Raw genomic sequence first — 72,089 nt, 5'->3', positions numbered from 1 at the left:
TAACATATTAGCCATAAACTCAGCACATTAAACAAAAAAAATGAAGAAAACATTACCTGAACTAATTCATCTTAAATCCACAATCTCTTTTGTAACCCTTGCCAAGATGAATATCATTGTAAAGATCTAAGAACACAATTTCTCAAAAAATGGTATTTTAGATGACAAAGACTTGCAAGAGTTGATCCACCGAAACAAACCTCCAAGATGGCAAATACAACAGAATCATTCATTAGTGGGTGCTAAAATGCGAGGAAATAGGAAGAAATGCCCGGTATTCGAGAAGCAAAAAATAAAAGACAGAGAAAAAGCAGTCGTAGAGATGAGAAATTGAGCAACCTATCGTTTGAGAATTAAAGGGAAAGGAGAAGACCCGGAAAGAAGAGCAACAATTGAAAGTACACGTGTTAAGAAGCAATACACGTGGTTATAGCCTTAATTAGGAGAAGTCCACATTTTACAGTACAATCAATATAACTTTTTGTACAACTGTCCTTTGCAGTGGTCGTACACCCCTTCCCATTTATATATAGTAGTAACATAACAAATATGTATATTTTGTGATACATTAATAAATTTTCTAGGAAATTTCTCAAGTATGAGACTCTTTGGTTCACTTGACTCTCAGTGTAACGACCCGACCGGTCGTTTTGAGCTCTAGCACGTTATTCAGCAGTTTGAGGCTATGAGCAGCTTCACTTCAGGTATTATGACTTATACGCATGGTCGGAATTGAATTCTGGGAAATTCGGAGTTGACTTGGAAAGGAAAATCTCATTTAGGAAGCTTTAAGTTGAAAGAATTGACTAAGATTGGATTTCAAAGTAAATGACCTTGGAATCGGGATCTGAAGGTTCCAGTAGGTTCGTATGATGATTCTGGTATTGGGAGATTGATCAGAAGTGAATTCGGAGGTTCGTAGGTCATTTTGGAGTCATTTGGCTAAAGATCGAAATTTGAAGGGTTTTGGGAAGTTTGACCGAGAGTTGACTTTTTGATATTGGGGTCGAATTCCAATTTTGGAAGTTGGAATAGGTCCGTAATATCAAATATGACTTGTGTGCAAAATTTGAGGTCAATCGGACGTGATTTGATAGGTTTCGAACATCGAATGTAGATGTTTGAAATTCTAAAGTTCATTAAGCTTGAATTGGAGGGTGATTCATGATTTCGATGTTGTTTGATGTGATTTGAGGCCGTGAGCAGGTCCGTGTTAAGTTATGGGACTGGTTTGTGTGATTGGACGGGGTCCCGGGGGCCTCGGGTGTGTTTTGGAGTGGTTTCGGATCGAATTTGGATAAAAAGTTGTTGCTGATTACTGGTAACTGGTTTCCTTCTTCGCGAACGCGAAGGGAGTCCCACGTTCGCGAAGAGGAAAGTGGGAGGCTGCTAGATTTGGCCTTTATGAACGCGAGCGTCGGGTCATGAACACGATGAAGAAATTTTGGGGCCGAAGCAGGTTGTGCTTCGCGAACGCGAGGGCATTTCCGCGTTCGCGAAGAAGGGCAGTGGTGAACAGTGACTTGTTTTAAGACGGGTTTGGCCCATTTCTTTCATTTTTCTCTTGGCTTGGCGATTCTTGGAGGATTTCAAGAGGGGGTTTCATCATTCAATGGCAAGGTAAGTTATCCGTACTTAATAGGAGTTAAATACATTGATTATGTATGGATTTTAACATGAAAATTAGTGAAAATTTGGGGGTTTTGAGGAAGACCTAGAAATTTGGTATTCTTGAATTTTGACCATAATTTTGGACATGAAATTAAGAGAAAATCATATATTTGAGTTCGTAAGTTCATGGGTAAACTTTATCTTCGAAAAATTTTGGAATCCGGACACGTCGGCCCGAGGGCAATTTTGTCAACTTTTCGATCGAGATTAGGAATTGTTATAAATTGGGTTGTAATGAGTAATTGAACATATATTAATAGATTTGTATAATTATTAGCTAGTTTTGGAGCATTGTGCATCGATTCGAGTCTTCGGAAGGGCGTGGAATGTCGGTTATGGATCTTCGGAGCGAGGTGAGTCTCCTTTCTAACCTTATAAGAGGGAATTATCCCCATAGGTGAGTTAATTGGTTATGTGCTCCTATTTGCGGGGGCTACATACGCACGAGGTGACGAGAGTCCGTGTGTAGCTACTATTATGCTTAAGTCCGGGTAGTTTAGGGCCCAAAAGCATGTTTTTTTGAAATACTTGCAACCTTGTTGACAAACTTAAAATGCTTAAAACATATCGAACGTGTAAATGAATTTCTAAAGAAAAAGGCTAGGTTTTATTTTTTGACTTTTAAAAGAGAAACTTGCCTTTTCTTGAATATTTGCTCCTTGATGAATTATTGAATTGATTGTTTGAATGTGTTTATCTATTGTGGAACGGGCTGAACACCTCGGTAGATTAAATAGATGCATCTATGATTCGTGTCATTCTACCCTCTGGCAGTGCACAATTTAAATATTGTTGGATCGGGTCGTACATCCTCGACATGATTTGCGCATGCTTGTATTGTTTGCCTTGAAATTTATTGAAGTGATGTTGTTCCTTCCCGACATGAGAATAAATTTATAAATGACGAAAAGGAATTTGGAAATTTCCTATAAAAGAAAGAATTGTTTACTTGCTTCATTCTATTGAATTACAATCATGTTTATAAAAAATCCACGATTTAATATATTATTGATATAACATTATTGGACCACTAGTAAGTGTCGTAGTCGACCTCTCATTTCTACTTCTTCGAGATTAGACGGGATACTTACTGAGTACACGTTGTTTTCGTACTCATACTACACTTGTTGTGCATTTTCGTTGCACATGTTTATGTGTGACTAGTGGCTTAGTGGCATAGCGACATGGTTGATATGGAGACTTAGGTGAGCTGCACTTATCGAGACGACCTGCAACCAGCAGAGTTTCCTTCAAAGTATTGTATTGTATATGTATTTCTGTCCACTTTGTATACGGGATAGTTACTGTATTTTATTTCATTCCCTAGTAAATGCTCATGCACTTGTGACACCGGGTTCTGGGATGTCTATGGGTTTATTCAGAAATTTAAAATTGTTAAATGTTTCATTATTTATTCAGTGAAATTTATTATATATTGTTTAAACGTATAAAAGAAGTAATTTCAGAAATATTTAAAACGAGAAGTTACTAGTTATTTGTTGTTGGCTTGCCTGACAATGGTGTCCGGTGCCATCACGACCCTTAGTGGAATTTGGGTCGTGACACTCAGCCACCCTCACCACAAGAAATATTTTTATTTATAATTGCGCAAAAACCTACTTTAATGAGAAACTACAAAATTTATTTATTCTTATATTATTTTGAGTACGAAAACTAGTTATACATGAATTAATTAATGGCAAATACTAAAAGATTAACGACTTATGATTACTAATTAATCTTAATTTAATTTTAACATTTTAGAGCATGCTTTTTACTGAAAAATGTGATTAGTGTTATCGTAAAACATGTTGAGAGTCAAGCGTTAGTGATAAATGGAGGCAAAGAAAAAGAGAAGTACTTCACTCGTTCACACTCGCGTGCGAACGAGAGAGTGAACGAGCTAACCTGAAAAGTCTTTTCCAAAGTTGGCTTGTATTATTTTGCCCCATGCTAAAAATATCCCATATAAATAGTCCTTAAACTCACTTTTGAAAGGGGAAGACGACCTTAAGGAAAGACGTTTTTGGAGATGAAAAGGGGACGTTTTTAGAGAGGATTATCGACCAAATGAGGCAAGAATACACTAGGAGCAGGTGGAAAATTCTTCTACAAGTTTTTCACTTTCTTCTTCCTATTTTCATTATTGGTTATGAATTCTAGTATTGTAGTTTTGTATACTATTATGAATAACTAATTCGTTATCTACGGTTTTGATGGAACCTTTTGTAGGATGATAACTCTTATTACGCTCTTTTATAATTGAGCCGTCAGATTTCTCTACTTGTTCAACTACGTATTTATTATTGTTGATTGAATGGCCATCAATTGACTGTGCCTATTTAGTGTGTATATTGCTAGAGAGAGAGAGAGCGCATTTAGGTAGTTGTTGAACAACATCACTCCTAACGTATGTGAGAGATCATTACGGAGGATTTAAAGACGAGATTAGAGATAACAAAACCTTGGTGCGGTCGTAGAGCGGTGAATTGGTGTCAGCTAGCGTAGTTTGAGAAAATACGTTTAGTAAATTGTGGTAGTTGATCGAGAGAGAGCTACAACACCCAAAGTACTCACAATCGGTAGAGAATACTTAGGCGAAATTATAGAAGACATAGCGAGAAAGATTCCGATAATTGGGAAAATCATAACTCTAGACCTCCTTAATTTAGTCTCCAAACCTTAATATCTTTAGTTATTAATTCATTATTTTAATTTTCTAGTTAATTAGTTAGTGATAAGAATCTTAATATGCATAACTTAGAAACTATTCGAGCTTGCCTTATTAGTGATATTGAACAGTTGTAGTTAAGTCTTAGTTCTCTATGGGATTCAACTCCAGGCTTTTAGACTGGATTATATTTGCAGCGATCGCTTGTCCTTTTTAGGACTAGAGTTGGACGTGATTAAATTTTGGCGCCGTTATCGGGGAACTAACGGTGTAGCTGTAGGTGTACATATTGCTAGGTTTCAAGTTTGAACTTTTATTTCTATTTTTTTTGTATTTGATTTTTTTTAATTTTTGTTCTGCTTGTTGATTTTAGAAACATGACATCTTGGAATTATGAGAGTATTGATATTGGTAATTTTACTTTTGATCCTCCTTATGTATATTGTGGAGGAAATCACTCATGGCAAAATTATCAAAATATTTCCGAGAGCGAGTTATGTATACCAACTCAATCTATTGTGTGAAATGTATGTGATATGTGTGGTGGTCAAGATGGTCACTTTCATGGTTGTGCTTATATGTCGTATCCTCCCCCAACTCCTTACTATGATGGTTCTACTTTTTTCTGATAGGAACAAATAACTCAGGAAAGCTGACCTGAAGGAGATCAAAGATATGTTAAAGTACCTCATGGAACGAAGTAATGAGAAACAACTACAAATACAAAGGCTAGGGGATACTAACCAAATACAATGGGATACTATCCAAAGGCAAGAGGCAACTATTCTTAACCTGGAGGTACAAGTGAGGCAATTGTTTGAGGCTTTACATGCTCAACAAGATAATATTATGAATAGTAGCCATGAGCAGTATGCATTAGAGACAGAAATTGAGGTGTCAATAGAAGGGTCCATAGTAGAACACCAACAATCTATCAAACTAGAATTTGAGGATGTCGATGTTGTAGAAGAGATACTAGTATCAACCAAGGACATTGATGATACATATTTAGTTGACTATAATGTGATTGGTGTTGAGGGTGTCGAAAATATTGAAGTTCATGTATTTGAGCGCGTTGGACCTCATTCCAAACACTTATCTACCTTGTGTTCTGATGGTGAAATGAAAATTAATCCACATGAGCATAAAGAGGGGTCAAGAAAAAAGGTAGATGATCCTTATATTTTGAAAATTTTAAGGTCGTCTATGCAAGGTGACACTCCTCGGTCGAGAGCCAAAAAGTGCATAAGAATTTATTTAATTTTTAGCTCGCAAGAATTTGTATCGCCCCAAGAGCTTAATCATAAGATCGAAGCAAAACTTGGGGGTTCAATTCATAAGCTCGAGGTGGAGGCAAAAAGTGATTCGCGTCGTGTCGCGACGTTAAATCGGGCGCTTGTTGGGAGGCAACCCAATTTTACTATTTTCTTTTATGTTTAGTTTTTTTAATTATTATTTTTTGTGTTATTTTTGTAGTATCATTTTTTATTTTTTAGGAGCATGAGAATCAAGCCTTTGGAAAGAAGAAAAAGAAAGCAAGACGGCTGGAACTAAGTGGAGTGCCCGCATAAAAGACCAATGTTTGGGAGAAGCCTGAGTACCATATGAGTTGCTAATGCTTCGACTTTTGGCCTACCAGGGAATTTCTTTTACCCTCCTGATATTTATGGTGTGCATTAGGGATAATACAAATTTTTAATTATGGGGTCGGAGAAGACTGTCGGGATAATTTCTTGTGTTATATTTATGTATGTTAAAAAAATTAGATAGAAATAATCCCCATTGATTTTTTTATGGCCACGATTCTTTTTCAAGGGATAACTCTTTCAAACAAGTAGTAATTTTATTTTTAGGTAGATTTTCATAAAAGTTTTGGACTTTTTCCGAAGATGGACTTCTTTGACAGTTTTCTTGATGGATTAAAGTCTAAAGAAAAATACAAAAAGATTTTCCTTTTTATTTCTTCTGTAGAATTGATAATGGAATGGAAGAACTTGAGTATCAATAATTTTTGACATGTTTTATACCGGGACTTAGAGCTGTAATATTTGAATTGAGTATCTTCTTCATGTTTTATGTGCCCACAAGCCTTGAGAATATATGTGACTTTCTTTTGACGATTAAGTTCATTTGTTGACTCCTATGATTACTTTGCATATGTTGAGTTAATATGATGACTATGCTTAGTTGTTTAACTTGAGTGTTAGGTCTGAGCCGTCTAGGGTGAATCATGTGTATTGTGTGATGTGAGGCTTGATTACATTCTATGCTATCTTGTGTTAGTCTAGAACTTACCCAGTATGTTAGTCGAAGCGAATTAAGTAAGTTTTGTGAGTCTAGGAGATGAAATAGGTGTCTCTTTGATAGTCCATTGAGCTAGTATGCCACCATAAATAAAATTGATCCTTAGATAGCCCGTTTGAGCCTGTAAACCTTTTCTTTCGTATTCACATAACAAGTTGATTCCCTTTTTGTTCTTAATTAAATCTATTTGAACATTTACCTCCGAAAGCACGTAAGTAACTAGAAGAATAAGATGAGAGTTGGGTAGCTTTTTAGTGGAACCATAGAAAGGCCAAAAGGTACACATATGGTTTGAAAGATCATTAGCCGGACAACCCAAGTTTGGAGAGTGTTGAAAAAAAAATCACAGAAAATACAAAATGAAAAAATGAAAAAAATTTAGAAAATACACCTCTTATTCCTCTTAATCCGAACTAGTGAATGCATAGTTGTGCTTAAAGAAGAAGGGCCAAATTTATATGATTTCGTGGCATTGCCTGAATTGGTCATGAAGAGTATGTATTTGAAAGTTAAGTGTAGTGTATCAAGTGCTTAGAAGGGTTAATCACTATACCCAAATATACCATGTCAATCTCTTAGCCTATATTACAACCTAGAAAGACATAATTGATCCTAGACTTCACAAGCTTAAATTAGTAGAGACGTACACTACATGCAAGCATATGATACGACCCCGAGATGCACATGAATTTCTTTGTGAGAGTGAGTGAATTTTTTCGATGTCTAAGTCCTTAAATTAGACTTGAATGCATATTTAAGTGTGTGGACTAATTTCTCTCTTTATTTGCAGTAAGAGCACATGATTTACAAAGGATTGGTAAAGTCCAAGCATTTTGTGTTGACACAAGAAGTGAGTCATAGTAAGGAATGTATTGGAGTCATCTCTTGAGGTTAATATATTATAAGAAGTCGCACGAATATTTTAAATAGTCTTGGCATTGGTCAAATTTTGAAGAAAGAGGTCAATAGTTCTTATGTTGAGTTCTAAGTATTGGTATAAACCATTGTCAATGGTATGATGGTTGGGTATATTTTGAAAATGTGTTTATTGCAATTGTGCTTAATTTTGAAAGTTGCTCGAGGACGCACAAGAGTATAAGCGTGTTAGCTAGATCATTAGACCAAGACGTATGTTTTCTCATGTGATGGTCCCTCTTTACTACTATCTCCATTCACTTTTACTTGTTCACTATACTAAGTGGGTGTTTAGATATAAGAATTGTGAAATTCCGAAAAAAGTGTAGAAATAAATTCAAGTAAAAATAGTATTTGAGAATTAGAGTTGTGTTTGGACATGAATACAATTTGGAGTTATTTTTTAATTTTAGTGAGTGATTGAAGTGAAAATTTTGAAAAATCATTTTTTGCAGTTTTTCAAATTTTCGAAAAATTCCAAAATTCAACTTTGAGTGAAATTTAAAATTTCATGAACAAACACGTATTCCGAAAAAAGTGAATTTTTTTCGAAAAAAAGTAAAAAATTTCTTATTGTCAACATGTCCATTTTAACAAATCAAGAGAAAGACAATCTTTTTTTCTTCTTCTATTTTACCCGTATCATTTTCCAAGACTTTTCGAAATGTTATTTATTTTTTTGTTTCAAGCTAAGGGGGTGCAAGTTAAAAGTTGACAATTACAAGTGAATGGAGATGGAGAAAGTATATAAGTATTTTGCGTATTATTTATACATGTACTGAGAAATAGTTTAGGAACAGTCTAATGAAACAAAATTTTAACATATAAGAAGCCTGTAGTCCAGCCTCAAGTTTCATCAGCTGTGTGCTCCTTACAAATAATGGCAAAATTTAGAGACTAATCGTCACATTTGACAAAGAAATTAATAGCAGAGACTCTTTTTTTAATTTTTATTTTAATAAATACTCCACCAGTTAATAATGTAAAATTTTCTAGTACTAAATAAACAAATAGAATTAAATTGAAAAGTGTGCCTAAGGAGGTATTCTTAAATTTAAAAACTAGCATGAAGGTTACACGTTAGAAAATTCCAACATAATTTATATCCCTATTCTCACAAGCTTATCTGGGTATTAATTAATTTCCTCGCATGTATAAGCAAATTAGAAAAATTATTGACATGCATGTAGAAAATCCTACAAGAAACAACACAAAAATCAGGGGCGGATCTAAAGGTGTGAGTATGGGTTCCGGGAACCCAGTAGCTTTTGGCTAGATCCCGTATTTGTATTAAGAAAATCTTTTAATGGATAAGAATATTTAGTTGGGAATCCAGTTCTTTAGTCCGGTTATTATAATATATTAATTTAAAATCGATATAGTAACCCATAAACTAAAAATTCTAGATCCGCCCCTGACAAAAATATGAAAATGATTAACCAGTACTCACCAAAAGAATAGGAAAGGTAACATATACTCGACAAATAGTGTTTCATCAAAAAAAAAAAAAGACAAATAGTGATTAGCATCAAAGAAAGTACAGTAACAAAAGAAACAATATTGCCAAAAAAAAAACGCACTCAAAAAAAAGAATTAAGAGCTAACACTGATGAATTTTTTACACTTTGAAAGATAGACACCAGAAAAAAAAAAAAAGAACTAACCTAAATTGTTGTCCACCCGACCGCTTAAACTAAAAATAGTCAGTGGTTATATAATATATGCGTAATCATGTATAATAATTATATAATCTATATATACCGACTAAGTAAAATAAATTATAAATTCGATCGGCTAATGGTATAAAGATCCCAAGAGCCTAAGACTAATTCTTCGGGATTGTTATATAAATAGACGACCAGTTTGATGTTTACTTTTTGTAGTCAGTATACATCGATCATGTATTAAGTATACATATTTATATTATATATAAATCATATATATATATATATATATATATATATATATATATATATATATATTATATATATCTGCCGGCTATTTTTAATTTAAAAAATTGGGTGAGCGGCTATTCGGGTCAATTCTTCTAATTTTTGAATTCTTCTTCAATGCCATTGCAACCTGGGCCCCAGCTCGGCCCATAGCTTTCCGACCTTTGTCCAATTCCACCCTAAGGCTCGCCCATATGTAAGGAGGAGTTTAATATATTTTACACTATCACGAATAGTTTTTCAAAGGATAGATTTGTAATATTAAAAATAAGACAAGTTATCTAATATATATGATGAATAATTAATGATATATGCACCAAGTATTTACACTTATTCAATACGTGCATGACACACGTTTCCACATAAACTATTATCATTAAATCATAGTTAATTAAGGAAAATGTATATTTTTAATAGCTCATAAAAATAATAGCCGATAAAATATATATTCTTGTTGTATATATGTGTATTATATGTACCTATTTTATCTTTTTCGGCTAGCAAATATATTAATTTCAATTCACCGGCCAACTTTATATTTTGTCCATTAATTAATATATATTCTTGTGTTAATAAACTATATGCTTATATATTGTCATTTCCATTTGTGATTTGGTAATGAACCTACAATGATTGTCAATAAAAGGTAGCACAGTGATTCACGCACCTTTTATCCCTTATCTCTTCCAACCTTTTTCCATTCAAGTTACCCTTACCCTACAAACATTATTATTATTTTATTTTTTTTGGTTTTTTGCTTATTATCCGGTACTCGTATTGGAGCCCAAGTTTATCTGAATTCGTAGTGCGTAAAGCCCCATTCGGGGAGAAACGTTCTCTACCAAGAATTTTTCCATATTTAAAACTCGAATTCGAGACTAAAGTTAAGGGAAAAACAACCTCATCCGCTACACCACGTTCATTGGTGTTACCCTACAAACTTCTACTCACCTTAAATATAAAATTAAGAAGCTTGGGCTTCCTCGGTTTGAAATATAATTCAGCTTCTGATATTTGAATAAGTGATCATTACGATAACTAATTACTCACACCTATCTGAAAATAATGGCGACATTAGATAATAATTTATTCAAAAAATTGCATAAAAGTTGTACCATATTTATACTGGTGGGAAATATCAATTATTCCGTCGAAGCGCATGCAACTGACCCCTAAATTAAGGCTATAATAAAGTGCATAAAAATACTAGGAAATCATAATTTTTATTTAGTTAAAAGTATTTTTAAAATGCTAAAGAATTATATTATAGATAGATGGAGCAAAAATTAATAGTTAATTTAAAGTAGAGGTTATTATTTGATGAAAAGTATTTAATGTTTTGATATGCTATCTAACACATGTTTGGATTGAAAGATTTGTTCAATTTCATACCAATTAAGGCCGTTTGACCAATGGATTTGCTATCAAAGAGATTTTAAATGAAGACTGTTATGCAATGAATAACTCAAAAATTATTGCATTATTTCTTTAATTGGCTAACAAAAGGTACTTTCAAACTTTTTTATTTTAAAATTTTAATTTCCCTTCTTATTATAGATGTAATAACTTATTTAAGATCACATGTTTTAAGGATACTTATGATATGTGCATAAAATTATTTTTTTTTATAAATTACGCTATAGTCAAAAATTACCTTTACTTAATAGCATAGCATATATGACAAGGTTTTAATTTTTGTAAGCAACTTTATATTCAAAGTTATCTAGAATTATATAGCGGTAATAAAGTCGTTGAAAAAAAAGTCAGCTAAAATTATATAACAATGTAATTTATTAATATTTTACTACTAATTTTTTCTTTAATTTTCTCAAACAAGAAGCCTTAATTTGAAGTAAAGCAGCTCGTTCTAAAGTAAGGAGGAAAATAAGCTGCTTCCTTAGGGGTATTTTTGTAACTATAAATATTTTAACCTGAGTATTATTATTACCTTTTCACCATGTGTATTACAAAAATACTTCTTAAAAGTTATGATAGGATGTATAGAATCACTTTTTAATAAGTCTTATGTTTGAGTTTTAGAATAAAATAAAATTTTGAATTTTTTATATTATAATTATTTTTCTAATTGGCAATTCCAAACGAGGTGCTAAAAGAACAGCATTTCACACAATCTTTCACTTCTATTAGCTTCCTTAAATTGTTGGGGTCCCCTCTTTCTTTTTTGCTCTTTCCTTTCTTCTGTAGCTTTCAATATGTGAAAAAGAAAATCACTGAAAAAGAAAAAGGGAAAAAAGTACAGCTGATAGAGAGAGAGAGAGAAAGAGATCTACTGAAATAGCCAACTTGAGCTCTTACAGAGATCTTGAAGCAGCCAAGAAGTTGCTTCTTTTACTGTGCTCTCTACTTAGTTTTTAACTCATAGCCCCAGTTTCTTTAAGGGTTTCAAGTTTTACTTAGTTCACTTCAAGATCTGCTTCAGTTTTTTGCTAAGCTCAGTTGCTGACTTGCTTCTGTAGCTTATTTCAAGAAAAGGGTATTTAGGGTTTGTGTAGTTTTTTGTGTGTTTGTTTTATTTTCCAGTGAGTAATTAAAGATCTGGGGACAAGTATGAAGCAGTTTTTAATGGTGGTATTTAGTTGTGGAAGTGGGTTTGGATGAAAAATATGGTTTCTTGCTGCTTGGTTTTTGCTTGGGGTGGGGGGTGGGGGTTGTACTAAAAAGACTAAAGTTTTCATTTTTTGGGTTCTTTATATTTTTTGAGAGTTGCCCTTTTTGGGTTTTTTGGTTTAACTAGTAAAAAGTAGGTTCTTGATAGGAGTTAGTTTGATTTGCTGTAATGAGGGTATCTTCAGCTGGGTTCAATCCTCAACCAGAGGAAGGTTTGTTTGTTTGTTGTTATTACTTGTTTGGTGGACTTGAAGTGAAGCATTGTTTGTAGTGATTAATTAGTAAAGTTCATATTTTTATGCTTTAAATTACAGCAGCAGGGGAGAAGAAATGCTTGAATTCAGAGTTGTGGCACGCGTGTGCCGGGCCACTAGTTTCGCTTCCGCCTGTAGGAAGCAGAGTTGTGTATTTTCCTCAAGGGCATAGTGAACAGGTTAGTTATAGGTATATTATGTTTCACACTGTAGCTCATTGAAGTTTCAGTGTTTGATATGGTTCATATTTAATTAATTTCGGGAAAACTACACTGTATAGCCGCTCCCAAAATAATAGCCGAAAAAATGTATATTTTTATAGGATATTAATGTATAATATACATATTTTATACATAATTAGTGCATACTTTTTGTATATTTGGCTAGCGGAAGTAATTATTTTTGGCCGACAGGCCAAATGTGGAACTTGCCCTTTAATTTCATGTGATGTTCTGTTAAAGCTTGCACCTCTAGTTTTTGTGGCTAAATAGAGTATGCTGCTATTGTTTGTGCCACGAGCCATTGAATTCTATGTGAACTGATTTTTCTTGAGGCACAGTCTTCCTATTTTAGCTTTAAGTAGCTCCCTGAGTTTCTTTAATGAAGGATTGACTTGAGAGTTTTAGACGCCTTCAATCTAATTTAGATTTTACAGGTTGCTGCCTCGACAAACAAGGAAGTAGATGCTCATATCCCTAACTATCCTGGTTTACCACCTCAGCTAATTTGTCAGCTTCACAACCTGACAATGCATGTAAGTTAGTTTTGTTAGTTGTGATGTGTTATCTATGTGCGTTTCTATCACGGGAGGTATTATTCTGAAGAATTTTTATATTACAGGCAGATGTTGAGACCGATGAAGTATATGCTCAAATGACGTTGCAGCCACTAAGTGCAGTATGTCACTTCCTACCTTTTTAAAATCAGTTTTACTAATTATATTGTGGTAACGGACTTACTCTATGTAGCAAGAGCAAAAGGATGTGTGCCTGCTACCAGCAGAACTTGGCATCCCGAGTAAACAACCAACCAACTATTTCTGCAAAACCTTGACGGCAAGTGACACCAGTACTCACGGTGGATTCTCTGTCCCCCGACGTGCAGCAGAAAAAGTTTTTCCCCCTCTTGTAGGTCCCTTCGACAGAACTCATCAGCATTGTGGTTCTCTTTTCCTTTTTCTTTTGTTGTGTCTCATCAGCATTGGATTCTGTAGTATCCTTGTAGTGCTCAGTGATCTCATGACGAATGTGTCTTGCTCTTGCAGGATTACTCTCAGCAGCCGCCCTGTCAAGAGTTGATTGCAAAAGATCTCCATGGAAATGAATGGAAATTCCGGCATATTTTTCGTGGTGAGTTTCTGTCCAGTCAGAGCTTAAAGGGAGTACTGTTTTTGTAGTTGGTACTATGAACCAAATGTACCTGAAAGAAAAGAAAATTCAAGCTCGAGATTAGGGTTTTTTGTCTACTGCAGTATATGAACTATATAAAGTCACAACATTGAGCTGAGCTGTTTATCATTATCATCTTTACCGACTTGTCCTTTCACTTCAATCCCAAAAAATATCTATACACAAACACAGACAGAGTAGAAAAGATTGCTGCTTTCCTCTGGGCTGCTTGCTTTCCGAAGAATCTACTTTGCATGTTTCAGATTTTGCATCTCTTAATTTTGTGGTGGAGGGAGTATTATAAAATCAAACTTGGGTGCAAGCATTACCAGCACTCTAATTGGTTGCTCATGTTTAGGCCAACCAAAGAGGCATCTATTGACAACAGGATGGAGTGTGTTCGTAAGTGCAAAGAGACTTGTTGCGGGTGATGCAGTCATCTTTATCTGGTAGAAGATTTTGTCTGTTCCTTTTATTAATTCTTCATAAGTTTCCACTCCACCATCCTGAACTTTCAAATGATTTATATAGTTTCAGATAAATGGCAGTATGTATTTTAAGTGCAGAATCATATTTGGCCAAGTTTTGTTGCTTGTCATTTGCTACTTTGAATAAGCCAAACTGAGAATCTTCACGAATTAAGGATTGATTTCAATCTTTTTACGTCTGTGACTTTTTAACTGTGAACCTGTATCATTTTCTCTTCCGCAATAAGGTAGCTCTGAATCTGCATCATGTATTGGCAGTTGATAGTGATGTAGTTGGATAATCATTTGCATTTTAAGGAATTCACTCTCATTTCACCCTCTCAGTTCATTGATATCAGTTTTATCTTTGCTAAAATACTGTCATCTTCTATCAGGAATGAAAATAATCAATTGCTTTTGGGGATTCGACGTGCTAATCGTCCTCAAACCGTTATGCCTTCTTCAGTTTTGTCAAGTGATAGCATGCACATTGGTCTCCTTGCTGCGGCGGCTCATGCAGCTGCAACTAATAGCCGCTTTACAATATTTTATAATCCAAGGTAAAGTCTTTTTCTTTTGTTACATCTGCTAACAAAATTGAGTCATGTTTAACCTTTTAGCTTCATAATTTCAGGGCAAGTCCATCAGAGTTTGTCATACCTCTTGCCAAGTATGCTAAAGCAGTTTATCATACACGGATTTCTGTTGGTATGAGGTTCCGGATGCTGTTTGAAACAGAAGAATCGAGTGTCCGTAGGTAGGTCTTATCTTCTTGGACTTTCACGTGCAATGTAAAGTAATTTGAAAGACAAAAATGTTAGAGCTTGCTGTTGAAGTAACTCTATGCTAAGGCGCCTTTGTGAAGTTTTAGCTGATTTGGAAGCAGGGAAAATTCTTTTAGGAAGAGAAAAGAAAGTTAGGAGATTAAAATATTTGAGCTACTGCCACCTCTTCTACGAACAAAGATACCATACTTTCGCTGTTAATATGTTTACATGCAAACCCTCTTACAACCAATTCAGTATTTCAAATTTTCGTTGCTGGTGTGGAATATTGATTTTGACCCTCAGCAATTTCCCCTAACTCTCTCTCTCTCTCTCTCATGCACACTTTAATCATGTAAATATCTTTTGATTCAGGTATATGGGCACAATTACCGGTATCAGTGATTTAGATCCTGTTCGTTGGCCAAATTCACATTGGCGGTCTGTGAAGGTTAGTTTTATAACAGGTGCTCATTAATAAAAGTAATAGATCAATTAACTGCTACTTGTATCTTTGTTTAAATTTATAAATTATAACGAGCTTGGTGGTGCCTTTAGTGTATAAATTAAGATCTTTTGTCGCTGGTCCTGATGCAGGTTGGATGGGATGAATCAACTGCAGGAGAGAGGCAGCCCAGAGTTTCGCTGTGGGAAATTGAACCTCTGACAACTTTTCCTATGTATCCTTCTCCTTTCTCTCTTAGGCTAAAAAGGCCTTGGCCATCTGGACTACCTTCTCTCCCTGGTATGGGTTCTTCTTGCTTTTTTTTTTTTGCCCTGGGCAAACAAGGTAAATTTGGTTGAGTTCTAACTTTCTGTGGTTTGTTTACCTCTCATTCACTCAGGTTTTCCCAATGGTGATATGACTATGAATTCTCCACTCTCGTGGCTGCGTGGTGACATAGGAGACCAAGGGATTCAGTCGCTTAATTTCCAGGGCTATGGTGTTACTCCGTTTATGCAGCCAAGAATTGATGCTTCTATGTTAGGTTTGCAACCTGACATTCTGCAAACAATGGCTGCACTAGATCCATCGAAACTTGCAAATCAATCCTTTATGCAGTTCCAACAAAGTATACCTGGCGGTTCAGCATCTTTGAGTCATAGTCAAATTTTGCAGCCTTCTCATTCACAGCAAAATCTGCTCCACGGCTTCTCCGAAAACCAGTTAATATCTCAGGCACAGATGCTTCAGCAACAATTGCAGCGCCGTCAGAATTATAATGATCAACAGCAATTGCTGCAGCCACAGCTTCAGCAACACCAAGAAGTGAACTCCTCGCAGTTTCAACATCAACAGCAAACCAAGGCCATGTCCAGTCTCTCTCAGATGACTTCGGCTGCGCAGCCCCAGCTTTCTCATTTGCGAGTCTTAAGTTCAACTGGTTCTCCACAAACATTTTCTGATATACTTGGTAACCATGTCAATGCATCTAGTAATTCTACTATGCAAAGTCTGTTGAGTTCATTTTCCCGTGATGGAGCGTCTGCTGTCCTTAACATGCATGAAGCTCACCCTCTAGTGTCTTCGTCCTCATCATCAAAGCGAATTGCTCTAGAATCTCAGCTCCCTTCTCGGGTTACTCCATTCGCTGTGCCCCAGCCTGAGGATGTGATATCACACAATACTAAAGTTTCTGATCTTTCCTCTCTGTTGCCCCCTTTTCCTGGCAGAGAGTCTTTTTCTGATTATAGAGGAGTAGAAGATAGCCAAAACAATGCACTGTATGGATTTAATACCGACTCTTTGAACATACTGCCGAATGGTATGTCCAACATGAAGGATAGTAGTGGTGATAATGGATCTTTATCTATTCCTTATGCTACCTCTACCTTCACAAATACTGTGGGCAACGAGTATCCCATTAACTCAGACATGACAACTTCAAGTTGTGTAGATGAATCAGGTTTCTTGCAGTCCTCCGAGAATGGGGATCAAGGAAACCCAACTAATAGAACCTTTGTGAAGGTGAGCTTTATTAGCTTGTCTTACATCAGTTCACCTTTTGTTCTCTGAATTGCATGACCAAACATGCTGTCTAGTTTTAAAGAGGAAATATTTTGCGGTGTTATGATGTTTCATACTGCATGTCTCTGGCAGGTTCATAAATCAGGGTCCTTTGGACGGTCACTCGATATCTCCAAGTTTAGCAGCTATCACGAACTTCGAAGTGAGCTTGCTCACATGTTTGGGCTAGAAGGCTTGTTGGAGGACCCTGAGAGATCAGGCTGGCAGCTTGTATTTGTAGACCGAGAGAATGATGTTCTCCTCCTCGGTGACGATCCCTGGCAGTAAGAATGCATTAACTTTCTTTTCTTTTTCAGGCTTGGTACTACAACCTTTTTCTTCTGCCCTCCCTTTCCCCCGTGTCTCTTTTTTTCTTTTTGTTTTGGTGTTTTTTTTTTTTGGGGGGGGGGGGGTTTCAAATTATTGTTCTAGACTCCATGCATATAGTTTCAATGTATGAGTTTTTTAGGTATACATGATATTTTCATTTTACCACCTATAAAAATCAGTCTTCCCTTATGCTGACTATGAGCGTCTTGGAGAAAAACCTTTTTATACTAGCATACCGAAGGGTGTGGCCTAGCGGTCAATGAAGTTAGAATGGATTATGTGATTAGGGGTTTTAACTACCTAAGGTCTCAGGTTCAAATCCTTGCTGAGACAAAAACACTAGGTGTTTTCTTTCCATTTGTCTAAGCTTTGGTAGATAGAGTTACCTGGTACATGTTGCTGGTAGGAGGTAGCAGGTATCCCTTGGAACTAATTGAGGTGCGCGCAAACTGGCTCGTACTTTACGGTTATAAAAAATATCAGGGTTTTACCTTTAACAATCAAAAAAAATTATGAGATCAGGGTTCAAATCCCATGGAGGCAAGAAGGTGTAAGGTGATTTCTTTTCGTCTAAGTTCTGATAGACAGTTATTCAATGTCGGTATTGATGGAAGGTAGCAGGTACCCATAGATTAGTCGAGGCTCGCAAAAGATGGTCCTGACCCCATTGTTATCACAAAAAAAAGGGAAAAGAAGAGACTTGGCTACTTGAGTTGTTTGCGGATGGAGCCAATGGTTTGTAGCATGCATTATATTTCTAATGTATTGGGTCGTATGTGCACTTACATGTACTTTCTTCACGCATTTGTTTATTTTACTATATCTAGTTCTTCCATGTTTTTTTAACCATCTCTATCTTGCTTCAGGGAGTTTGTGAACAATGTTTGGTACATAAAGATACTTTCTCCACTCGAAGTGCAACAGATGGGGAAAGACGGCCTTGATCTTCCAAATGCTGGCCTAGTACAAAGGCTTCCTAGCAATGGCGTCGGATGTGATGACTATATGAACCAAAAGGGCTCCCAAAATGCCATGAATGGGATACCCTTGGGGTCGCTCGACTACTAATGATCAATAGTGACCCCTGCCTAAGGTAATTGTTCCATATGGTGGTTGTTGCCCTTGGTTAATGTCTGCAAATTTCTTGTACCCTTTGTTGTGTCAAAATGTCATGTATCTTTCTACCTAAAGACAAGGGCTAAGTGTCATTTGAAGCTTGTATCCCAGATAAGTACACTGTAAATTATAAATATTATTATTATTGATAAGCCTGTGGAACTACCTTCTAGAGACCAACTGCAGAAATATCTAGTTAGCAGTAGCCACAGTTGACTTTGCTAGATCCATATATTGTACTTTTTTTATATTGTTTTTCGGATAAAATGCCGTTTTACACCTCTATTTGGGAGGTTTGAGATCAATTATTGGGACAGACAGACTGGTACAACAACAGTTGACCTCGCTTTATTTAAACAGCCAAGGTCTAAGACCGTCTCTTCTTTTACACATTCTTATTCCTCCTCTCTCGATGCTAAAGCGTCTAGGTTGGTTGAGTCGCATGAGCTCCGAAGCCCTCTAGTTCACAAATTCATAGCACTTTTTCCATGTTTGGCAAAAATTTCATTGCAAAGGAGGCACATGGTCCTTAGACGGACTTTTTAAATTTCTTTTCCCCTTTTCTATGTAAGGGGCTGAAGGTGCAATTTGAAAATTATAATTTGATAATCTATAATATATATAAAGGAGGGGAAAGAAAGAGTGATGTGGCATATCTCTTTGTTCAAGAATCATTTTTTATCTTTTTTCTTAATTTTTTTGGCATTCCTCTAATTTTTTTTCCATTTATGCGCTATCTTAAAACACCAAAAGTCACTTCTTAAAAGGTGCTTTATCTAAATAACTCACTAGTCGCCTGACGTTACCAAATTTCTTTTATCCTTGGACGTTATTGAATTAAATAAGGAGACACTCAAGCAAAATATATTGACAGACATGACCCTTATTTTACACAAACGGTTCATCCTCCATTCTTCTTATTGTTCCATTTCTTTTGTGTTTCTTAAAATCCAGACATTTCGTTTTGCTCTTTGCATAGTAGACTGCAAAGAGATGATGGACGAAGATGACACAGCCAAAAGAGACCGCTGGTGAAGAAAATGTCTTCTGATGCTTGTGCTACAAACCCAATACATGAAATCCTCCGTTCAATCTTCTTCCCTTTTTCTAAAAAAAATTTCTCTTTGTATATTTTTTTCATATATTTTTAAAAAAAATTATTTTACCTTATTAATTTTAAATAGCCCAAAGTGAATCTTTGGAACTTCTGTGCCTTTTTTTATATCCCAAATTAAATTTGTGAAATGTTTAAATTGATTGATGCCTTATTGTTTCTCTTTGTGGTACCTTTTTGTATTCCGCTATTAGGGGGTGTGTGGCCAGTTTCTAATTAAATTTGAAAGACACTATTATAATTGAGCAGAGCAAGTTTTCAAGCTTCAAAATGAGATAGCAAGCTTAACCCGACATGTATTTGATAGTATTTTATAAATTTAATGTTATGAGTTTTTCTCCTATCTGTTGAATTGTTATATGGTTTGAGTTCACGTAAAGCTTACTTGTAATAAGAAATGACAATGGATTACAAAGAAAAGAAAAAGAAAGTTTATTGATAGTTAATACTATTTTCTTGAACAGTTGGGAGGGAGGAGGTCATGGAACTTGAAAGCAATATACTATGTGCGAGGAGGAATGTATTACCACTATACGCCTTTTTGGCATAAAACTTCTCTTATTTCTTTCTTTAGCTTTTTTAAACAAGGTGTAGATTAGACGATAATCATTATTGTATATTAAAGATTTTAACGAAATTAGTTTTGGTTCTTTTGACCAATTTTTTTGTTTATCAGCTTGATTTGTTCTTAGGTAGGCAATGGTATTGGATACTCTAAATGTTGCTCTCTTTTTCTTCCCACTCCCCATTACTGCGCATACGTTGAGTTTGTAAATTTTGAAAATACATTTGTTTTTGCATACGTTATAAAGACAACCATTATTTGATTAATTTCATATTCAGTAGGTCCATTTGAAAAGTTGAAAGAAGAATAACATCAATTTGACCCTATTTTAAGCTGGATAATGTCTAGATTTTAATCACAACTGTTTCAGCAAATTGCATGGGGCACCCTATTTGGTCGCCCCCATTTAACCTATACCCATTTTTTTTAAAAACTTTCAACTTGTACCCACTTTTTAAATAACTTCAGCCCCTTTCTCCTCCTCCTTGCTTTGCAACTCTCTCGAATCATATACAGGAGAATCTCAGCTAAGCAGAAAATATATTGGATCCATTACAACTGGATATCCTTCTAAATGGAACAACATCGTCCGTTTCTCTATTAGAATAGTATAACATGAACTTAAACTCTTTGTTGATACTTGTTAAGTACGGAGGATTATTTAAAACAAGCATACTTGGACAACCAGTGGTGATATCAACTGACCCAGAAATCAATTACTATGTCTTCCAACAAGAAAATAATCTCTTCCAATGCTGGTACACAAAGAGTGCTTCTGCTCTCCTTGGAAAGAAAGGCTTGAATGTCCACGGCGGAGCTGAAGACAGTACTCATCAACACGAATGATAATCAAAGGAGTTATTAGTATCTAGGTTAACTAAATAACTTCAGCTCTAGAGCTGAAGTTTGACAGTTACAAAACAAAAACTTCAGCTCTAGTTCGCTAGTTACAAAACAAAACTTCAGCTCTAGAGCTGAAGTTCGCCAGTTACAAAAACAAAAACTTTGCCAGTTACAAAACAAAAACTTCAGCTCTAGAGCTGAACTTCAGGCCCGGCTACTAGAATGCTGAAGTTTTGTATGATTGTCTTTGCTACTTCAGCCCCGTATGCTAAGTTATGCAAAAAAGTGGATATGCTTGCAATTTTTTTTGCAAAGCGGGCACAAGTTAAAACGTGACACAAAAAGCGGGTATAGATGCAAATGCCCCCAACTGTTTTAAGCCTAATTATTTAATGTCTATCAACCCATAATCTTACTATAACTTCACATATCTGGTATGAGAATTAGTGAAAAGTGCATGATAAACTATCAAATAGGAGTAATAATCATTTTCTACTTTTAGTATTTAAACAAAATTAATTTGGGGGTTAATGGTTATATGGAGAGTTCCGGAGTTAATTGGAGAAAATATTTATATTTTGTACATGAAAATTTTATTTCTTATATCTCGATTAAATGTACAACAAGATCAAAACTTAAATTCGTTATTTTTTTTATGATCGCGCGAAGCGCGAATAAATTGACTAGTTAAGAGTTAAACCTTGATTAGCCTGGAAAAAACAAGAGCAAAATTTATTTATAGCCACTCGGGCCAAGCTTATAGCACCCGATAGTCCAAAATTACAATATATTATTTTATAACCCAAAAGTAATTCTAGTGGCTAGCCACAAAATCAACAAGCTGAGAAGAAAGAGAGTTGAGTTCATCAGTAGATTTGGATTTGAGGAAAGCGAGCAACTGATCACGGGATGGACCATTTGAACTCGCTGCGATTAGACCCAACACTACGTGGATCGACAAAGGGGAAATGACCATGTTGTTGTCCCCTTTAACCTCGGTTGCAAAAACATGTTTCGCTAATGTTAAGGATACGCCTGTTTGGTTGCTGATCGATTCTTGAAGGTCCATTGTTATGGAGATTATTTGGGTATTTTTGTGATTGAGTTAGATTTTTGAAGAGTCAAAAAGACAGAGACACGTTTAAGTTTGAACAGTGTTTAAAGCCAATACTAAGCATACAAGTATGGAAAATAGACTGTCACTATACAAAATATATACAAAATAGATTGTCACTATACAAAAAATATACTAAATAGACCATCACTATATAAAATATATATAATTTATATACAATAGACTATCTCTATACAAAATAGACATTTCGGGCTATTAGATGTAATATGTTTGGGCCAAAGGGACATTTGGTATCAATGGAAAAAATCACGGGCTATCAAAATTTGAGGGGCTATAGAGGGTCATTTGCTCAAAAAAATAAAGCCAAATCTTGATTCATATTCATTCACATTCTATTGTAAAAATAGCATGGGCTAGCCAGTTTTCGGACTGGTCATTCAAAAATAGCAAGCGTTTGCAAAGTCATTGAAAATAGCCACTATTTTTCTGGAACACGGAAAGTTCCAGCATAATATACTAGAGATCGGTGCACTTGTGTATAACTCCAACACGCGGAAAGTTCCAGTATAATATACTGGAGATTGGAGCACCGATGCTCCAATCTCCAGTATATTATGCTGGACCGGCATATTATACTGGAACTCCAGTATGATATACTGAAGTTCCAGTATATTATACTGAAGCATTTTTTCGTATTTTGAACAGTGTTTTCGTTCAGATTTATTTTTACATGAAAAGTGGTTATATTTCGATTACTTTTAAAATTGTGGCTATTTTTGAATGACCACTTGTAAAACTCACTATTTTTGAATTTCTTCCTATTCTATTTAAGGTCAATATAAAAGGAAACATACATCAAACTTGCTCCAAGTAATTTCATAGTTGACAAATTGCACACTTCCAAGAGATGATCGAAGAACCTTATGGACAGAATTTTCAGCTTGATTCTGAAATTGAATTATTAGTAACAACATACCATGCCATAAAAATAAATAACTTGCAATATAATTTGACATTTCTGACTTAAAAAATGAACACAGAGAGAGATTTAATTTACTAAAATTGTGGCAGCTCGGTACATAAAATATCCCATCTTCACGCAAAATCGAGAAAAGGCCGCACCCTAAGTGTTAGCCCCTAATATTGAAACGTGATAGATGTCGAGCATAACCAATGTCAAGAGCTTGTACATTGCCCCTTGACACGGGTTCGAGTGGACATTGGCAAGCAATGTGCAGAGCTGGGTGTGTACCTAAGTTGGCGCATGGACTTAGGCAGAGCAGCTTGACAAGGTGCCTTGAGTGATGGCACGATAGTCTTGGTTGTGGGCGACAACTATGGCAAATGAAGGCATGCAGTCGCATGGCACTTGACAAATGCATGCGTATGGCTATGACGAGCATTGTCATGAGCTGATTATGTGCGGGGCATGGTCCAAAAGACAAGGCAAGTCTTGCGGAATGAAGTGGGGGCAAAGCTGGAAAAAGTGTGCAAAATACATGACTGGAAGGCAGTGTGCTATGCATGTGGTGTGGAAGTTATGCCATGTTCAGTGCACATGAATCAGTTGGCTTGAAGGCTGAAGGTGGGATAATTTAATGAGAATCATCTTCAGACAATGGCCAAGTGTTTTACTTGTTTGTAGGCCTTGGCATGTGCCAGGCACACCCCATGTAACTACTCCCTTTATAACAGCCATTGGCAACCCCTGTATGTATTTGTATTTTGTTGGCTAAAGCAAGTAACATATTGTGAGCTTTCCAATGTGAGTCTTTAAAATATTCTGCGAGAATAATAAAAAGGTTGAATGTTTTACTCGTAATTGTTGTGTGCTTTCGTTTACAAGTCTGAAAGTATTCTAAGTCCTAAACTGTGAGAGAAAACAAGTAAGGGTGAGTGGCTTGAGTGTTAGGCTACTGCCGTGCCGTGCCATTTGCGAAAAATTGGTTCTGTAACACCAAGAGAGTGTAATGTAAACAGTCTAACATGATCCATTTAAACATACTAGTACTAGCCAGTGGCAAAGCCACATGGTCATAAGGGTGGTCAACTAACCACCCTTCGTCGAAAAATTCCACTGTGTATATGGATATAACATTACGTTTTAGAGGTATATAACACATACTGAACACCATTTATCGAGAATTTTTTTCCACTTCTTTCAAATTTGAATACCTTTGGAAAAACTCCTAGCTTCACCACTGATACTAGCTAGAAGAACAAAAGGACAGTTAGAAAACATGGCAGCTGATTTAAGTAATTTATGCAACTAACAACAAACTTAGAAGCAATATAGTCTTCCACCCTATTGTTTTTTTTAAAAGCAATCAGAAACACAACATGATCTGTCTATGAATTACAACATCACGTTACATTTTTGACACTTTGGCTATTCTTGCAAATCTTTATTATCTCTTCAACAGCACTATAGCAGCATCAATCTCTTCTCCTCTTACAGACTTAAAATTCTCACTAATATCTCTAACTTTCTTCCTCAGATTTTCCCCATTTTTTCCACATATAACACCTCTAATAACTTGTGCTACCTCTTCTTTACCAACCTTCCCTTCGTCATCCTTCACTATCTCCACCGCTGCGCCAAGTTCAACCATCAACCTAGCATTTATAGGTTGATCAATATGCATTGGCATTGCTATAATAGGAACACTAAACTCTATACTTTCCATTACAGAATTCCAACCACAATGACTTACAAATCCTCCGATACTCGAATGGTTAAGAATTCTTTGTTGTTTGGTACCCAACCATTCACAACCTTTCCCTTATCTCCAATTTTTTCAAGAAAATCTTTAGGTAATACGCGCTAGATTTTAGCTTCCTCCTCTCCTTGTGAAACCTTACAACCCATATGAAATTAACTTGGCTAAGTTCTAAACCAAATGCTATCTCTTCAAAATCTTCCTTACTCAATAAATACTCACTTCCAAACGAAACAAATACAGTTGAATGCTCATTTTTCGTTCCTAGCCAATCGATAAGATCATAATCATCATCTTCAGTACTCATAAGATCATGATCTTGGATTGGATAACCAGTAGGAACAACTTTCCAATGTGATAATTCGGTTATATAATCGATGTATTTAGCCTCGATTGCCCTAGACGTACTCATCAAAATGATTCTTTTCGAGTTTCCAATTTCAGCTAATAAAGGGTGGAGGAGCTTATCCTCAGGAACTTTCTCTTTAGTAGCTTGTTCCATAATTACTTGGAATTGTTGTTGCTCAATTTTACTCAAATAAAGAGCTGGAAATGGGAATTCAATGGATGAATTTTTGTGCGAATGCAAAACATGTGAAAACGCAGCTGCACCAGAAGTCAAGAGCATTACTGCTGGAACGTTGTGTGAAAGGGTAGCAACTTCTTCTGCCCATGGAGGTAACATATCATAGATTACCAAATCGCGTTTAATTTTTTGTAATATTCTTGAGAATTCGGGTTTTGACATGTTAAATGCAATTCTGAGAGGGGAGCTGAGATGTGGTGGGAGGCCATTAGTTGTATGGTAAATAGGAGGAAGCTCAGGTAATTGTGGTAGATGAAGTTCAACAAGATCAATTGAAAGAGAGTAATTTTGGGGGATTTTTTACTTGATAAGATTAAGATTTATAGGTGTAGAACAAAGGTAGATATAAAAACCCTTGTCTATAAGTTTTTTGGCTATGTTTAAGTATGGAGATATATGACCATATGCTAACCATGGAAACATTAATACCCTCAAACTAGTAATATCTTGTAAATCCATGAAAATCTATCTTTTTCTTGGTTATAATTTTTGTGTATGATTATTTTGGGATATGGGGTAGGGTTGAAATATAAGAGAGACTAAGGGAAATGAGGACAAAATGACATGAAGTGAAGAGGGGCCTACTTTCTTGATAATGATATGAACTTTACAGTTAGGACTCTGCATTATTTATGGTAAAAAATATCTACCATATTAATTAGAGATAGAGTCGGTAAGGCGAGACCAGAATTTGAAACTTGTGGATTCGAGATTCTAGTCCTTTTAATTATTCGGTTCTAAATTAGTATTTTATACATATTCAAATTTGTTCGTACGGGTGAAGTACACAAGGAGCCTTTAAAGTGGATGATCTTAATTTTTTGTCGATACTTTTCACTTTTGACCTTGAAATTCTGTCCATAGGGCAAGCGGGGTTCAAAATTAAAAACCACTGCAAAAAGTATTACTTCTATATTTTTGCAAGTTTTTGCATAAATACAAAATTTGGCCTGAAGCTACTATGTTCGACTAAACCCTGCACCATAAATATCACACGTTTGAAAAATTGCAGTGTTCAAGTAATATACACGTGGTCATCCAATGGTTGTAAAGTTTCAGTAATTTGGTGAATTGGTCCCCAGTCCCAAAAGCAATTTATTATATTGCCAAGATAGCTACACCTTACAAGGAAATTCAACTTTGAATATGAAATGTCAGATTCTTGTCCACTTGTTCACCAGCTATAAATGTCACACAGTGAAAATTCAATTTATAAACTTCAAAACTGACTAAAGTTGAAAGGATGGTTACTGCACCATGACATAGAATTGGAGAAATGTGAACAGCCAAACCACTAGAATAAAGATACATGATATCAAGAACATGTCTTACCTTCGCAAGCTAGGGGTAACGCCTCGTACACACTACTTTCCCCAAACTCTAGTTGTGTGATTACACCGAGTGTTTGCTGATATCATGAACATGAATACACAAGATAGAGGTAAGACTGTGTACACACGATCCTCCTCAAACCCACCTGTGGGATTACACTGGATGGTTATTGATATGAAGAACATGAAGACACATCACTGATGTCGACAACCTTTAGCTGGACAGTGCTTGCTCTTCTTTTTTTTATAACTGTGGTGTCCGGACCACCTTGCGCGCATCTCGACTTATTCCACATGATATCTGTTACCTCCCACCAGCAATAGGCTTGAACAGATGGGAAGAAATTGCTTGCTTTTCAAAGTTGAAATTTCATTTTCCTGGAGTCTCATATTTGCTTTAACATACAAAATGGAGGAGAAGTGTAATATAAACTAGGAAGACTACCAAGATTTACAAAATTTTCTAGGCTCATTTTGCATTACTTTCTTACGTCTGAGATGCACTACCACTAACTGTTAGTTGATCCAATTTTTCTCCTGACAAAATGCTCATTTTTGCATTATTGTCATCATCATAGTCTTCATTATCACCACTACCATCATCATCGTCATAGTCATCTTCGTCATCACTACTACCATCATCATCGTCATCGTCATAGTCGTCTTCATCATTATTATTGATGTAATTGGGAATTCTGTCAACTATCAGCTCGTTGGCGCATCCTGTAAGCTGCTTAGCTTCCATCTGTTCTTCCGACGTTTTTGCCAAGGACAAGAGAATGTTCTTTGCTTTTTGATCAGGAGATACCCCGGAAGATACCATCTCATTGAACCAAGCAACGGCACTGCCAAATTCCTTATTCCTACCATTCGCGTCCATGATTGTAGTGAAGATAGTTTGGTTAGCCTTGATACCATGGACCCGCATTTGTTCATATTTCTCCATCATCTTTTCGAGGTCATTTATTTTTGCATATCCCTTAATCAGTGTGCCGTATGTGACAACATTGGGCTCCAATCCATCCTGCTTTATTCTTCTGAAAAATTTCTCAGCACCCTCCATATCCGGTGCATTAATATAAGCAGATAGCATTGTAGTGTATGAGCAAAGGTCGGGGCTACATCTGCAGGGAAATACGGAAAATCAAAAGTCTACTTGAGAATGGATTCCTACGTTAGAGCAAAGGATCACATTGACAATTTCCCAAGTAATTGAGTCGGTGAATTTAATCCACCATGTATTTTACTTTTCCCCTTCCCTTTAATTGAGTGAGTCCGAGAATTTAATCCAAATATTGAGTCAGAGAGTTGGATCAAGTTCAGGATTTGAAAGGAAGACAATTTATATTATCCACCTCCATGCTTTGGCCAATAAGCGCTAAACCAGACAATGTTAGAGCAAAAGGTTTAAAAAAATGCATGTTTTCTCAGAAGTATTTGTTAGAAAAATATCTGTATGAGTTATTTTGGAAACTGGTTTGTTAGAAAACCGTCTGGATGAGTTAGGCGCATGAAGAATTTTTAATGTTGGATGCAAGATTCATCCGAAGTAAGCATCCTAGGAATTTGTTTGTGAGGATCATTGGACGACAAATTAAGTGAGGCAAAGTATAGGAAAATCAGGTGAGACCATCTGGTGCTGACAAACAGTGGAAAAAAGTTTTTTGAGTTAATAAAAATAATAGTTACGTTTTTTTGAGGGAAATGCAAACAAAATGTCACCTGTCTCTTCGCATGCTTTTGAAGACAGTTCGGGCTTGTTCGACCATTCCTGAGATTGCAAATGCATCTAGCAAGATGTTGTAAGATTTCTGTGTTGGCCTGAAAAAAGAGGTGCACACTTATACCCCTTGTAATTATAGGATAAGAGAAAGCAGTCACTGACTTCAAAGCATCCATAGCAAGATCACATCATCTGGGATGAAGACGGAGAACATATGTGTCTCTGAACTTAAGCTACTCTTGCTAAATAAGTAAAAACTTGGCTTAAACACATCTCTACTGCCAGATTTTGGTGCTTTCTAGCGGGAGCTAGCATCAGAAAATATCTTTGCAGAGAATAAAACCAATTCCATTGAAACAAGAAACCATAATTTAGATGATTATGTTTTCGTCAAGCACAAATGTCAACAAGAAAGTTAATTGGTGATCTTCTTTCTGAAAAGTGCACCTTCCACTCAGGAGATAGAATTTGTGAAATAGTTAGTCATGTTTAGTGTCCCACATCGGGAAGTAGATAACTATTATTATGTAATTACTATATATAAATAGGGTTGTACAACACTTTAATTAATAATAATATTTTTCTCCCGTGCATTCTCACATGGTATCAGAGCACCGTGCAATTTTCCGATGACCTAAGTGACTGATTAGCGTCTATCTTATGTTTGGGGAGTGTTATGCACAAACCAGCACCACCAATAGATTCAGAAACCTCCGGCGACCAAACCCCAAAAAGGTTCTCCGGCGACAGACGCCCCACGCGCCTCCACGCGCCACCCAGATATGCGATTCCGCCGGCGCGTCGTGCGTGCTTCTCCGGCCATTTTTTGGCCCAGCTTCTTAAGGACAACCTATTCGCACATAAATTCCGAGTCCATTGGTACTATTTCCGACAGATTCCGACAACTTTCGAATTTTCCGGCGAGCTACAGTGATTTTTCCGGCATGAACAGTGATTCCCATAAAATTTCTGCTTTTTCCAGCACAATATTATAATGGCATTCGTATCAGAAGCCTTTAACTCACAATCCGTTGAATCCAATCCAGATGGTTTCTTTACCGGATTATATTGAGTTCCTTCCGTATAAAGCATGTAAACAGATATCTTCAGGGATAGCTTCCGTTGTTCAAACAGATAGTAGCGTGACTTGTGTCTCCCAATCTTCAACCTCTGAGTCTTGGGTCATTGATTCAGGTGCATCTAATCATATTTCTGGTAACAAATCTCTTTTCACTAGAATTTCATATTCTCAATCTCTTCCAGCAGTCACAATGGCCAATGGATCTCAAACCATGACAACTGCAATAGATCAAGCAAGCCCACTTCCTTCCTTACCTTTAAATTCAGTCATTTATATTCCCAATAGTCCTTTTAATCTCATAGTCGTTAGTCGCTTAGCCAAATCACTTAAATGCGTTGTTTTATTTCTTGATGACCTTGTTTTTATACAGGAACGCAGTACGGGGCGAATCATTGGTACCGGACGTGAATTAGATGGACTTTATTACCTTATCCTTGCAAAATCACATAGACTCGCATGTCTTCCTTCAATAACTTGTCTAGTTACCGATTCACCAGATTTATTACATAAACGGTTGGGACATCCCAGTTTGTCAAAACTTCATAAAATGGTACCTGATTTATCTCACTTGTCCACTTTAGAGTGTGAGTCATGTCAGCTCGGTAAGTATACCCGCTCCCATTTCCCTCGGCGTCTTGATAATAGAGCAGAGTCACCTTTTACTTTAGTTCATTCAGATGTTTGGGGTCCTAGTCGGGTCAGTTCTACTTTGGGATTCCGCTATTTTGTCAGTTTCATTGATGGTTATTCCAGGTGCACTTGGATATTTTTGATGAAAAATCGGTTTGAGTTGTTTTCTATTTTCCAAACCTTCCACGCTGAAATTCAAAATCAATTTGGAGTTTCTATCCGCACATTTCGTAGTGATAATGCCCTAAAGTATTTGTCTTCCCTATTTCAGCAGTTTATGAACTCTCATGGGATTATTCATCAAACATCTTGTCCGTACACATCATTAAAATGGGGTGGCTGAAAGAAAGAATAGACATCTTATTGAAACTGCTCGTACCCTACTCATACAATCTCATGCTCCGTTGCGTTTGGGATGCAGTTCCTACATCTTGCTATCTTATTAATCGTATGTCATCTTCAGCTATCCAGAACCAAGTTCCATTCTCTATCCTGTTTCCCCACTTACCTTTGTTCTCTCTTCCACCCCGTGTCTTTGGAAGCACGTGTTTTGTTCATAACCTTACTCCAGGAAAAGATAAGTTAGCTCCTCGTGCTCTTAAGTGTGTATTTCTGGGTTACTCGAGAAAGTAAAAGGGGTATCGATGATATTCTCCTGACCTCCAGCGGTATCTTATGTCTGCTGATGTTACCTTCTTTGAAACCCAATCATACTTCACAGGTCCAGGTAATCACTTAGATATTTCTGAGCTGCTACCAGTTTCATCTTTTGGAGATTAAGTCACTATCTCCCATTCATCTTCCTCTACAACTCCAGCTCCACCACATACTGCTCCAGATGCAGCTCCACCACCTACTGCTCCAGTTCCACCACCTAGTCCAGTTCAACCTTCTGCAGCTCCACCACTCTTGACTTATCATCGTCGTCCACGTCCAGCATCAGGCCCAGGTGATTCACGTCCTGCATCAGATTCTGCACCTACTGCGGACTTGTCTCATCTTAGTCAACCAATTGCACTCCGCAAAGGTGTACGATCCACTCTTAATCCTAATCCACATTATGTTGGTTTAAGTTATCATCGTCTGTCATCACCTCATTATGTTTTTATATCATCTCTGTCCACTATTTCTATCCCAAAGTCTACAGGTGAGGCACTATCTCATCCAGGATGGCGACATGCTATGATGGAGGAGATGTCTGCTTTACATGCGAGTGGCACTTGGGAGCTTGTTCCTCTTCCTTCAGGTAAGTCTACTGTGGATTGTCGTTGGGTTTATGTAGTTAAAGTCGGCCCGGATGGCCAGGTTGATCGTTTTAAGGCTCGTCTTGTTGCAAAAGGATACACTCAGATTTTTGGGCCTGATTACAGTGACACTTTCTCTCCCGTGGCTAAAGTAGCATTTGTTCGTCTCTTTTTGTCCATGGCTGCTATATGTCATTGGCTCTTTATCAGTTAGACATTAAGAATGCTTTTCTCCACGGTGATCTTGAGGAAGAAGTTTATATGGAGCAACCACCTAGTTTTGTTGCTCAGGGGGAGTCTAGTGGTCTTGTATGTCGATTGCGCAGGTCACTATATGGTTTGAAACAGTCCCCTCAAGCTTGTTTTGGTAAGTTCAGCACAGTTATCCAGGAGTTCGGCATGACTCGTAGTGAAGCTGATCACTCTGTGTTTTATCGGCATTCTGCTCCTAATTTGTGTATTTATCTAGTAGTTTACGTTGATGATATTGTTATTACTGGCAATGATCAGGATGGTATTACTAATCTGAAGCAGCATCTCTTTCAGCACTTTCAGACTAAGGATCTGGGCAGATTGAAGTATTTTCTAGGTATTGAGGTCGCTCAGTCTAGCTCAGGTATTGTTATTTCACAGCGGAAGTATGCCTTAGACATTCATGAGGAGACTAGAATGATGGGTTGTAGACCTGTTGACACTCATATAGATCTGAATGCTAAGCTTCTGCCTGGACAGGGGAACCTCTTAAAGACCTACGAGATATAAGAGGTTGGTTGGCAAATTGAATTACCTCACAGTGACTAGACCTGATATTTCTTTCCCTGTGATAGTTACTGGGATGCAGTTGTTCGCACTCTTCGGTATATAAAGTCAGCTCCAGGCAAAGGGTTACTATTCGAGGATCGAGGCCACGAGCAGATTGTTGGGTACACAGATGCTGATTGGGCAGGATCACCTTCTGATAGACGTTCTACGTCTGGATATTGTGTTCTAGTAAGAGGTAATTTGGTCTCTTGGAAGAGCAAGAAACATAATGTACTTGCTCGATCTAGCGTCGAAGCCGAATATCGGGCCATGGCTATGGCAACGTTTGAGTTAGTTTGGATCAAGCAGTTGCTCAAGGAGTTGAAGTTCGGAGAAATCAGCAAGATGGAACTGGTGTGTGATAATCAAGCTGCTCTTCATATTGCGTCAAATCTGGTGTTCCATGAGAGGACTAAACACATTGAGATCGACTGTCACTTTGTCATAGAAAAGATACTCTCAGGAGATATTGTTACAAAGTTTGTAAAGTCGAATGATCAGCTAGCAGATATTTTCACTAAGTCTCTTACTGGTTCTCGTATTAGTTGCATCTGTAACAAGCTCGGTACATATGATTTATACGCACCGGCTTTGGGGGAGTGTGAAGTAGTTAGTCATGTTTAGTGTCCCACTGAATTTTCATCTCATCTTTCAATGTGCAACGATAATCAATTTAATTTCTTTCCAATTATTGGGACAAAGAAAATGTATAAGGTATGTTCAACTTGCTTTCACTAGTTGATGAAATGGCACATTTTTAAGTAACTGATTATATGGGGTATCTTATGTAGAGAATCATGTTTTAATGTGTCTACTTCTTGAAATACCTCTTGTATACACGAGCTTCCCAATATTAATATAAATATTTACCTTATCCGGAAAAAAAAAGATCAAAAAATGAATCGAAGGCACAAAGTGAACTGCACGCACTACTGTCTCCCCTCACCCAACAGAAGGGAGAGAAAACAAGAGAAAGAAGGAAGCTGTGGGAAAGGAAAACAATGTTAAAAATCTTGGATAACCAGTGGAGTAAAGAACTAAGTACCTGACACCAGCATCAAGCATTTCCTCAAAAACAGCGAGTGCCTCCTCTTCTCTTCTAGCCTTTCCATATGCACTAATGAGCAGGGCATAGCTAACAACATCAGGCCGAAGACCAGCTCTTTGCATCTAAAATTAGGCATTTGCTTCAATTTGCTAATCAAGTCATTATAAATACAAAATTAAAAGCACACAAGTGATTAACCCCAAATGTAAAACTGCCTTGTCAACAAAGCTTAAAATGACGTGCAAATGCATAAATCCATTCCGTGCGCCCATGATTTTCAAAAGCAAACATGAAACAATAACTAAAACAGACAAATAATACTACAAATAATCTTGCAAATAAAGTCTCACCTTAGAAGAAATTAACAAGAATATAAGGTTTTTAAAAGGCCTCTCTACCCTTCGGGGTAGGGGTAAGGTCTGCGTACATATTACCCTCCCCAGACCCCACGTGTGGGATTATACTGGGTTGTTGTTGTTGTTGTTGTATAAGGTTTTTAAAAGAACACTAACATCTCAAATTAAAATGCAGTGTAATACTACTGCATCAAGGAGTAATACAGAGAACTAATGCTAACTGCTAAGAGAAACAAACCTATACTAGAATAAAAACATTTTTTTGATACGAAGAGATATAATATAACAGGCGCTTAAGGAGTTGTTCAGCATACTTAATTACCATTTGTTGAACAAATCAGAACCTAATAAATAATTTGCAAGTTACCTGATCATAAATGTTCGCAACCTCCTTGTAGTTAGTCTCAAACGACATCAAACTGTTGTAAGTAACCGTATTTTGTGGAATTCCTCGCTCGGCCATCAAAGAAAACAGCTGACGAGCTTTCTCATATTTCCCAGCCTTCTTATACATATAGATCATCATGTGGAACATTTTCTGATCTGGTTTTAGCGGAGGTGCATCCATGTCCATAAGAGCTTCAAAGACTTCTTGAGCTTCATCAAATTTGTCACCCTGTATTAACCCCTTCATTAGCAAGGAACTTTATATAAATGAATAAAGGAACTATTGTTTTTCCTTGGATTTTTGAGTTAAGTTAAAACATCTTTTATCCCACATAAGCACAGCAAGTTGAACTAATGCTTTGACGCTTGCAGATAGCCAGATATGGTTTCTCTAAAAATAGAATGCTTTAAAACCACAACAAATCGTAGATTGAGAGCAGAATAAGAGTCTATAGTTATCAAAGAAACAGCATTCGACTAATATATTTTCTCAATCTTCTTGATTTTTTATTGCTAGTTAAGCATAAGCGTGCTCAGGTTCAGTTTGGTCAATTTTTTCCTGTATTCTATTACCAAACCAGCACCAGCAGCTTTCCAAAACGAAGCAAGGGTTTCAGAAACAATTTCTTTTGGTTTTGGAGGCACCATTTCAGTTTGACTTGGTGTAGTGGGTTTACAACTATCTTTTTCTCTCCCCCAATTAATTACATTTAGAAAATAGGTACAACAGCTACTACTACCACTACTAATAAGTACCAATTTCCTGCTTGAAACTTCATCTTTTTCCAGTAAATACTCATTAAAAAGAGTTCTTTGATGGTCTTTATCAACTTCCCTAAATTAAGGAAATCCATCAATTCATAAACTTTCGTTTAATCACTATGCTTTTTCATTTTCTTGGAAAATCATTTTCCAGTACTTGGTCGGCTACAAAAGTATGTAACAAATGGTAATGGTACAAGGTCTACCTCGTCCCATTTTATCACTTTCAATCATGACATTGTCGCTCCTATGAACCTGTGAGAATGCACGGGAGAAAATATTATTAATTGATATTCTATGTTACAATGAACCCTATTTATATCTATACATAACACATAACCTACTCCTATTACATGAGGGACTAGGACTAATTACATATATTCACATAATTATTCTAACACTCCCCCTCAAGCTGGTGCATATAAATCATATGTACCGAGCTTGTTACATATGTAGTTAATACGAGGACCAGTGAGGGACTTGGTGAAAATATCTGCAAGCTGATCATTCCACTTCATAAACTTTGTAGCAATATCTCCCGAGAGTATCTTTTCTCTAACAAAGTGACAGTCAATCTCAATGTATTTAGTTCTCTCAGGGAACACTGGATTTGAAGCAATATGAAGTGCAGCTTGATTATTACACACAAGTCCCATCTGATTAATCTCACCAAATTTCAACTCCACAAGTAACTGTTTGATCCAAATTAGCTCACATGTCGCCATAGTCATTGCTCGATATTCTACTTCTGCACTAGACCAAGCAACCACATTCTATTTCTTGCTCTTCCAAGATACCAAATTTCCTCCTATGTAGACACAATATCCAGACGTAGAACGTCTATCAGAAGGTGATCCTGCCCAATCAACATCTGAGTATCCAACGATCTGCTCATGGCCCGATCCTCAAACAATAAACCTTTGTCTGGAGCTAATTTTCTATACCGAAGAATGCGGACAACTGCATCCCAGTGACTATCACAGGGAGAATTCATAAACTGACTCACAACACTCACAGGAAAGGAAATGTCAGGTCTAGTCACTGTGAGGTAATTTAATTTACTAACCAACCGCCTATATCTTGCAAGATCGCTAAGAGGCTCCCCCTGTCCTGGCAGAAGTTTAGAATTCGGATCCATCGGAGTGTCAACAGGTCTACAACCCGTCATTCTTGTCTCCTCAAGAATATCTAAGGCATACTTCCGTTGTGAGATCACAATACCAGAGCTAGACTGAGCGACCTCAATACCCAGAAAATACTTTAATCTGCCCAGATCCTTAGTTTGAAAATGCTGAAAGAGATGTTGCTTCAACTTACTAATACCATCTTGATCATTACTGGTAATAACAATATCGTCAACATAAACAACCAGATAAATACAGAGATTTGAAGCAGAATGCCGATAAAACATAGAGTGATCAGTTTCACTACGAGTCATGCCAAACTCTTGAATAACTGTGTTGAACTTACCAAACCAGGCTCGAGGAGATTGCTTTAGACCATAGAGGGACCGGCGCAACCGACATACAAGGCCACTAGACTCCCCCTGAGCAACAAAACCAGGTGGTTGCTCCATATAAACCTCATCCTCAAGGTCACCGTGAAGAAAAGCATCCTTAATGTCCAACTGATAGAGAGGCCAATGGCGAACAACGGCCATGGATAGAAAAAGGCGGACTGATGCTATTTTAGCCACGGGAGAGAAACTATCACTGTAATCGAATTCAAATATCTGGGTATACCCTTTGGCATCAAGACGAGCCTTAAGTCGATCAACCTGGCCATCTGGACCAACTTTGACGGCATACACCCAACGACAACCAACAGTCGATTTACCCGAAAAAAGAGGAACAAGCTCCCAGGTACCACTCGTATATAAAGCAGACATATCGCCAATCATAGCATGTCGCCACCCGGGATGAGACAGGGCTTCACTTGTAGACTTAGGGATGGAAACACAGGACAAAGATGATACAAATGCTCAATGGGATGATGACAGACGATGGTAACTTAAACCGACATAATGAGGATTAGGATTAAGTGTGGACCGTATACCTTTTCGTAGTGCAATCGGTTGACTAAAAAGAGACAAGTCCGCAGTATTAGCAGGGTCAGGTGCAGGACGTGAATCAGCTGGACCTGATGCTGGGTGCGGATAAGTCAGGGGTGGTGGAGCTGTAGAAGGTTGAACTAGACTAGGTGGTGGCACTGGAGCTATAGTTGGTGGAGCTGGACTAGGTAGTGGCACTGGAGCTATAGATGGTGGAGCTGCAACTGGAGCTGTAGGTGTGGAGCTGCAACTGGAGCTATGGAGGAAGATGAATGGGAGATAGTGACTGAATCTCCAAAAGACGAAACTGGTAGCACTTCAGAAATATCTAAGTGATTATCTGGACCTGCGAAGTATGATTGGGTTTCAAAGAAGGTAACATCAGCAGACATAAGATACCACTGGAGGTCAGGAGAATAGCACCGATATCCCTTTTGCGTTCTCGAGTAACCCATAAATACGCATTTAAGAGCATGAGGAGCTAACTTATTTTTCCTGGAGTGAGGTTATGAACAAAACACGTACTCCCAAAAACACGGGGTGGAAGAGAGAACAAAGGTAAGTGGGGAATCAGGACAGAGAATGGAACTTGATTCTGGATTGTTGAAGATGACATACGATTAATAAGTAGCAAGATGTAAGAACTGCATCCCCCAAAAACGCAGCGGAACATGAGATTGTATGAGTAGGGTACGAGCAGTTTCAACAAGATGTCTATTCTTTCTTTCAGCTACCCCGTTTTGTTGGGATGTGTACGGACAAGATGTTTGATGAATAATCCTATGGGAGTTCATAAACTGCTGAAATGGGGAAGACAAATACTCTAGGGCATTATCACTACGAAATGTGCGGATAGAAACCCCAAATTAATTTTGAATTTCAGCGTGGAAGGTCTGGAAAATACAAAACAACTCAGATTGATTTTTCATCAAAAATATCCAAGTGCACCAGGAATAATCATCAATGAAACTGACAAAGTAGCGGAATCCCAAGGTAGAACTGACCCGACTAGGACCCCAAACATCTGAATGGACTAAAGTAAAAGGTGATTATGCTCGATTAACAAGACACTGCGGGAAATGGGAGCGGGTATGCTTACCGAGCTGACATGACTCACACTCTAGAGTGGACAAGTGAGATAAGTCAGGTACCATTTTCTGAAGTTTTGACAAACTGGATGTCCCAACCGTTTATGTAATAAATCTGATGAATCAGTAGCGGGACAAGTTGTTGAAGAAAGACAAGATGTGAGTCCATGTTATTTTGCAAGGATAAGGTAATAAAGTCCATCTGATTCACGTCAGGTACCAATGATCCGCCCTGTACTGCATTCTTGAATAAAAACAAGGTCATCAAGAAATAAAACAGCAGATTTAAGTGATTTGGCTAAGTGACTAATGGTTATGAGATTAAAAGGACTATCGGGAACATAAAGAACTGAGTCTAAAGGTAAGGAAAGAAGTGGGCTTGCTTGACCTATTGCAGTTGTCGTGGTTTGAGACTCATTGGCCACTGTGACTGTTGGAAGAGATTGAGAATATGAAATAGTAGTAAAAAGAGATTTGTTACCAAAAATATGATCAGATGCACCTGAATCAATGACCCAAGACTCAGAGGTTGAAGATTGTGAGACACAAGTCACGCTACTATCTGTTTGAACAACGGAAGCTATCCCTGAAAATGTCTGTTTACATGCTTTGTACTGAAGGAACTCAATATAATCCGGTAAAGAAACCATCTGGATTGGATTCAATGCATTGGATCCAACGGATTGTGAGTTAAAGGCTTCTGATACGAATGCCATTATAATATTGTGCCGAAAAAAAGCAGAAATTTTCAAGGAATTACTGTTCTGGCCGGAAAAATCTCAAAGTGCTCGGAATAAAAAGAAAACAGTATGGGCCTGGTCGGAATTACTAGAAGATAAGACTGTCCTGAAGAAATTTTCCAAAAAGATGGCCGAAACACTGTTCACGTACCGACGCGTGGGTCTGACGCGCCGCCGGCGTCAGAAGCTCTAAAGGCGCGTGAGAGCGCGTGGACGGGTTCTGCAGGTGTGGTTTTCTGGGGTTTGGTCGCCTAAGAAATCCGCACTTGCTGGTGATGTTATTTTTCGTAAAAAACCCACTGGAGAAGGGATTTTGCAAAAAACAACCTAAAAGTCACCGGAAAAAAGGTACGGTGACTGTCCCGGACTCGCTGGTAACTGCACAGCGGGGATTTCTCACTAGTTGTTCTGATACCATGTGAGAATGTATGGGAGAAAATATTATTAATTGATATTCTATGTTACAATGAGCCCTATTTATATGTATACATAACACATAACCTACTCCTATTACATAAGGGACTAGGACTAATTACATATATTCACATAATTACCAATTCCATTTGAATGACTCTAGTAACTAAGCAAGTTTTAGCAAGGGAACAAACAACAATAGTCAAATATAATATAAGAAACAAATTTAGAAAGACTAGAATCTACGGATATTGTTCAGAAGAAGGAGAGACTTTTTTAAAAGCAGAAGTCAAAGGAAGTAAACAACAGATCTTGCAAATATGCTCTATAATATGACCTTTTATTTCTCTCTTCTCTAATTAGTATTGTCATTGTTTACATCATTAATTGTGGATTTGGAGAAGCACAAGAGACAAAAAGTCTAGTCAACATCTGCATCTTGAAGTGTTTCTTTCAACTGCTATATCAGATCCCCCGAATTAGTCTATTTGGCATAAATGAAATGTCCAGATCAAAATCTCTACTATCTAAAGATTCATACAGAAATATCATTAATGGTCCTTTTCTAAAAAATAATTTTCGGAATATCACTAACGGTCTTGACCTGGAGCTTCAGCCAAATGCACAGATCTTAAGTAAGAATCATTACCAAGCAGCATACTTACCACAAATCTAAAGTCAGAATCATTACCATTTTATCAAACTTTTCTTCTCATCCTATCACATAATAGTCAAGGAACTTATGCAGTGGACCCTTTGCCTAGAAAACAAAAAGATGATTGCAGCAATTGTTATTAATTCGATTCCATTACGTAGCTTTGGCATGCAAGATAGAACATGAAGTTCATGATTCTGTCATTCCAAAGCAAAGCACCATACCAGCCATTGTATGATACAAATGCTCTTCTCCACCACAACAAGCAGGCTTAAAAGTAAACAGTCTGATCACAAGTATTTATGTTTACAACTCCACACTCAACATATAATAGCCTACTACCGAGTCCCACGACATGCTCAATTCAATTGACAAGAAAATTTTATTTTTACAACAGTAAACAGAAAATCAAAATTTCATTGTTGTGTTCAGCATTTATCATTCGCCTTCTTATATCTTTAATAATTGAGCTCCTAAGTCTATCTACTTCCGTTATATTGTTTGCTACATTACCTCAACAAAGATTTTGAGAATGATTTGGTATGTAATAGCAGAAGGTTCAGGGCCTGAGGTTTGCATTCTCCGAAATATCGCTTCTGCCTTACTGTATTGACCTCCTTTTCCATATGCCTCCATCAGAGCAGTGTGAGATATCACATTCGGGGAATAGCCCTTCTTATTCATGTAGCCTAAAAGGCTTTCAGCTTTACTGAATTCCCCTTCCTTCCCGTAGGCCGTAATAAGCATCAGAAAGTCCATTTCATTAAAATCCCACCAGTGTTGAGTTTGAAGCCATTCAAGAATCTAGTGGAAACAACAGATTAGACTACAAATAATCGAGATATACATAGATGAGTACTGGCTAAAGCATGCAGAAATGGGAGAGAACTGATGTAAAAACTTAAATGCCAATTAACTGATTTTCAAATTTATTTAAGAGGATGAAAAGAAAAATCAACAGAGTACAAGAACACAAATATCCTTGAGATTCAACATAATAATTGAGCAACTGATTTTAGAAACCAAATCTATTTGGTAAAACAAAGATTCTACGAAACCCCAACTTCTTAGCAGAAAAAGGAAAATCCCAGATACCCTGCACTACAGAAATCAAAAATCCAATTGAATATCACCAGATTAAACCTAACCCTCAGAATCCACACCACATATGGGGAAAAAAAATTTCTTTGAGAAAAAATTGAATGCAGAGAGTACAGTCCATACCTCACTAACAAGGTTCCACTTCTTAAGCTGTTTAAATCGAACCAAGCTTCCAAGAACAAGGTCCTTGGGAAGACCCTGGTTCTTGGACCTCTGGCTTCTCAGCACCGAAACAGCAGAACCAGTTTCTTCAATTTCATTCATCATCTTTCTCCAGTTTTTCTGGTCTGCTTCGTCCTCGGCACTCTTGAAAACCTCTACTTTCTTCCTCTTCTGCATGAACTTTCTCGGCGCCAGCATGCCTTGACACACCACTTCTGCTCTTTTACATATTTTAACATTTGTATCCAATAAATTCCCACCACTATTTGATTTACTGCATGAGAAATGACGGTTTTGCTAAGCACAAGTTCACAACATGGAATTAAATCAAATTTGCAAAGACAAACCTTCAAATTCAATATTGTCATACATGGAGTTGCGAATGGTAACAAGTCATATATGTACCAAAATAATAGAAACTACAAAAACCTAACATTTCTTTCTTCTTTCTCTCCTACTCTACTTACATTTTTTTTTTACCATCTCTCTTTTTGTGGTATTTCTTGGCAGTAAAAATAAAGCTAACAGCTAAAAGAACCATCAGGTATAAGATTCAAGAACCAGCTAACACACCTATTCTGATTCAATAAAGCTATAACTTGGCATTCCCCGCGTCCAAGTACTACTTTTTCGAGGCAGGCAAATTTTTGGACAGGGAATTTTGTTAAACACCACACTGTAAACAGATAAAATCATGAAAAATTTAAATCATTTACCCCAAAAATGTTCAAAGATAAGATTTTGGCCTATTTAACATTTCTCAACTACTATTTCATATCAATCGAATTCTAAACAGCAAACAACACCCAGAACATACCAAAGAAAAAAAGAAAAAAAAGGGAGATATTCAGTGTTCTCTCTACACCTAGCATGAACAGTTCTTAAATAAGAAAATTCCCAAATTGGTAACCCAATAAATACCCTTCTGACATAAAAGATGTAATCTTTGTACAATATCAAGCACAAAATATAGTTCTTTAAGCAAAAAATAAAAATAAAAATAATTTTAAAAAAACAGTGAGAAAACCTCCAGAGGAAAGAAGAGGGAGCTGAAATGAATGGTTTGAGGAAAATCATCATTGTTTGAGGCATTTCCTTCCACTTTTGACAATTGCTTCTGCTTTTGCTTTGGCTGCACTAGCTCCCTGCAATCCTCATGGAGTTGAAGATTTGAATAATCTTTTTAGATATTTCTTCCTTTTGTTTTACCATTTTCTCTTTTTCTTATTTTTTTCTTTTAATATTACACTAATAGCCTATTTGGCCACGCTTCGAAAATCTAACTTATTTTTAGACGTGTTTTTTCTCAAAAGTATTTTTTTCAACGATATGGTGAAAAACATATTGTGTTTGGCTAATTAATATAAAAAATAAGCTTAACAAGTGTTTCTAAGCGTATTTTTCTCAAAAGCACTTTTTTGAGAAGAAGCTACAATTTTCTACTTATCCAAAACTGCTTCTGCTTCTACTCAAAGCACTTTTTTTCTTCGAAAAATTTGACAAAATACTTCAAGCTTTAAAAAAAATACTTTAAAAAAAAGTGTTCTTGAATTTTGAGAAGCTTGGCCAAACAGGTTACAAGTATTATATGTAGGAGTATTTTAAGTAAAAATAGCATGGTATAGCCAGTTTTCGGACTGGTCATTCAAAAATAGTCAGTGTTTACGAAGTCAATGAAAAATAGTCACTATTTTGCTGCAACAGAGACCGGTCCAGCATAATATACTGGAGTTCCAGCATTAATCGAAACAGAGACCGGTGCACCGAACTCCAGTATATTATGCTGAACCGGTCTCTGTTGCGACAAAATAGTGGCTATTTTTCATTGACTTCATAAATGCTGGCTATTTTTGAATGAACAGTCCCAAAACTGGCTATATCGTGCTATTTTTAGCAATTTCTCCCGTATTTTAAAGTCGTTTCCCACTTTTGATAGAAAAGATTTTGGGATCTTAACATAAATAGCCCGTCGGACTCATTGTTTACTAGTTATATATAGATTATATATATTAATAATACATATATTATATACATATTATATATAAATTATAAATATATTATACTTCCGCCAATTAATTTTAGTTTAAGTGGTTGGGTAAACGGTTATTTAGGTTAATTCTTCAAAAAATCTTAAAAATACTTTTTTGACATCAGAAACTAACTTCCTTTTTTTTTAGAAAATATTTATCAAAAATATCATCCGGCATACAAAGACATCTTAGCTCCTACTTTAGGTTGCACGAAAAGTTACTTTCCATGAGGACGCGTTTGGACATAAAAATTATAATTTTTGAAAAAAGTAGTAATTGGAGTTAAGTTAAAAAATGATATTTGAAATTATGTTTTGACATGCATTTCACTTGAAAAAATATTGCCGCATTATAAGTGGGAAACAAAAATTTCTGGAAATAAATAACGATGTACATTAGAGTGCCTGAGCTGTTTAGAAATGGCAACCCCTATCAATTGAGTCTATTTAAGTTTGATTAGTTTGGGATAATAACTTGAGAAATATTAGTTCTCGCCTAAGCTAGTTTAGCCATTAAACTTGTACCGAAATCTCTATTATACACCTTTTTTTTACGGATAATCTTTGACACACCTAATCTTTTAAAAGTGTATCGAAAACACACATTTTTTATTACGTGTCACTCGCGTGTTTTTCACACATAAGAAGGGAGTAGACAATTAAAATTATGTGTCTAAAGGCTCATTTTGACCGCACCTGTCCAGCTTTTTCATATTTTCATTTTTCTAAATCTTTTTCTTCATTTTTTAGAATAAAAAATCCACCATTCTTTTCCATCTTTTTCCATTATTGCACCATCGACGTCTTCTACCACCATACCACCAAATATGTTTTGCCAAGATTTAAAGGAGGAGAAAAAAGAAATCAGAGTTTCATATTTAACATAAAAATCGCTGAATAACGGTGTCACGATTGAGCTACCTGGGTGGCCAAATGTTGAAGGGAAAATTTGTGAAGTTCTTCATATGTGTTTCGTGAGAATTTGTGGGTTCTAATTGGGTCTGTGGAGTTTCTTCCATTTCAGCCATTGATGGGTTGGGAATTTTGGGTTCTTGTGTTCTTTTTTGTTCTTACTGTTGTTGGTGTAAGCAATTTTGGTACTCAAACTATATAATCGTTGGCCAATTTGAAAGAGGGAAGATACAAATACAAGGAATTTTAGGGAAAATATGTAATTGTAGTGTTGACAGAAATTCAATGTTATTCTAATAATTTGAAAATTAAAATTAAAAATAAAGGTTCATGGTTACTAGTACAAAATTACTCATTTTGGGTGGTGGATGGAGGGGGCAACCATGGTGGTACAACTCGGGGAAGATGAAGAAGATGGATATAATTGTAAATTTAAGGTTTTTGAAGTCAATAACACGTGTCACGTCACTGTTGGTGCATGAATATACTTGATGAGAAAAATGTGGCCAAGTACCGAAAGAGGTGTGTTTTAGACACACTTTTAAAAGGATTAGTTTATAAGAAGTTTCCCGTGAGAAAAAAATATGTAAATAAAATTTCGGTGCAAGTTTGATGGATAAACTATGTATTTTGCCTTTCTTGAACTAAAACAGTGATAAACTGGTGGAGCAAATTAGCTAATACTAAAAAAAGGCAAGCGTATGTCATTCGTATATGAAATATTAAAAAACGATTTTCTGCTGCATTAATTATTTAATTCTTTCATGAATATTCCTTGCACATCGATAGCCATTACATTGACAAAGGGCAGCCCGATGTACAAAGTATTTTATGTTCACGCATGATCCGAAAAAGCAGCAGTCCAAGAAGGTGTCATGTAAGCAACTCATCCTGATGCAAGCATCAATAGCTGATTCCACGGCTTTAACTCATGACTTATAGATAAAGACAATATTAACCGTTGCTATCAATAGCCATTACATTATTTTATGATATAAATCGCCCCAAATACAAATATGTCTAGGAGAAAGAAAAAGGATCTGGTTTGCAATACTCTGTAAAAGCGCATTTACTCCATTTTTCGTTACTGTTTGCATTAATTCAAAGATCATTCCTCCCGTTCACTTTTTTATGTTAAGTAAATGCTTAAATTACTTAAATAATTAACTGAAATTAATGCCCACAAAAGCTTAAATCTTAAATTAATTTTTCCTCGTCTAAATGTTAAACTATTGACAATCCTTTTTTCCTGATCAATAGACATTATTGAAGTGCCTTTTGAAAATCATTATATTATACTCCGATTGCCGGCTTTTCATTACTAGCACCTTCTGTTGTTATCCGCACTCCTCCCCCCACCCCCCCCCCCCCTCCAAAAAAAAAGAAAAAAGACTCATTTAAGTATCAAAGCCAAAAGCAAAAACTTTGAGAGACTGTAATAAAGGCATCAGTCCAGTGCTCAGACGCATGATGCAATCTCAATTTTCACATTCTTTGACCAATTATAATGCATAAAATTGACAAAAATAAACTGCTTATTTGATGCCAAATGAGAATAAATTGTCTTAGAAAACACACAAATCTTATAACATAGTTCTTGTTACACACAGTAGCTATTAAACTGAATGGTGCATTAAGCACCGCGATTTGCAGATGTCACCAGCCGACCTGGTCTACACAGGTGACTTCCACAACTGCACCATTGTACCATATAACCTGCATGGTAACCTTGTTCTGTCTCTTTGTTCACTTAGAAATGCTATAAATACTGCATACAGATGACTACACACATTAGCTGATGCTTGATCATTCATTGAGGAACCTTTTGGTTTCCACAATTTTTCACTAAGCTGTCAGCACACGATGTGTTAAGCCAATCCCATATGGCACTCAAATACTGTGTCTGTACATATATAATAGGGAACTAAAAGAGTTACATACGGGAGATCAATAAGGGGACAGCAACAGGAGTGTCTTCACCCATGACTGGCTGGAACAGATCCAACTCTCCATACCGCTCCAGAACACGCATCCTGCAGTCCTCAGCAGCCATTAGACCTGTTGAATATGCGCCATGCACAGAACCTGGGTAATCCATACTCGTCGCCTCCCCAGCAAAAAATAGGTTATCCACCGGAATTCTCAGCCTTTCATAGAATTCATGGGGCTTCCCAACTGTATCGTAGCTGTAGGATCCAAGTGAGTTTACATCTGTACCCCAATGCGAAACAAGATACTGAATCTGCAGCAAGACCAGGAGAAAAAAGATGCTTAGCCACAACAATATCATAATATAATATGAAAGCATGTCGCAGACCATATTTGCTTTCTATAGTAGTTCTCTTTTCCCCAGTGTCAAACCCATTGAGCTAACAGAATCTCAAGCTAGTCAAATTCAATCTTTTGAACAGGTCCCCACTGATATCCAGAATTCAGATTGAAATCAGCAGAACACTACAAACCAACTCTATTAGGTTTTCAGTGATGAAAGAAATCTTGATAAACATTACACTACTATTTGATTAAGAGACATCATGATAAACAAAATCTTTAAAACTAGAAAATTACAGTCATGTGGCAACTCTTCATATTAATACCATAATAACCAGATGTTCATACATGTCACTAGCTTGATTAAGAAACCCGAAGGAAAAGATGCATTAAGTTACAGAATGATGCTGCCCAAACAAACCTGGGAAGGGAATTCTCGGAAACATATAAACGTGAAACCTAAAAATAAGCAATGGAGCAAGAAGAAAAGTAACATTACCGGAGTAGTCGAATTGGGAAGAATCCTCTGAAGTTGCTTAAAAGCAAAATTAGCAGCATCCTCATCTGACAGTTTCTCAATGTCACGGGCCAGTTGCCCTGCAGGCATATAAACCAGGACAGGATGGCCAGTGGCCTTGTGAAGATTCAAAAAGTAACTACATTCATATGAGCTCTCTGCAACTACCCCCAAGAACTCAACATTAGGCCAAAACACCTTTTCAAAGTGCAGAATAATCTTGTTCTCAATCCCTACACCTAGTTCATTGATTGCAGCCTCCTTCCATTCAGGTAATCTGGGTTCAAACTTAATCTTTTTCGATTTTAAAACACCAAGAGGAACAGCAACAACAGCAGCATCAGCTACAAAAGTTCTCCCATCCTCAACTGTCACTTTCACTCCATTATAACGCCTTACTACTTGTGTAACCCTGAGGAAGATTCAGAAAACAGCAAATTAATCGTGTAGACTGTTTTCTTTCCTTTTTTTGGTGTTTGGGAAGAGGAGAGGGAGGTGCAGGAAGCAGAGATGTCAAGAAGTAGGTTTCTCTTACCTGTGACCTAAGCGTATGTCAAGCCCTTTTGCTAGTGTATTGATGACAGGACGATATCCTCGGACCATAAGACCATGCCCACCGGGAAGCAATTCTTCCTGTACATCACAAAAGTGAATATGTAAGACATATTTGAAATAATGTTTGCAAGGACTGGAAACTGTACACAGTTGTTTGACCTTACTCTTTATAAATATACAATTACATTCATAGCACAAATAGGAGCATTTTCATCTTCCAGAACCTCAGACATCTTACATTACAGATACTCTGACACACGAACAGGTTACAAGATCTAAGCTTTGCTTAGGATCTTAGAATTAGGAGGATTCATTCTAATACATGGGATTTCAATATTTAACCTGTTAATTACAAAACTAAATCACCAAGTACTTGCATGGAGGAATGCTTCAGTTATATTTTAGAATAAATGGTCGAACTTCTCACAACAATAGAATACAAACTAACCTGGAGATAAAAGAAAAGTTATTGGTCCTACATTAAGATAACTCTCGCCCACTATCTGTATGATTTCATTATGTATCACTCTCCTCCTCACAGACACACGTGGATGTAGTGGATCTAGCAAAGGAAACAGTTGGCAGTAAAATTTAGAATGGTTATATCCTGCTCGCCTAATATCAAAATCCAATTTCTATCCTATATCATCATCAAGGTGATGCGACGCTTTCTTCATCCACTGTATCATTTCTAATGAGCTAAGCAAACAGATGTCACAGAACCCACATGCGAACAAGGATAGAAACCCCACCCTCTTTCTGAACGAACTGTTTTACTACAGTGAGGATATTTTTATAAGGTGAACGAGAGCATTTTCATATATTAACCTAGTTATCCAGTAGTCTCTGCAAGATAATGGTCAGTTAGGTATAGGCATTCTCCCAACAAGTTCTTTCTTCAAAAGGAGGCAAAAAATCTACCTGGTCCCAGCACTTGAGTGAGATGGTATCAGCATCTGCAGCAAACCAGCCTTCCATTCTGCAAAGGTACCATTGCAACACCTTATGAGCAATGCCGTCGAGCCTGTAGCAAGAATTTCACTTAGCAATTTCACTTAGCACAAGTGGTGTTCTTTTTCCTTTTCAGTTAGTTTGAGGGGGAGGAATCAGTTATCAACAAAACAGAACAAATGGTACCTCAAGTCCGGTCTCCTTTCAAAGACCATAGATATAGCACGGCTAATAGACATGTCTTCGCTAAATTCTTGTCTAATTGTATCAGTCTGCAGAAAATGAATCAGCTCTCATCAGAAAATGTCCAAAGCACCACACGATTTAAAGACATGTAAAATTCTTTTCCATGAAGAGAGAAATAGATATTCCAGAATTCAGAGTTCATATAAATGAAGTTGCGGGGAGAGAGAGGGAAAGAAAGAGAAAGAGAACACACCTCCTTCAAAATGCTCTCAAATGTTTCGCCAACCTTAGTGACTAAGTCCTGGGGAACTTGATTCCCATCCATGTCAAAAAGGGCATAACTGAAGAATCAAAGCTAGGTCAGATGAATATACATTACTTGAAAAATAATCAAACTTGGAAATATAATATCAAAAGACTAACACAACTATTTGTGCATGAATCTGTACATTATGTAACACTATCATGTGTGAGGTAAGAAGGTCTTGAAATACAAACCTCTCCAGATCATGGTCGTACAACACAGAATTGTCACCACTTGTACGATAGAGAGGCAGTCCTAGTCTTCCGATTAGAGGTGCCAGAGGATTCTCTTTGCAGACTCCATGTAACCTAAAGCAGTCAGCCAATCAATTTCCAAATTGCAAGCAAAAAGGTTGTGCTTAATTTGTCAATAAAGAGGAAAATTTTGGATGGATGTAAAGCAAAAGTAAGAGTAGAACTCATTACCATGATGCACCCAAGTCAACAGGAAAACCAAATGAATAATCAGTGTGAACTCGGCCTCCAATTCTATCTCGTGACTCCAAAACAACCACCTAACAGAAAATATTATCCTTGTTAAACATATCACCATTTACACCAACTAAGTGAAAACATGCTTTTTCACATGCATACCTGAAATGATGCATCATAAAGAGCCCGAGCAGCTGCAAGGCCAGCAACTCCGCCACCAATCACAATGACAGATGGTGAAGCCCCAGCCCGCTGTCCATCGCCTGAGAAGCAAGGAGCTAGATGACAAAACCAAAAACTCAGTCAGAAAAGTTGTTAAGTAAGATAAAAAATGATAAGCAACCAACAATTACACACAAACATAATACAAGGTAACTTATAAAGACAGAAACTGACTCGAAAGGTGACAACGTGGCATACTTATTCACCAAATAAAAGGTTACTGTATTGCTTGCTGTTATAAGCTCCAACTGTAGTGAAGTGTTGCTTTTTTCTTTTCTTTTTTGATATTGTAATTTTTTTTTTGTGTGTGTGTGTATACAGAGCTGCACAAAGCCTGTGCAACAACCATAATTACAGTTTCGATGTGCTTCTGATTCTCAAAATGAAAGGAACATAACAATTTGCTATCCTGCCCTTTTAATCAAGAACCAATACTACCTATAATTTGTGATATTGTCTCTTTGATAAATAGGATTTCCAAATACGGGGAACATAGAAATGAAAAAAAGAATTCGTGTGCCTCCAATTTCCCATTTAACAACTCCATAATATGTTAACTAAGCTGACAACGGCATAGCAACTATAACTGTTTAAGAGTGTCAATATTTCATCTAAAAGCTAGCTTTAAAGTCACACTTTTATTTACTTAACTATGTATTCAACACACCCCCTTGTGTGCGGCTTGATTCTTTTTTTATGAGCCATGCATGTAGAAATTCTTTTTGAAGTGTATGACCATTTCATCTAAAAGCTTAGCCTATTAGAGAGAGCATTTTTTTACTCACTTAACTTTATCTTCAAAAATAACAATCCCATACTAAACTTAGGATAGGGATTAAAGTTGCCTACCACGGACTAGCAATTGCAACTAAAAGTGGAGCTAGTACCTATGTCCAAAAAAATATCAGCTGAATTAGCTACTCTGGGAATCAAGATTCAGATAAAGTGTCAGGCCTTTCGCATCATCAAAAATAAAGGTTCTTTTGTTTGTGTGTGTCTGTGTCAAAAGATTCATGTAATTTATTTGTCATTAGCCAACTTCCTTCATAGAATAGAAATATCACAGATCATAAAGTTGTCTTCATATTCATTTGCCTAACCGTTAATTATCTAATCAAATAAAAAGTTTAATGTAACTCCTAATTTATCAAGATGGTAAGCGAGATCAAAAGTAGCCACTAAAAGATTTTCAGAGGGCCCCAAGTACCTAACAGTCGATATTTTGGACCCATCAGTTGTTTGAATACTAAAAGAGAGCGGCCCACGTCACAAAACAGGTACGTTAAAAAGCATATTCTTGCCATTTTTTAATTATCTTTGCAACTCGAAAACTGCAAAAGCGTTTTTATTAATATTAAAAAAAAAACTAAAGGTTTCGTTATCATAGTTCACAATTCACAATTTTAATAAGCTATAAAAGCATAGATCAAGAGTTAATTATCGTTATCCAGCTTAAGTAATACAAACTAAATTGAAATGTTAAGACAAAACCCCAAAAAATTCAAGCAAATTGAATTCTATGTTAAAATTCAACTAAATCTAAGTAAAACCATAGTAAATCACAAATATCACCAAAAAGACAATTCAGCTCCAACAATACAAATTTAACTTAAAATGACTACTGAATCTAATTAATCACGCTAAAAATTCAACTTAATAAAGTAAAATCCAAAAAAAAAAAAAAATCACCGACAAAAAGATTAAAACTTTTTATAAAAAGAGACAAACCTCTCTGAAGTTGGCGATTACTCTTGTTTTGAGAATCCATGATCAAAAGGCGATGATCGGTGATTATTGATAGATAAACAATTACTATTAAAAATAACAAAGGGATTATTAAATAAAATTAAAGTTAATAATCTCAATAATCTGAGAATAACAGAATTAATATTAGAATTTGAAGAGAAACCCAGCTTGATCAACCAGCTCATGCGTATACAAAACCTATGGAAAAAAAGTTCTCTCTCCGGATCAAACAATGGATTATCTATTCGACGGAATTCTAAGACAATTTCCGTTAAATGAGAAAAATTTGGGGATGATCGGAGAGAATAATTGATGAAATTGTGATTAATTAGGGGAATTAAGAGAACTCTGGGTGAGGAAAAGAAGATTCTAGAGAGAGAGAGAGAAGAAAGTTGTTTGGTTGGAGATTTGGTAATGGAGTCCAAATTGGTTTCCTACGTAGATTAAGGAGAGAAGAACAGTGGGGGTGGGGGATTTGGTTTAAGATTTATAGACAGGTTTTACGCTCTCTTTTGCCATATGTGCTTTCCTTTGTAATTTTTAATTAGGAAAAACTAAGAAAAAGAAAAAGTCTTTCTTTTTTTATTGAGTAAATTAAGGGGTTTAAGAAAATGAGATTTTGTTAATTATTGATTCCGATACAATATTTATTTCTACTCAATATTTACATCAAATAAAGTAATTTAATTTTAATATTTTTATCTTGGTTAGTCGACCAGTGTCAAAATGGTTTTTTTTTTACGTATGTAATGAAAAATATATACTTTTTATCCTGAATTCCTTATTATTCGCCGTTGTTATTGGTCTCTTTGAAAGATTCAATTGATGGAATGAATTCATGTTCAAATTTTATTACCGGATTGGATTACGGAAAGGTATAGAGAAATAAGGGATCACTTTTTTTGTTCAAATCGGTATTGTTTAAGTGGTAAGTAAGTGAGAAGTAGTGAACATATCTGGTGACAGATAGATCTTTCAAAAAAAGCATACATGAATTATAGATCAAATTTCACTCAAATTCATAAATGTCACTAATTAATTCTCTCACTCTTTTGATTTTGAAAAATAATATCATATTCGCCTTTTGAATAGAAAAATAAACTCTTGAATCTCAAATAAGTGGCGAAAACGATATAAGTCACTACATGTATCCTCAAAGGGTGTGTTTGGTATAACGGAAAATGGTTTCGTGGAAAATATTTTCCAAGAAAATGTTTTCTTGGAAAACAAGTAGTAATCTTATTCATTTTACGGTGTTTGGTACGCAAATTAAGGAAAATGACTTCTCAAGAGTATTCATAAATAATTTAGGTATAATAAACATGAATCCATAAACTTTCAAACCAACAACCTTCCGGACGCAAATTTCATAAACTTTTCAACCGCTACACTTTTAAAACCGCGGAATTTCGAACCCGTAAATTTTATAATTTCTAAACCCGTAAACTTCCAAACACATAAACCTCCGAACTCATAATTTTGGAACTTGTAAAATTTTGAGCCTTTAAACCGATAAATAATAAAATTAAAACTGAAAAATATATTTAAATTTTTTTTTCGGGGGGAGGGGGAGGGTGCACCTCAAGGTTTGTGTCTATATTGTTGCAGAAAAAACACAGAAATTTAAATCTAAGATTTGATTAGAAATTTCCCATCAATATCTTTAAAACTATCTTCAATAAACCATTTCAAGATCAAAAGGATTTTCATACAGAGAATCAAAGCGAAAGCTAGTCAGATGATAACTACTAAAAAAGAAGTTGACAATGGAGGGGTAGTAGGGTGGGTGGTAACGGAAAAACTGAAATTTGAAAAGAAAAAAAAAACCTTTTTTGGAGAGGGGGTGGTGTGGGTTGGTGAGGGTGGAATGGGTTGGTGAGGGTGGGGAAGGTTGAGTAGGAACTTTGGAAAATGTTTTCCCTTCTCTTGATAAAGAAAACATTTTCCTCAATTGGAATTTTCCAAAACATTTAAGTCAACCAAACATGGAAAAATTAGAAAACATTTTCCGAAAAATGTTTTCCTTCGTACCAAACACACCCAAAATGTTTTGAGTGACCGTCAAAATCCACCAACCTTCTAAAAGACTAATAGCCTGTTTGGCCAAGCTGGAGAAATCGGCTTATTTTGAGAAATGCTTTTTTCAAAAGTACTTTTGGAGAGAAACAGTTTGTGTTTGGCTAATCAGTCTGAAAAGCACTTTTGAGAAATAATTTGTGTTTGGCCAAGCTTTTTAGAAAGTACTTTTAAGTATCAAATTACGAATAAGGACATAAATAGATGTATTTAATAATTAATATTATAAGTAAATAAATAATCTCAAAATTTTATTATTACATGAAATAATTAAAAAAATCATTTTATTTAAGTAAAATTAAAAAGTACTTAATTCTTTTAATATAAGTTAAATATATTAAAATTCCTTCAACAAATATAAAATCATTCACCCCTAAAGTCACTATATATTAGAAAGTTTTCCTAAAAATAAAAAGATATATTTATAAATTAATATCCTAAGTATTAAGTTTAAGGGTTATTTTGGTATATACTATATTTTATTAAGGGTATTTTAAGTAAGAAGAAAAGTCAAAACTGCTTCTGCTTTTGGAAAGAAGCTACTTTTTTTTGCTTCTCTGAAATTGCTTCTATTTCTTCCCAAAAATATTTTTTTTTCTCCAAATAAACTTGGCCAAACACCTCAAGTTAGAAAAAAAAAAGTGCTTTTAGAAAGAAAAAAAAAACTTTTGGCCTCTTGAGAAGCTTGGCCAAACAGACTATAAAACATAGTAGTACATCTCGTATATTGTTAAATAATGTATTTTTTTTTAATTATTTCTTCTCTCGCTAGCACCAAATAATAGTTTCTTTGAGAAGCTAATTTTCTAATATTTGAAAAATAAGAAGTATCAATTGCCATTTATTTTTCAAATTAGGTCTCAGTGCTCTAATTAGTGGATTTTTGTTAAATAAGTAAGACATTTAAGAGAAAACTAAATGGATTAGTATTTTAGAAAATTAACCTCCAATGCAACCTGTATTAAATGGCTTACTTAAAATATGTATAAAAATCTAAAAAGACGATAAATAAATAGGCTGGAGATAGTATATTATTATACACTGAGATTTTGTTTCTTAAAACAAAAAAGCGATAAATAAATAGGCTGAAGCTAAGGTACTGAGATTTTGTTGCACAAAAAAAGTAAAATAATAATAATAACTATCTGGCCGATAGGAGACATTGTTTTCCAACATAGAAATGTATTTGTCAAAATATCTGAGGTGAGAATTTCGTTTTGTATTCTCTCATATCCACCTACCTCACCATTTACCGTTATAAAAGTTCTGGAATTCTCGAAATTAATTGAGTCGTATGGTGCTCTCCTATTTCAAAAATGGCTAAAATCGTCTAGAAATATCGATCGAAATCGATTAAAAAATTGAAAAAACTGATCAATTTTCGATTAATTTTAATCCGTCAAAATTAGGTTGGTCTGTAATAAATAACGATCGAAGTCGGTTGCAATTTCTGACTGATTTCGGCCGGTCAATTAAATTTCACAAATGACCAAACAAGAAAAAATTTGTCGAAAAAGTCAATCGAAGTTGGTCGGTCGGCCGAGGTCGGTTTTGGCCAAATTTCTAGTAGTGTCTACTCATTATATACGCAGTTGAGAATAAAAGAGAATAAAAAATTTTAAAACATATATTACATGCATGTAATACAAAAAATAATTATTTAAATGCTCAATTTTTTCATTATTCGAACATTATATATGCTTGAAATATCTTATTGTACCTTTTTACTTTATAAATAAGATTTATTTGTTTTATAGGTAAGTCCATAATATAGATTAAAAAGAAAAAAATTATTATTAAAAAATAAAGAGTAAAATATATAGGTATTTGACCGCCGAAAAATTTGAGAAATCTAGTTAAGTGATTTACTTAGTGATATAGAAATTAAAATCCTTGGTAGGGAGCGCTTTCCCCGAATGGGGCTCTACGTAGCGTGAATCCGGATATAGTCGAGTTCCAATGCGAGTATCGGACACCGGGTGGGAAACCAAAAAAAAATTAACTGACTTTTCTGTTACAAATAAAAGAACATGACTTTACAAGGTAAATTTTAATAGTAGAATAACCATTTGAGTAATGAACTCGACGCCTGTTCAGTCTAGGAAATATAAGAAATTTTATAAGATTGAAAATGCTATTTCAGTTATTTGGTGCCATTACGGGGACAGCACAACAATTTTCCTTTTATACAAGAGATGGGCAATCTTTGAGAAGCATGAAAAAGTTTTCTGCCTTTATTATGAAAGTGAATGTGCAAAAGCAAATTAGAGCGCAGAAAGAAGTAAGTAATGCACTATTGAATGCTGATTAAAAATTTACTTAATTATAATTGGTATATATGACCTAATAATTGTAATAATCCTCAAATTTATAAAAGTTTCGAGACACGTTAATTATAGAACTAAATTATTACTATTTTTATTACTTTTATCTTGCCTATAGTGAAATATATATATATATATATATATATAATTGGATATACAATTAGAAAAATATTAATAATTTTAATATTATTAATTATTAAAAGTAAGTAAAATAAGATATTAGTTAAGTCGAAAAAAAAGGGAAAAACAAAAAAGAATAAGGAAGCACGTGACCAAGCCTTAACCCTTTTAAGGCAAAGGAGTAAACAAAGGGCTTTAAGGATTAAACAGAAGAGAACACTGTTCTGTTCACGCAAGGCACGCAGGCAACGAAAATAAAATTCTAAGGTTTTTTACAAATCACAAATTCTTGAATTCAGGTATATAAAATTTTCTATTGTCAATTATTCTATAGTAGTAATAGGTAAGAATTGAATAGTTAATTCCCTTCTTTCTCTATATCAACAGTAAATTTCATGTGTAGGCGAGAAACTTTAAAATTGATTAAAATGCACTGATTGTTATAGAATCAATTATTTTGACGGGTATAAATTGGACTGGGGTCTGCGTATTAGCTCAAGGAGTTTTGAGGTGAGTTGATATAACCCTTTACTAAAGTGGTTTAACTCATAAAAACACGCATACAAGGTGCTTGATGAATTGCTTAAAAGAGTTTATATTTACTTAGTTGGAGCGAGTGAGTACCTATTAACTTAGAATTGTTCTACCAAAAGTTTAGATGATTTATTATGATATATGTGCATAAATTTTCAGATTTTTGTGTTATTCTTATATGCTATTTTCATGTTGAAAATTTATGAAGAAGCAAGAATCTTTAGAAATACTTTTACATGTTTATTTCACTCTTATGTCATGCTTTACATTTAAGGATACCAGCATGAGCACGTACACGATGTTCTATAAAAAAAAGATTTAGACTTGAAAGTCACAAGAAGAAGTTTTAGAAGAAAAAGATTTTTGGGAGTATCCTTTATTCTGAGAAGGGGCCATCGTCCAGGCCGAGGGTCCTGACCAAGGCGTTGGCTTCCTGAAACTACTTGTGCCAAAGTAGGGAGCACACGAGCCGAGGGTCTCGTTGCTGAGAATTTACTTAGTCATGCTAAGGTATGATACATGAGCGCTGAGAACCATGAAGCGAGTGGCACCTCGTGGATTGGGCCTATTCGATCAGGTTGGGATCGAACCCGTGCCGATCACACGGTGACTGAGACAGAATTAAGTCACGATAGTTGGAACTCCCAAAGTATAAAGTGAAGTATATTTTTTTTTAAGAAAGAAAAAGAAAAGAATTTCTTTTAGAATATTCATAGACTGTTATTATGCAATTATTTAGAATTATTCTTATAAGCTTTATGTTTTACATGCATTTAGAACCTTTGCTCATAATGTAAATATTATTAAAGTTTCGCCCCCTGTTGTTGAGACTCACTGAGTACAATGGATGGTACTGATGTTCTCTTTGGGAACCTACGTTGGTCTGCGGTACAACGTAGGAATCGGATTTGCATGCGAGCAGACTACGAGTTAGGACTTCCTTCTCTTCCAGTGCTATTGGTGAGCTCCGCTTTTGTTCGTGGAGTATTCCTTAGAGTCATTTTTATTTAGTTATTTCTTTGTTACTTAGAGAAGTGGCCAGGAAATCTCATGTCCTGACCAGTGCGTCAGTTTATCAGTAGAGGCTTCATAGACATAGTCGTTGGGTTAAAATTCAGATGTTTTTGATAATAACTTAGTCGTATTTCATTAGTTACTATGAATAAAGTTTTGGAGTTGATTTATATAAATGTTTAAATTAATCAAAAGTATTTGGTTAGAGTATTGCCTTGTTGCATATAAAATTTGGAGTTATAATAGATTTGATAAGCAGAGATGATTCGTTCGGTCATATTTAATGATCGAGTGCCGGTCCCGGCTTGTTCAGGAAATGAGTCGTCACAATAATCGTCTTTATCTTTTCGAAAATGAGATCTCCAACCAAGGCAAGACAACTTGTCGTGAGATTCAAGAAGATTAGATAGGAACTAAAGAATGGCGAGGGAGCTGAATTGAGAAGTTTAAACTTGTAAACAATAATACATAAAACCATGCTGTAGTGGACATTTTAAAAATCACACTATAAAGTATTGCTTTATTGACTGGTCTTCCCACCAAATTAAATGATATTCAGAAGGTAGCGTATTTCTTTTTAATTTTTAAATAAAAATAAAAGGTCTGACAAAAACATAGTATATGTAAATATTGTGTGGGTAATTTACACTAACATATACTCCATATATATAGCTTGTGTTTTACGTGAAGATTGAATGTTTCTAAATGCAAATATTGCATAGAATTAGTTTAACGAGTGAATGATCGTTTCAGTGAATTAATGTTTTACGCTTCTGAAATTGAATGTTAATAAGAACAAGTTTTTATATAAAGTGATATACCAAACGTTTGATTTATCAAATATATATTGGTATATATGACCCATTATATGATCTTCTCAAGCATATTGACGTTCTGTATATTTCTATTTGATTTACGTAACATCGAATTTTATATATATACTGGAAACCTCAGAATTTTTTATTTCTTTTTTGTAATGTTTTCCTTGAACTATTGTTTTATACATATTTTTCCGGATGAATGGTAAGTTTGGGCTTCAAAGGGTAGAGAAGAATACTAATTATTCAAGTTCAACCGTAAAACCTTTTCTGGGCCGACCCAACGAATTTTGTGACCTAAAGCCAAACTTTACGAGAGACCTTAACTTTTTAGGCACTTGGAAAAGAATTAAATCTTTTTATTTGATTAAGTTTATCAATTAAATTGTTATCTTCTAATTGTAATATTTTCCTTAATACTTTTAATTCAGAAAATAAATCTAAACCATCAATATCGAATTGATTATTATGCTTTAAGGAACATTCAAGATTAAGGCAATATTTTTTCAAATTTCCAACATCTAGTGATCTTAGTTTTAACTGCCAAATAAAAAATTAAAAATATTTTCATATGCTTCGAATTGTTCAAATCTATTTTGAAGTGAAAAAATAGCTCTGTCTATTATGTATAAAAGTAATCAACTCTAAAGGACTCTTCGAAAGATTTTGGGATTTCATTATCAACATTCGCATCAAATTGCTACTTCCTATATATCACACGTTTCTTACAAAATTTGGGTTCGATATCTATTTCAAGTGCAATTTTCTTGGTAGAAATCATAGTGGTTGCAAATCTTTCTTCTCTGTATTTGTTAGAAATAAATAAAACTTTTTCACTTTACAGAATAATTTTTAAACTAATACATAATCTATTAGGTGTAACAAAAAATAGGACCCCCACAAATATATGGGACTTAAAGCGATTACTTTACTTGCTTTATGGAAGGGCCTCTCCTGAACCTTTTGATTAACAGTTTTAAGTGTTAATCGTTGAGCCAACCCATTAGTGTTGAAGAAATAATTTATTTATCCAAAACGTTTTTGTAATCGGGGAAAAGAAAATTGATTATTTTTTATTTTTTTTTTGGTTTTTCGTAATGACGAGTGAACAAGTTTGTGGAATAGAAAAGCAAAATGGGTAAAAGTGTTTTCCACGTGTTGATTAATTAATTAAAGTAGTACAATGTCGATAAGAAAAGCTTATCTTAAATGGTGAGAGGAAACTGGTACATTGCAGGATGTTTTACGAGGATAAAACTATATCTTTCCTTACTACTATTTCCTTCGGTTCGGTCCACAATAAGTGATCAATTTATTTTTTTATTTTGATTCAAAATAAGTGTTTATTTATATAATCAAGAAAAAATTCATTTTATTTTTTCAAAATTATCCTTATGTATGTATCCCTAAAAAATTTTTTACTCCTCACATTAAATTATGCTGCAACACTTAATTAAGAGTAGTTTAGTCACACTAACTATTTAATTTTTGTCTAAAATTTAGTATTTCGTTAATGGATGTGCCCAAAGCAAATTGGTCACTTATTGTAAATCAGAGGGAGTAACAAAAGATATGGTGCAATAGATGGAACTGCTATTTCCTTAACTAAAGATCTCGGTTTCGGCCTATGTGTATGGAAAAATCGTTGGTAGGGAACGTTTCTCCCCAAATGAGACCCTACACGATGCGAATACGAATATAATCAGACTTTAATATGAATACAAGGCACCAGATGAGAAACCAAAAAAACTATATCTTTACTGGGGTTGTTAGTGCTGGGCTTTAAGCTTGGCGTAACTTAATTTTAAGCTTGGTGTAGCTTAAAAAGGATGAATGAGAAATGGAGGGAAAGTAAAATATTTGAGTTTTCCTCTTTGGCAAAAGGACATTGTCCCATATTTGAGGAAGAAAAGACTTTGATGGGTATATATACAATTGAGCTTCGGCTTCGGTCAATGATTGATTAATCTTTTTGGATAAAATTCCTTTCAATTATTTAATTAATTAATTTAATTAACAAAAAATCAATCCGAAATAACCCATGACCCACGGTCCTGTCCGTTTTCTTTCCCACATTATTTTAAATCAGTTTTTTAATTTCCCACAATATTCCCACCTGTTCCAACAGTTATGGTTGTTCTGAAAGGTTGCAAACTTTTTCAACAGCCATGGTTGTTCTGAAAGGTTGCAAACCTTTTCAGAAATAGTGTCAAATGGGTTATAAATATGCCTTGAATCCCAGAATTTCTACTTACTAAATTTTCTGATTACCTTCTTCTTATTCTGCACAATATTTTTCAGTGTGTTTTACAACCATTGAATGGTTTGCCGTTTACCAAAGATTTTGGTACTAATACGTTGGTGAGTTAAATCGTTTTATCTTGAGAGGATATATTCCAGTACCTCGGGTACTTAAGGGGTATAATTTTCTTAAAACCATATTGTGTATTCAGCGGACTCAATTTATTCCTATATTATTTTTTAGAATTTATTTTGTCGTTCTAATTCTACTAACTTTCTATTTTTCCAAAAACTTAATTGTTTAATTATTTATTACAGCAATACAGATTCATAGCAGTAAGTTAGATATAATAATAAAAGTTAAAACAGAAAAAAAAAGATATCTGACGTAGAGAAAGTTGGTAGTTGAAAGACGTAAAGAGATGAAGGCGAAAGAAAAGGTCGAAAAAATTAATTGAGTGTAGTTTTAGAGACCGACCATGAGAAAGTGATTGAGACTTTAATGGAGAGAAAATGATAAAAATGGTTCCTTATATTTGAGGTTAGATTCAAAGTAATTTTTAGTTTGCACTAAGCAGTTTTCATCCTTTAAATTTATTATTACTACAAGTTAACGTTTTCAGTCTTCGTATATTTAACTTTACCTATTAGATTTTACGGGAACTGTTTAAGAAACATAGAAATTAGGGAGAATTTGTATTTGAGATATAATTTTTGCAGCTTTTGTTTACTTTTTATTCATTTTTAAAGTTTGGTGCAGCTTTTTAAGGTGTATTTTTTACTACTATTTTTCGTCCTTTAGTGTTTATTGCAATTTATTTTTTGTATATTTTGGATTTGATGGGACTTTCCTAGTGTTTAAGGTTAAATTTTTTTTTTAAAAAAACGTTTACAAAGACAAAAGTGCTATTTTAACAAAATCAAGGAATTAAAACTGCTCAGTGTATAGTTAAGGGACCGCTTTAAACCTATCTTAAAACATAAAGGATCATTTTTCCTATTTTCACCTTCAATAGATTTGTGAACTTATTTTCTATCAAAAACAAAATAACAATAGTAGAAAAAAGACAACGGAGATAGCAGTTTGCCACCTGTCACCTCGTCCGGTCATTTTTAAATTTTAATGCACCACGAAATGACATTTCACTATAAAGATCTCTGTGTAGATAATGCCCACGCGGTTTAATTGTTGCCACATCTCTAACATCCCACGTGTTCACCTTTCTCTTTGTTTCAATTAGGGACGGGTGTTCGGTATTTCGGTTCGGTACTTAAGAATTTCGGTTCGGTATTCGATTTATCAATTGTATATACCAAATATCGTACCATAATATTTCGGTATGGTCGGTATTTCTTATTTTGGTTCGGTACTATTTCGGTACTGTTTCAGTTTAAACCAAATCTTCACTGTCTCCCCATTCATTAACTAGCAAAATATAGCGTCAACATTATTTTACCTTCAATTATTCTAATATTGTGTTTTCTTTTTCTTGATCCTCTAAAGTTGTTCACAAAATCTTTTGTCATTCATTTGATACTTACATTTATGTGCTTGAGCCTATAAAATCCAGAATATTCCAAAAGTTACATCGACTTTTTACATTAAGGCCAATGTAGGTAGCCAATTTAATTTGAGACTAAGCACTACACACCATATTACGAACTTTAATTTGTATTAAGGCCAATGCTGAAAAAGTGATCGTTCTACTACACCACTATGTATTTTGAGGTCCGAAAATTATAATGATGGTGAACCAGTCTCCTTTTCCAGTTGCCAATTCTGCTTTCCGGATGCATTTCTCTTCTGGGGGTTCACTGTAAATAGATGAAACTTAAATAAGAACTTTAATCAAGAAAATGGCATAATTTCATGAATAAAATAGATGCCTAATTGTGAATTACCATTCTCAAACGAAAGCTTGAACCGAACAGAGAGACTTTCTCAAATAAATGAAAATATTAACTTGAAAACTTCCCGTGACAAGTTTAACTTATTCTACTTCCTCTCTCATGTTTAAATGACTAAGATACAAGCTTGAGAATACTTTAAGACATGCATATGCCTTCAGGTTTTTTGTCGCACAACTTCTATGCTCAACAAATGACATTAGAGCTATTGATATTCCTAAAAGGCTCAAGAAACTCTGGTGTGTAGTGCTTAGTCTCAAATTACAAACTCTACGAAGTCCGAGAAATTTTAAAAGCAAGTTAACAGTAGTAGTGAGATTTGCTTTCATTTACGGACACCGAAATATTGATCTCACCTCATTAAACTATTTCGGTATAAATATCAATAATCCAATACCGTATACTGTACCGAATTACCGAAATTTCTGTACCGAAATAAACCGAAATACCGAAAAAACCGAAACCGAAATACTAAATTAATTTGGTTCGGTTCGAAATTTGATTTTTTCGGATTTTATGCCCACCCCTAGTTTCAACGATATTGAAGTTCAAACTAATTCAAAATTTGGGGGTGTTAACCGAACGGGTTGGTCCGGGCTGAACACGAAAAGAAACAGCCCATCCGATTATTATTTCGAGTTGGTTAGTGGATTGATATTCTGGGCTTGTAGTGGGCTGGAATATTTTGGGTTTTGGTGGGCCCATTCGGGTTCGGGCTTATCGGGTCCAGACCAGGTCAGATAATTTATTTTTTTGGTGTATTATGTTTCTTTGTCAATGTAAATATTATTTAAGTGTTTGCAAACTTTTAAATAATAAAATAAGTATTTTAAGGCATAAAATTAAACTTTTAAACTTTAAAATTTAAAGTTTTAAATTCAAAATTTGAATTATAAAATTGAAATTAACTGGTTACATAAAATTATTTAATAAGACCAATACGTAAGGATCAAACTTTAAAAGTATTCATTTCATATTTTCATTGCATAATAAATACTAATACTTCAAATTAACTTGTCTAAGACACTAATGGGTCGTTTGGTAGGATGCATTAGGTTAAATAATGCATGCATTAGCTTCGTGTATCAGTAATACTTTGTTTGGTACACTTTTTGAATCTATGCATTAGTTATACACTCTATTTGGTATTATCCTATGCATAACTAATGCATAAGAAACCATGATATTAACAATGCAATGGGTTTTAATGCATGCATTAACTTAGTTAAAGACAAAATTGTCCTTCAAAATTTATGCTTGATTAATGCTATTATATAATGCAAGTTTGAAATAATCTAAGAAAGTGAGAAATAAAATTATATCCCTAGTAAATAAATAAATACTTAGCATATATTTTTTTTATAAATAAATATTAAATTCTATACTACAATGTAGGTAGACAAATTAAATAATTTTTTAAAACTTTTTTCATAGAAAAACATTCCTCAACATATGTTTATTTTAAAAAGTAAGTTCGGTCTTGTAATAAGAGTTAATCTCTCGGCGCACGTTAAGCAAGGTCTGCTAACTTGCACTGGTGGAGATGGAGAGACAGAGGAAGAAGAACTCCGTAGCTAAGGAAACTAATGTAGAAGAGGAAGATAAGACAGATGATGAAGATACACGACTAATTACACCAGAAACGGGGATTCCCCAAGCTTTAGACTCGGTGCAACTGTTCCATTGGATGAAAGGCATGGGGAGTGCACCAACTGTTCTGTATGGACAAGAAAGAAAGAAATCGGAGGAGCCGGTGGCAATCAAACACAGGCAGCTCCGATAACAATGACTCCTGCAGGTCCTGCACCAAATGAGACGGAAATGGCGATGGTAGCTAGGAAATTGACTTTCTCGTCAGGCATAGGGATCTCAAAACCAACTCTAGCTGCCGTGGTTCAAGGTAATAGATCTATACAACAGGGTTTGAAATTGAACTATTACCCCCTATTGTTAAGGATGGAAGGAAAATTGTTAGATTGAACCTCATAGAAGTGGAAGAGAAAAATAAGAGATGAAGGACTAGCTTAATTGGCTATGTCATAGGTGGATCTCCTCAATTCAAAGAGATGCTGAAATTTGAGTATGGAGTTTGGCAATTTGTTTCAACTCCACAGGTACTAATGCATAATGAAGGCTACATTATTTTCAAATTTGAGTCTGATGAGGACAGGGATTTGGTCCTTCAAAATGGACCATACACTTTCAATAATAGACCTATGATTCTGAAAGTATGGAAACCGGACTTCCAAATGTGTAAGGAATCCACAAAAAATGTTCCAGTATGGGTAAACTTCCCTGGGCTACCTATACAGTACTGGACATTAAAGAAATTAGGGAGAATTGCAAGCTCGATTGGAAACCCAATCTGCACTGATAAACTAACAGCACAAGAGGCTAGAGTATCCTATGCTCGTATGTTGATTGAAATGGATGTGTCCCAAGGACTACCTGAGACAATGCTAATAGAAACTGCTGAAGGAAAAACAAGGGAGCAAAAATTGAGCTATGATTGGCATCCTTCCTTCTGTCAAGACTGTCTCACAATAGGGCATGACATAGGGAAATGTAATGGCCAAACAAAGATAGAAAAGTACCAATGACCTGAGGCCAAAGGACAAATAGGTGGATAGAACAAGAGGAGGAAAAGAGTAACCACAAAATAGATTGTGAAGCAAAAGACAACATAGGAAGCACAGGCTAAAGAGGTCATAGATGAGACTAGCAAAGAAGAGCCAAATGCACCACCAAGCACCAGTACAAAAATAGAGCAGCAGGACAATGTTTTTCAGATAGCAAAGTCAAAAGGAAAGCAGGTGCAAAGTCCCGAGGAGAGAAGCTCAATGAGAAAGAGTATGACTGATGAAACTATTAAAGTTATACTACATAAAAACAGATTTAATGCCTTAAGAATCCAGGAAAGAGAGGATGCTAGTTTGACATCAAAAGAAGAAACAATACCTTTGGTTCACCCTCCATGATCATTAGTTCATGGAATATTAGAGGGCTTAACAAGCCCTATAAGCAGAAAGAACTCAAGGCTTTTTTGCTTAAGAATAAAATCACAGTGTTAGGGTGCCTTGAGACCAAAGTGAAAAAATGGAATGAGAAAAAAGTTAGAAGGAGGATTGGAACTGAATGGGAAGTATTCTCAAACTATTCATGTACTCCCAATGGGAGAATATGGGTAATGTGGAAGACTTAGCAAGTAGATGTTAATATAACTCAGGCTGGAGCTCAATTGGTGCACTGTGAGATCAAGGACAGAAATTCAAAATTTAAGTACTGGTTGACTTTTGTGTATGGTTATAATACTGTTGTAGAGAGACAAGAAATATGGAATCAACTAAGACAGATAAATAGCACTATGATGGAGGCCTGGCTGATTCTGGGAGATTTCAACACTATTCTGCAACCTTTCAGCGCTTTTTAAGGCTTTTTTACGGCTTCACCAATTACGAGGCAACAATTCTCATTATGACATTTCCATCATGGCGCATTTTTCTTTGACGGCTGCTTCTTATAAATTTAACTTTTTACCTTTGTTTTTTTCACAAAAGTTCAGAATATTCAATTCAAAGTTTCTTCTTCCTCGTACTATTATATCTTCTTCAAACCCTAACCCTCGGCGAGTCCCCATTGTTGACAACCTTTCTCTTGCTCCTTTCCCCGCAATACCATGAATCTTGTAGGGTCCTTCCCAGGTTGGAGTTAATTTACCCGCATTGGACGCCTTCGTGGATTGAAAAACTTTCTTGAGTACAAAATCCCCAATCTTGAAGTATCTTAGTCATTCTCTTCGATTGTAGTATCGTTCCATGCCATGCTTTTGTGCTACCATTCTTATTAGTGCAGCTTCCTTTTTTCCTTCAAGTAAATCAAAGTTTATGCGCATTTCTTCTTCATTGGATTCTTTTGGCGCTTGCGTGTACCTCGTGCTTGGCTCCCCTATTTCAACTGGAATTAAAGCTTCAAATCTATATACCAATGAGAACGGTGTTTCGCCCGTGTTTGTTTTTGTTATTGTGCGGTACGCCCATAAAACACCAGGTAATAATTCTGGCCAATTACCTTTAGATTTTTCCAATCGTTTCTTCAAATTGTTGACAATGACTTTATTTGTTGATTATGCTTGTCCATTACCCACCGGATGATAAGGCGTGGATGTAATCCTCTTGATCTGCCAACTTTGAAAAAATTCTGTGATTTGTACGCCTATGATTTGCGAGCCATTATCACACACGATTTCCTTTGGTAACCCGAATCGACATATGATATTTCTCCAAATGAAATCTTTGACTTTTTTTTCTCGCACCTGCTTAAATGCTTATGCTTCTACCCATTTAGTGAAGTAGTCAGTGAGTATAAGCAAGAATTTTACTTGTCCTTTTGCTTGTGGTAATGGACCCACGATATCCATCCCCTATTTAATAAAAGGCCACAGTGCGATGACCGAATGTAGCAACTCCGCAGGTCTGTGCATGTTATTACCGTATCTTTGGTATTTATCACATTTAGCCACGAAATTCTCCGCTTCCTCTTCCATTTTAGGCCAATAATAACCTGCTCTAATCATGGTTCTTACCAGTGATCTCCCTCCTGCGTGATTTCCACAATGCCCCTCGTGTATCTCTCTCATTATATATTCTGTTTGAGAAGGACCGAGGCATCTTGCTAAGGGACCTTCAAACATATTTCGATAAAGATTGCCTTGCTTTAAACAATATCGAGCAGCCTTTTTTCGAAGTGCGTGGGCTGTTTTCTTGTCTTCAGGGATGGTACCATACTGCAAAAAAGCAACAATCTCGTTCCTCCAATCCCAGGTTAAGTTATTGAAATTTACCTCATTTTTATCTGGATCGAGTACTGAGTGAAAAAAATGAATTACGGAGGCATTTTCATTGCTTGCCACGTCTGCCGCAGATGCGAGATTGGCTAGGGCATCTGCTTTGACATTTTCATCTCTTGGTATCTGCGTGACTTTCCAGGTTTGAAATTGCCTAATTAAATCCCGTACCTTCTCTAAGTACTGCTGCATTCATGCCTCACTGGATGTATAAGTCCCCAACATTTGGTTAACTACAAGTTGCGAATCGCTTTTGATTACAATCTGATTAATGCCGAGTTCATTTTGCCAATTCTAAACCTGCAATCACAACTTCATATTCTGCCTCATTGTTAGTTATAAAATGACATTTTATGGCTTGTCGAATGGTTTCGCCCGTAGGTGGTACCAAAACAATCCCTAAACCAGCACCCTTTACGTTAGATGAACCCCCAGTAAACAAGGTCCAAGTTCCTGGGTTAGCTCCGTTGAACACCTGCAACTCTTTTTCTGCTTCTAATTGCGTCCCTTGGGTAAAATCAACCACGAAATCTGCTAACACCTGAGATTTTATAGCGGTTTTGGGCTGGTATGTGATGTTATATTCACTTAATTCTATAGCCCATTTGGCTAACCTATCTGACAACTCATGCTTGTGTAATATATTGCGCAATGGATAAGCAGTTACTACGGAAATAGGTTGGCATTGAAAATAAGGCCTTATTTTTCTAGATTCCTTGATTAATGCGAGTGCAAGCTTTTCTAATTGAGGATATCGCGTCTCCGCATCTAACAAAGATTTGCTAATATAATAAATCGGAGACTGTTTAACTTGGTCTTCATGAACTAAAACAACACTCACCGCTACTTCTGACACAACCAGATAAATGAGTAACCTTTCCCCAACCTTCGGTTTTGCGAACGGATTTGATAGGTATGTCTTCAAGTTTTTGAGTGCTTGTTGACACTCCTCAGTCCATTCGAACCGATCTTGCTTTTTAAGAGCTGAAAAGAATTTAAAATATTTTTCTAATGACTTGGAAATAAATCTCCCCAAGGCTGCAATTCTTCATGTCAATCTCTGCACTTCTTTTTTACTTGTAAGCATATCAAGAATTTCTTCAATGGCTTTAATCTGCGCGGGATTTACTTCAATACCATGGTTAGAAACAAGAAAACCCAAAATTTACCTGACGAAATGCCGAATGCACATTTCTCGGGATTTAGCTTCATATTGAATTTTCATAAGATCTGAAGCGTATCAGACAAGTTCGATATATGATCCCCTGAATGTTGAGTTTTGATAAGCATATCATCTATGTAGACCTCCATAGTTTTCCCTAAATGTTCTTGGAACATTTTAGTTACCAATATTTGATACGTTGCACCAACAATTTTGAGACCAAAGGGCATTACTTTATAACAGTAAGTCCCCATGTCAGTTATAAATGAAGTTTTTTCTTCATATAGGGGATCCATTTTGATCTGGTTGTACCCTGAATATGCATCTAAAAAGCTTAACAACTCATGCCATGCAGTAGCATCAATCAGTTGATCTATATGTGGTAATGGAAAAGAATCTTTAGGACAAGCTTTGTTAAGGTCTGTGTAATCTAAACAAACTTGCCATTTACCATTCTTTTTCGGTACTACAACAGTATTGGCTAACCAATTAGGATACTTTACCTCGCGGATAGACCCAATTTTTAATAGTTTTTTAACCTCATCTTGAATCACCTGATTTTTTAAAGTCCCCTGCTTTCTCTTCTTTTGTTTGATGGGTGGATATGATGGGTCTTCATTTAACTTGTGGGTCATTACTTCCGATGGTATTCCTATCATATCAGAATGGGACCAGGCAAAACAATCCACATTAGTTTTTAAAAATTCAATCAACTTACCTTTCGTGTCATGGCTTCAACTTACCTTTCGTGTCGTAGCTTAGGTTGGCCCCAATATAGACTTTCCTTTCAGGCCATTGTGTAAATAACTCTACAGCCTCCAGTTCTTCAATCATTATTTTGATATTTTCATTTTTCTCTGGTCCTTGAATGGAATCGGGCCTTGAGTCCACATCTGTTCGCCCTTGTTCAGTTGAGGCTTGTGTTGTGGTATTCTCAACTAGATTCTGTAACTGCTATTTTTCTTTGTTTCTCGTATTTGAATCTGCTACGGAGTTGATGTTCCTGGATGTCTGTTGATCCCCACGAATTTGACATATTCCCCATAGTGATGGAAATTTAATGACTTGATGCAAGGTAGACGGAACGACATCCATCTCGTGGATCCATGCTCTCCCGAGAATCATATTGTAAGCCATTTCCATCTTTACCACCTGAAATTTTGTATCTTTGACAACCCCTTCTGCGAATGAAGTATGTGTTACCTCCCCTTTCGTCACAACGCTTGAATTGTCGAATCCAGACAAAGTATGCACCTTTGGTACTAGTTTATTTTCGGCTTGCATCTCGTTTAGTACTCTTAACAGAATAATGTTTACAGAACTACCTGGATCAATCAAAACTCGTTTCATATTAGTATCATGTACAAATAGAGATATTATCAGTGCATCGTTATGTGGAGTTAACACGTCATCCGCATCTACATCATCAAATGTAATACTTTCTTCCTCCAACACATGTCGGATCCGCTTCCCGTGGGTGATTGTAACTTTAGAGACCTTATTAGCTGCGGTATATGTCATGCCATTGATTTCCTCGCCCCCGCTTATAATATTGACGGTCCTTTTTGGAGAAGTAGGTTTAGGGGGCTCCTGCCTATTCTTCATGTATGCTTGCTTACCTTTCTCACTAAATAATTTGGTGAGATACCCTTGTTTTAATATATGGTCAACTTCACTTTGTAATAATCTACAATCTGCCATTTTATGACCATGATCGTTGTGAAATTCGCACCAGTGATCAGGATTGCGCCTGTTTGGATTCGATCTCATTTCTTTTGGCCATCGTACCTTATCTCCCATGCCTCTTAATATCGCTACTAACTCTGAAGTGCTGACATTAAAATTATAACCACCAAATCTTGCCTTCAAGTTTCTATCATCATCTCGAGTTTCTCGTGTGTTTCAATCGTTTCCAAACCTTGATGAACCTGACTCTCTATTTCTTGATCTGTGATCGTACCTTGAATTATCCTACTTTGATCGTGAGTTTTTTCCTGCTAGGCCCATATATGGTTCGTATTTATTTTTACCGGACCATTTTCGGTTTCTGAACGTCTCGAACTTACTTTTTCCTCTTTCTGAGATGGGGATATAGTGTCTTCTTCTATGCTCAGCTTCGTGTTATATCTGTTGTAAGCATCATTCCAGGTTGTTGCTGGAAATTCACGTAGACTTTCCTTGAGTCGTCTTGTAGCTTCTGAGCTTTTCTCATTCAAATTACTGGCAAAGGCCATTGCCGCCCAGTTATCAGGTACGCGTGGTAACATTATTCTTTCACGCTGAAACCTATCCACGAACTCTCTAAGCAACTATGAATATCCTTGCTTGATTTTGAAAATATCTTCCATTCTTTTTTCAACTTTTTGAGCTCCCGAATGCACTTTGATAAAAGAATCTGCAAGCTCAGCAAAAGAATTTATAGAATTTTCGGGTAAAAGGGAATACCATGTTAATGCTCCCTTGGTGAGTGTTTCACCGAATTTCTTGACCAACACTGATTTAATTTCTTGTTTGGTTAAATCATTGCCTTTAATACCAGTTGTGAATGCAGTCACGTGATCTCGTGGATCAGTTGTGCCATCATACTTTGGAATATCAGGCATTTTGAACTTCTTCGGGATCGACACCGGAGTAGCACTAGGCTTCCATGGTTGTTGTGAGTACTTATCCATGTCTATTCTTTTGATTACGGGTGGTACTCCAGGTATTTTCTCTATGCGATTGCTTTGATCCTTGAGCTGCTTCTGCAAGGTTAGAACTAAATTTTGTAAATCAGAATTAACTATGTTACCTGGTTCACTATCGCGAGATTCGCTTGGAGTTCCACCAGTGCCTGAGTTAACGAGCCCAGAACGTAGGTTTTCCAAAGTATTTGATTCGGAGTCGGTGTTGGTGGTGCAATTGGCAATTGGCTGGTAAAAGGTCGGAGAGCATTGCTAACTTGTTGAGCAATGAGATTTTTTAAGGCATCATCGAGTGCTTGCTCGTTTGCAACTCCAGAATTTTGATTTACCTCGAATCCATTTTGATTTGCAACTCCATTATTTGTTTCAAAGCCATCTCGAGCTCCTTCTCGTGCCTGACGTTGTGAATCACGCAGTGAGGGAAGTGGTGTCCTATCACCCGCATCATTCTCCTGATGTTGAGAATCTTGTTGGTTGTTGTCGTTGTTATTCGACATGGTAAGTTTTTTGATGAAAGAATTGATTAAGAAGGTAAACGATTATCAGATTCCCGGTAACAGATCAATTTGTTTAACCAAAAATATGAATTTCGGTCAAAGCTTTATTTTAGAAGAACACGGGTTACTGATAATCAAAAAATAAAATGAATAAAGGAAATTGATTTTGATAATGATAAGATAAACAGAAGAAAACAAAGTAAATCAGTATATTCCGATGATATTTCGTATCCTTACAAGTGTTCAGTCTTCTCCTTTTATAGCTATTCCAAGGTAATACGTTTCGTTTCTACAATAATTGAGTCATTATTGTCTATGAATGACATTTAATGTAACGTTATAATCAGCAATCATATTTGATTCAATACAGATTTCTTAACGTTTTCTGTATTTAATGCCCAATAGTATATATCTATATCTTATTTACTATCAGATTCATTCCCTTCCATCATAAAAAGGCTCAAGTATCTATCTTCCTTGCTTTTTTTCTAAAACATCTGCCCGTACCTGTTGAAGCTCGTGCCTTCTTTGATTATTTTTCATCACTTATTCTTCTTTGGCTGGTCCACGTGTCATGACGTATCATCTTATAATGAATTCCATACATAAACTTAATTTTTCTCAATACAGCGGCGTCACTGCTCAAGCAAGATCCAACCTATGGACGCCACACAAGCCGAACACCACTCATGAGCCATACGTACACTTGCATTGTCGATACACGTCCAACAATAGCATCCTAAAATGCGACACAACCATATGTTGTTCCCAATGCCGACATTGTAAAGTCAAGACAAGTA

The 72,089-nt window shown here is 35.8% G+C and overlaps 4 protein-coding genes, 2 long non-coding RNA genes and 1 pseudogene across 8 annotated transcripts in view; 2 read left to right on the top strand and 5 right to left on the bottom strand.

Annotated features, from left to right (window-relative positions):
• Positions 1-295, bottom strand: part of LOC104210414 (uncharacterized) — a 5,840-nt gene extending 5,545 nt beyond the window's left edge. For both annotated transcript variants that reach the window (XR_706885.2, XR_706888.2), the window contains exon 1: positions 57-295. This is a non-coding gene — a long non-coding RNA (uncharacterized lncRNA). The remainder of the gene's footprint in view (positions 1-56) is intronic.
• An 11,404-nt stretch (positions 296-11,699) lies between these two features.
• On the top strand, positions 11,700-18,648 carry LOC104210413 (auxin response factor 6-like). Of its 2 annotated transcripts, none has more exons than XM_009759314.2 (14): positions 11,700-12,353; positions 12,459-12,574; positions 13,051-13,149; positions 13,236-13,292; positions 13,364-13,522; positions 13,660-13,744; positions 14,142-14,232; positions 14,646-14,810; positions 14,885-15,007; positions 15,390-15,465; positions 15,612-15,759; positions 15,860-16,983; positions 17,116-17,306; positions 18,219-18,648. In XM_009759314.2, exons 1-14 carry the CDS (start codon positions 12,311-12,313, stop codon positions 18,418-18,420), a joined length of 2,679 nt encoding a protein of 892 aa, XP_009757616.1. In that variant the 5' UTR covers positions 11,700-12,310; the 3' UTR covers positions 18,421-18,648. The 2 variants fall into 2 exon arrangements, with proteins under 2 accessions (XP_009757616.1, XP_009757615.1); XM_009759313.2 differs by having other exon boundaries at positions 12,456-12,574.
• Positions 18,649-24,313: 5,665 nt separating this feature from the next.
• Positions 24,314-25,667, bottom strand: LOC104210412 (beta-D-glucosyl crocetin beta-1,6-glucosyltransferase-like; annotated as a pseudogene).
• Positions 25,668-26,433: 766 nt separating this feature from the next.
• Positions 26,434-42,154, bottom strand: LOC104210415 (pentatricopeptide repeat-containing protein At3g59040). Its single transcript, XM_009759316.2, has 7 exons — positions 41,972-42,154; positions 40,906-41,218; positions 40,195-40,485; positions 33,953-34,201; positions 33,227-33,351; positions 28,425-28,523; positions 26,434-27,826 (listed from the first exon to the last, which is right to left on the bottom strand). The coding sequence occupies exons 1-7, from the start codon at positions 42,034-42,036 to the stop codon at positions 27,190-27,192; spliced, it is 1,779 nt and encodes a 592-aa protein (XP_009757618.2). The 5' UTR covers positions 42,037-42,154; the 3' UTR covers positions 26,434-27,189.
• Positions 42,155-45,445: 3,291 nt separating this feature from the next.
• Positions 45,446-51,572, bottom strand: LOC104210410 (polyamine oxidase 2-like). Its single transcript, XM_009759312.2, has 10 exons — positions 51,051-51,572; positions 49,263-49,378; positions 49,095-49,183; positions 48,864-48,977; positions 48,619-48,706; positions 48,366-48,451; positions 48,150-48,252; positions 47,209-47,306; positions 46,656-47,085; positions 45,446-46,127 (listed from the first exon to the last, which is right to left on the bottom strand). Exons 1-10 carry the CDS (start codon positions 51,088-51,090, stop codon positions 45,819-45,821), a joined length of 1,473 nt encoding a protein of 490 aa, XP_009757614.1. The 5' UTR covers positions 51,091-51,572; the 3' UTR covers positions 45,446-45,818.
• A 4,225-nt stretch (positions 51,573-55,797) lies between these two features.
• LOC138872629 (uncharacterized) lies at positions 55,798-57,218 on the top strand. Its single transcript, XR_011401101.1, has 2 exons — positions 55,798-55,887; positions 56,035-57,218. It is a non-coding gene; the product is annotated as an uncharacterized lncRNA (long non-coding RNA).
• An 11,844-nt stretch (positions 57,219-69,062) lies between these two features.
• On the bottom strand, positions 69,063-69,809 carry LOC138872756 (uncharacterized). Its single transcript, XM_070151175.1, has one exon. It carries the CDS (start codon positions 69,807-69,809, stop codon positions 69,063-69,065), a length of 747 nt encoding a protein of 248 aa, XP_070007276.1.
• Between the last annotated feature and the right edge of the window lie 2,280 nt (positions 69,810-72,089).

Source organism: Nicotiana sylvestris, chromosome 7, assembly GCF_000393655.2.
Source record: "Nicotiana sylvestris chromosome 7, ASM39365v2, whole genome shotgun sequence".
Taxonomy (NCBI): Eukaryota; Viridiplantae; Streptophyta; class Magnoliopsida; order Solanales; family Solanaceae; genus Nicotiana; species Nicotiana sylvestris.
This window is presented reverse-complemented; position numbering and strand designations above follow the sequence as displayed.

Excerpts from the sequence above, each read along its gene's own strand:
- LOC104210410 (XM_009759312.2), bottom strand. The coding sequence starts at position 51,090 with ATGGATTCTCAAAACAAGAGTAATCGCCAACTTCAGAGAG. Across the intron at positions 48,253-48,365 it reads GAAAGGAGACCGGACTTGAG|GCTCGACGGCATTGCTCATA; the intron begins GTACCATTTGTT and ends TTCTTGCTACAG. Across the intron at positions 47,086-47,208 it reads GACATACGCTTAGGTCACAG|GGTTACACAAGTAGTAAGGC; the intron begins GTAAGAGAAACC and ends AATCTTCCTCAG.
- LOC104210413 (XM_009759313.2), top strand. The coding sequence starts at position 12,311 with ATGAGGGTATCTTCAGCTGGGTTCAATCCTCAACCAGAGGAAG. Across the intron at positions 12,575-13,050 it reads CTCAAGGGCATAGTGAACAG|GTTGCTGCCTCGACAAACAA; the intron begins GTTAGTTATAGG and ends TAGATTTTACAG. Across the intron at positions 15,466-15,611 it reads CACATTGGCGGTCTGTGAAG|GTTGGATGGGATGAATCAAC; the intron begins GTTAGTTTTATA and ends GTCCTGATGCAG.
- LOC104210415 (XM_009759316.2), bottom strand. The coding sequence starts at position 42,036 with ATGCCTCAAACAATGATGATTTTCCTCAAACCATTCATTTCAGCTCCC. Across the intron at positions 28,524-33,226 it reads ATGCTTGATGCTGGTGTCAG|GCCAACACAGAAATCTTACA; the intron begins GTACTTAGTTCT and ends CTCTTTTTTCAG. Across the intron at positions 27,827-28,424 it reads AAAAGCATGCGAAGAGACAG|ATGTAGCCCCGACCTTTGCT; the intron begins GTGACATTTTGT and ends ATTTCCCTGCAG.
- LOC138872756 (XM_070151175.1), bottom strand. The coding sequence starts at position 69,809 with ATGGCAGATTGTAGATTATTACAAAGTGAAGTTGACCATATATTAAAA.